This window comes from Cyprinus carpio, unplaced genomic scaffold (assembly GCF_018340385.1).
Source record: "Cyprinus carpio isolate SPL01 unplaced genomic scaffold, ASM1834038v1 S000000029, whole genome shotgun sequence".
Lineage (NCBI taxonomy): Eukaryota > Metazoa > Chordata > Actinopteri > Cypriniformes > Cyprinidae > Cyprinus > Cyprinus carpio.
This window is the reverse complement of record NW_024872782.1, coordinates 193,780-265,868: the sequence shown is the minus strand read 5'-3', so window position 1 is coordinate 265,868 and position 72,089 is coordinate 193,780. Positions and strand designations below refer to the sequence as shown.

Genomic DNA, 72,089 nt, shown 5'->3' with positions numbered 1-72,089 from the left:
TACATCGTAAAAGTATTTGAATTTGTATTCAGTTTTTAAAAGTAGCTGTGCTGGGAATATCTACATTTGATTAACAACGATCTGATGTGTGCATGTGTAGCAATGACAAGGTGACATGATTGCCTTTTCATACCTTTGGACACGATTCAATACTGTGTCTATGAAGTGTCTCAACTTGTCTCCATATTTAGATGCTTCTAAAATTCCTTAGGAGAAGAAATAAAGAAAGTAAAAAAAAAGAAAGGCAACATGTTGTCCACACCAGTTATGAGTATGGAATTACATTGTAATTGCACATAAGCATTTCCAGAAATTCCCCATATAGAAATAACATATATAAATGTTTCTATCATTATATTTGAATAATTAATGATTATATAATTAGTAATATTCAAATAGACATGATAATGTCCCTACATATATAGTATATTATGTTATATTATAAATATTAAAGAAATATTCTTTGTATTTACTTGACTAATAGAGATTATGATTATAAATTAAAATTCAATTACATTACATAATGCTCACTATAATATATATTTCACATTTAATAATTATATTGAAGTTATACAGTATATGTTACTGGTATTATATATTTATCTATATATAGTATATATATATATATATATATTATATATATATTATATATATATTATATATAATATATAAATTTATTACTTAATTCAATTTAAGTTTTTAATTTATTACCCAGCTGCTTTAATATTCATATAGGAGAAATAAAAAAGGTAAAAAAAAATAAAATTAAATAAATAAATAAATAAATTAAGTCAATAGTTTTTGTATGTGAAGTTAACAGGCTATAAAATTAATATCAGATCTTATTTGATGAGAAATGCTTGAGTTCATAGTTGGCCTTTTGATTGCACACTTTGCCCGCCTTGGCAAATTGAAGCACAATTTAAGACATTATTGAGATTTCCGACGAAACTCTGGATTAGACATGTTCATGAGATTGCTGCTCTCTTTTTTAATAAAACAGGAGAAATATCTGAGAAAAAGATCACATTACATCTTGGCTTTTTGACAGAATCGAGTGCGTTGTATTTATTCTTTTGTAAGGTCTTTGCATCAGCTAAATGATTAAATGTAAATGGATATTGCATAGTCATCATTATATATTGCTCATCTACATATTGTATTGCGTTTTAACACCCCTTTATTGGATATACTGCAATACATTGCAATTTCAATGCTGTGTCTTTTAACAAGTCTCAACTTTGTCTCGGATGCTTCTAAAATTCCTTAAAAAAAAAAAAGAGACATTAAGGAGATTTTTCTTATCCTAAAGCGAGAGGACAAAATTTTTTTTTATCCTAAACCTCACAAATGCATCCATACATGTGAGGATGCTGATGTTTGCATGCAGAATAAACGAGAGAGCAGAGTATCTCCTTTAAAGGCAGGCACCTGAAATTCTTGTTTTTGGCACACCACGCCTGCTACATGACCCTAAAATTTTCTGCCCCCTTCCTCCTCTGTAAGATGCTTTTGCAATCCTCGCACCCCGAGGGGCAAACGCTGATCCTTTAAGGAAGGGGTGGGGGGGAGGCCTGCCAATGCCTTTTCCATATAGCCACGCTTACATGAAAGATCAACGCCGCCAATATAAGTCTTTTCTTGTAGCAATAATTAGTGAGGGATCCGCACTCCAACAAGCCGGTTTGCTGAGTTTTAATACCAAAGACAGATTACAGGCGGTGCCAAAGAGTGCCATGGATGTAGCGCTGGGCAGTGCTACACCCCTCGAAAAAAAGAAAACAAAGCTGAATCACATTAGCACCACGGTCAAGGAGTTACATCCTAACACTTCAATCAATCTCTGCTTCTTCCTGCACAATTAGCCTGCCATAATAAGTCGCTGTCAAGACACCGGGGGAGAAAGCGAGATGGGGGCAGGGGGCTTCACCCACGGTCTGACGGGCCATGCTTGTGTTGCCTGTCTGAAATGGAGACGCTGAGATTACATGGCCCTCCAGAATTCCCCAAGGGCCGTTTTTCTGGAATTAAGGCCCAGTGTCTTATTGAGCCTCATTTACCTAGCTGGGAAAATAGAGCGGAAATGAGGGAAATGAGCATCGGACCGAATGTCAACTGGGTCGCGCATCAGTCAGAATCGGGAGAATCGGATCAGAAACATCTTTTAAAATTCCAATTTGATTGGAACTGGGAATTTGAATTGAGGAATTCATACGGAATGCAGAATGGAAATAAAGAAGCAACATTTAAATGGAATTAATTAAAGTGGTGTAAAATATGTTTTATTTTTAAACTTTGTCCCCTTTTGGTATGAATTACTGACATGTTTTAGTGCCACAACATAAAAAATCCCCAAAAACATTAAAATAAAAAGCCCCCTATAGAAATGTGTGTGTGTGGTGTGTGTGTGTGTGTGTGTGTGTGTGTGTGTGTGAGAGAGATTATTATACATAATTATGATATTAAAGTTTTAATTATAGTTCTAAAGTATATAATAATTATAACTTTATATATATATATATATATATATATATATATATATATATATATATATATATATATATATATATATATACATATATATATAATGATAGTTATATATGTTGTTAATTATATTCTATTATAATTATAATATATATTATAATTATATAATAATATTATAATGAAATTATTTGTATGCTTGCATACTTGGCTAATAAAGAGATTCTGATTACTGATTTAAATAATACTTATTCAGTAAATTAAATTAATAACATTTTTATCATGCCCTCTTTAGAAGGTATTTGAAATATTTCATAATTTTATTTCAAAGTTAATATTTATGTAATAATTATTATATAATATCATGATTATATTTAATATAATATCTAATAAAATTATATACACACATTATACACACACACACACACACACACACACACAATTTAAAGTCATGTTTGGATACATGGCTAATAAAGAAATTTTGATTTAAATAATATTTTCAGTGAATTAATAAAACTTTACATAATGCCAATACATATTAAACTTATTATATTTAGTAATTGTATTAAAGTTAATAATTATAACATATATAATATTATAATAATATTTAATATCTTATAAAACAATAACAATTATAATTATATAATATAATAATAATTATATCAATTTTAAAGTCATGTTTGGATACTTTGCTAACAAGGAGATTCTGATTTGAATAAATCTAAATGAATGAATTGTATTCCTCTAATTTACACCAAAGGCTTTAAAGTGGATAAATACCTAAGAAGTTCTGATCTTATTCTTGCCCATGTTGATGTTATGATGAACTAATGATTTTCCTTCATTTTTTGGGAAATCCATTTCAGCAATCCCCGTGGGGCGTGGCCAATTAAATCCGGTCCGAATGTTCTCTCACGGCCCCCGCCGACGGTATCAGCGTTGCGAAAAAGCTTCTCCCCGCCGCAAACTTGAGGAAAAGTCTGCGGAAGAGAATTTTAAAGCAGCGACAAGAATGAGGAGGTGGAGAGAGAGATGGGAGAAAGAGGAAAAAACACACGCGCCCACACACACACACGCGCGCGCGCGCGCTGATGACACAAACCGGTTCCCATTCTTCCGCTCGTTTTCCTTTTTCTCCACTCGGCGCCTGGCAGCACGGAAGGGCTAAGCTGGGAGCTGTAATGTCATTAAATTGCAAATGCTTTTTTTTCTTCCTTGCCGACACACACTGTTTACAACTTATATGGCAAAAAACATATGTTGGAAGGAAATCCGTTAAATTCTGCCCATTGCCTTGGGTGCAAAGTGCAATAGAAACGGACCCACTGAGCACCTTCAGTTGTCCTCCTTTTAGCACTTTCCCTTATCTACAAGGCTGCTTAGCAGCAAACTGGCGAGTTCAATGAAAAATGAAGATACAGCGAGAGATTAGGGCCGAGAACAGTGAGAGGGTTAGACAGCTTGCGGAGAGGGTCATCCTGTCGCAAATGATTTTCAACTCCCCTCCTTTTCCATCTGCATAAATGAAATGATTTTTTAAGGCATCTCCCGCGCCTGTATATTTTTCCCACTCTGTCACACATTTAATTTTCACGCCCCGTGTTTCTGAATATGCTTAAATGCATATCTCCGATGCACCTTTAGCCCACGGAAAGAGGACTTTGGGGGAGGGAGAGATGGGACGTGCCGTGGAGGATGCCGAGAGGATGCGGGGAAGGGGGCGGCTCGGCAAAATGAAAGATAAAATGGTGTGATTTGCACTACAAGTCTATTACTTTGTGGCATTTACATAAAGTTTACCTCTGCAGTTCCGCCGCTTTTCTCACCTCCTCCTCCGACCCACCTTCCCGGTCGATCAGCTCGTATAAATATGTATAAATCTTTGATTTGGAGGGAAAATAGAACCCCAGAAACAAAAAAGAAAGTTTCAAACTTCGCACTCCTCTCTCCTCTCCCATCGTCCAAATCCTACCAACAATACACACAATGAAAAGGGAGAGAGCACCATCAAAACAAAAAAAAAAAATCACAAATGTACTTTCTCACTGAGGATGTCACCTGCTTCTCAGACGTTTCTCCTGAGAGAGAGACACAGTATAAAGTCGGAGATGAATGCAATCATTCATTAACTGCATTGCTCTGTTTGGATTTCATTGGTATGGACTTTTACACTATGCAGTGCCTGGTGCATTATATATTTATATTTTATTTTCTTTTATATTTATTTCCTCTCTTGAAATATTGTTATTCTGAATTAATGTTTATTATTATTATTATTTATTTTTTATTTTTGTTAATGTGTAGTTTGTCAGTAGTCAATAGGTCAATAAATATAGCCTATTGTTTATAAGGAGAAAAAATCTTAAAGAAAATAATAATACTTCCATCCATTCCTCTTAGTAATGCTATGGCATCTTGTAGGCCCAATTTAGCTGCATTTATTTATTTGTTAATATGTTTTATTTTCTATTTTATTATTTATTGCTTGTCTACCAAAAATAAAAAGATCTTTCCTCCTTCTGTATTTACGTCAGCCTGTAAAATAGCAAATCAAATAAATATTTATATTAATAAATAGTATACATAATATTGTATTCATTAAAATGAGAAAAAATATATATATCATACATCATTTTTTTTTCTTGTAGTTTAAACGTATTTATTAATCTAGTTATTTTAAGTTTAATTAATTAATTAATTCTCCCTTGTGAATATTGTTATTCTGCAGTAATGGATGTTGTTGTTATTTATTTATTTATTTATTTTCATTAATGGACACTTTACACAATATATACCCATAGCCACATGTATATTTATATGAGATCTATATAATTAATAATTTTTTATATTTTCAGCTTTATTCTCTCTCAGAATATTGCTATTCCAAATGAATGTTTTTTTTTTTTTTTTTTTTTTTTTTTTTTTTTTTTTATGTTATGTGTATTTAGTGAAAAGGTCAATAAATATTCTGTTAAAAATGTATTTCTCTATGTCAACAATCACCTAATTTTGGTGCAAACATCTGAAAACAAACCCAGTTCCTCCATGCAAGCTCTGAGCAATGCTCCATAGAGCAAAGTGACAGTTCTACAAACTTTCTGAAGGAAAACACCTACTTTTCTGAGCGCCTTCTCTGTTTTGGAGGGAGGTCCGCCCTGTTTTCCAGCGGACAGAGATTGGGCTATTCAGAGCACGCCCGCTTCTTCTTATTGTCTGGGCCGCTGCACGTTTGAATACTCTCTCTCCCTGCTTCCAAACAGATGAGAAAGGCTTAGGAGGCGCACGGCTTTCTCTCCACTCCTTTTTTTATTTGCAATTAAATGCATTTCAAATGGAACAACTCTACAGAAAGCAATTTCGATAAGAGAAGAAAAAGCCATTGCTTCTCCCCACCTCCATTGTTGCGATTTTTGCATTTCAGCCGCATTCTGTTATGTGAAATTGCACAATCGAAAACATATCTCGACAGTGGATGTGCCTCAAAAATTTAATAGTCCCATATTGAAAATTAAATTGCATCTTAGAAATCATTTAAGCCTTTTTCTCGCACGCGCACTTTTGCTTTTGGCTTTTGACAAGCGACAAAGGTTCTAATTGTATTTCGCTAAAACTGAAACGTTATATTTCCTTTTTATTTTCTGACTCGCCCTGACCAAGTGTTTTTTTTCCAGAAGCATGCGATAAAATGAGGATATTCGAATTAGTGCCATCTGGTCACGTCGCGCTCCTCGCGCATTGTGTTGCGTTTTGTCCGCGAAGCATGCACCGCTGCGAACAATCTCCTCCCCAATTGGCGCATCTTTGAAGGATTTCTGAAGCACTGTAAATAGCTCCAAAACCTCTCTTACAAGGTTTTACCCCCGGAGCACTTTGTAACTTATCCGCCCATTGCCTGTGTGCCTCCTCTATTGCTGGCATTATGCTAAAATGTAAATCGCTAAAGCTGCCAGAGATGTGGGTGTCACCATGGAGCAAGGCGAGCGAATAGTGTGTGTGGATTTTCTTGGAGCCATCGTAAAAGGTTCAGTTAAGCTACACAGTCAGGAATCGCCCCCTTCCATGTCCAAGAAATGTGATTTGAGTGCTGCTGATTTCGCATTTACTTTTCAGGGAAACATACAGCCGGACGCTGGATCCTGAAATGTGTGCGTGCGTAATTCTCTGCTGAAAGGCCCAAACATCTTGCTTGCACGCGTGCTTTAAGAGCACATAATGAAGCAATTTTACAAGCAAGAGTCTATGCTACATTTAAGGAGCTTGATCATTTTGTATTTAATTCAGCCTTTAAATTAAAAAAAAATAAATAAATAAAAAAAAATAAATAAATAATAATAATAATAATAATAATAATAATAATAATAATAATAATAATAATAATAAATAAAAATAATACGAAGAAAAATAAACAGTATACATATTTTACTTATATTAAATTGTTTAATAAAATATAAAAATAAATTGTTACTAAAATAAAAAATATATGTATAATATTAAAGTGTATATAATATATATATATATATATATCTATATATATATATATATATATATTATATTATAGGATATATATATCTATATTATAATATATATATTAATAATAAACAACAAATATATATATATATATTTTACTTATATTAAGATTATTATAAATATATTTTATGTATATATAAGAGCAAATCAAATAAATATTATTGTTAATAAATTGTTCATACCTATTGTAATTATACACTTATATTAAAAATTCTTAATAGAAATTAGACCAATAAAATATTAAAAGAAAAATATAATACATATTTTATGTGTGTGTGTGTGTGTGTGTGTGTGTGTGTGTGTGTGTGTGTGTGTGTGTGTGTGTGTAAAATACAGGAATATAATTATAATAATAACATAAAACTATAATATTATACACCACTGTGAATTTCTATTCATTCATCATGCTGTGTCTAAAGTTTATAAATGGAATATAGTGTTCGAATAAATGACATGCAAGTACCCATATATCTGAACCAAGTTGACTATACTTAGAGAAAAATGATCAGATTTGGGCCACTGAGTGTCAGACCTAAAAGAAAAGTGTAAGAGAGTTTTGCTTCCCTCTAGAGGCTGTAAATGTGTGGGAAAAATCCAGAAATCCCTCATAAATGATCAGTTTTATTAGTGTGCCAGAACAGCATACTAACTCTTACTGTTTCTGTAGTACACATTATGATCACTTTTGTATAACTCAATGACCTACTGCTATCTATTTATTATTAAAAGTGCACTGCACACAATAATGTATCCCACAATGCACTGCAGTTGACTTGACCTTCCATTTTCAGTGAGGAATAAACTAACAATATTAATCATGACCTTTCTTGATAGGACTGCCGAATGTTCAGATTTTAAACAACGGGGTCATGAACTGAGAAATTAAATTTCCCTTGATCTTTTGACATACGGTCGTTGTACTATAAAAACATCCTGTAAAATTTAAAAACTTTCCCGTTAGCCTAAAAACAGCTTTTATTGAAACCAAGATCAGAAAACCACTCGTTTTGGAACATGCCACTTTATGACATAATAGTGTATCTAAGCCCCGCCTCCGCAGGAGAAGATCAACGCCTGCTTCTAAAACACTGCCTCTTTAGTCCCGCCCACTGATACACCCTTATACTAGGAGAAGAAGAAATACTAGAGAGACACAAGCACAGGTTACTTCATCAACAGAACCAGACAGATGACATTACAAGATCATAGTAATAGTATCATAATAGTCTTTGAATTGCCTTTCTAGTGATCCTAACACATCTAGATGGGACGCGAGCGCTGTTGTGTCGTGTCTCAAATCCATTTGTCTTTCAGGTCAGCAGCAGCTGACAAAACTGAATGTATGCAAAGTTGTAGCATACATGCATTAACGCATTAATGTCTAATGTTTCACTTTAATACACTACCGGTCAAAAGATTATTAAAAATGTACCTGCGTGTGCCCTTTGACCACCTTCTGCAGTTTTTGGGGACAGAGAGATTTGTTTGACTAACGAACGCAGTCTGCAGGCAAGAATGTAACATTTGAACAACAGTTAGTGTGATCAACTTTTTATTCAATTAAAAAATAAAGAAAAAATAAAAAAAAATAAACAAAAATAAAAAAGAATTACTAATATAACAACTAATAACATAATTACTTACACAATTACGACTTACTACTACTAATAATAATAATGTAAATAAATAAAATAAATGCACATAATTATATGCATAATACAAAAACAATCCCAAATTCAGTATCTCAGAAAATTAGAATATTGTGAAAAGGTTCAATATTGAAGATACCTGGTGCCACACTCTAATCAGTTAATTAACTCAAAACACCTGCAAAGCCTTTAAATGGTCTCTCAGTCTAGTTCTGTAGGCTACACAATCGCATGGGGAATCATGGGGAAAACTGCTGAATTGAAGAGACCATTGACACCTTGCACAAGGAGGGCAAGACACAAAAGGTCATTGCAAAAGAGGCTGTCTGTTCACAGAGCTCTGTGTCCAAGCACATTAATAGAGAGGCGAAGGGAAGGAAAAAGATGTGGTAGAAAAAAAGTGTACAAGCAATAGGGATAACCACACCCTGGAGAGGATTGTGAAACAAAAACCCATTAAAAAATGTGGGGGAGATTCACAAAGAGTGGACCTGCAACTGGAGTCAGTGCTCAAGAACCACTACACACAGACGTATGCAAGACATGGGTTTCAGCTGTCGCATACCTTTGTGTCAAGCCACTCTTGAACAACAGACAGCGTCAGAACCGTCTCGCTTCAAAAAGGACTGGACTGCTGCTGAGTGGTCCAAAGTTATGTGCTCTGATGAAAGTAAATTTTGCAATTCCTTTGGATATCAGGTCCCAGAGTCTGGAGGAAGAGAGGAGAGGCACACAATCCACGTTGCTTGAGGGTCCAGTGTAAAGTTTCCACAGTCAGTGATGGTTTGCGGTGCCATGTCATCTGCTGGTGTTGGTCCACTGTGTTTTCTGAGGTCCAAGGTCAACGCAGCCGTAAAGTAGACCAGGAAGTTTTAGCGCACCTCATTGCTTCTGCTGCTGACCAACTTATGGGAGATGCAGATTTCATTTTCCAACAGGACTTGGCACCTGCACACCAGTGCCAAAGCTTCCAGTACCTTGGTTTAAGGACCATGGTATCCCTGTTCTAATTGGCCAGCAAACTCGCCTGACCTTAACCCCAAAAATCTCCATGTCACGCCGCATTGCTGCAGTAATTCAGGCAAAAGGAGCCCCAACTAATTTTCCGAGATACTGAATTTGGGATTTTCCTTAGTTGTCAGTTATAATCATAAAAATTAAAAGAAATAAACATTTGAAATATATCAGTCTGTGTGTGTAATGAATGAAATATAATATACAAGTTTCACTTTTTGAATTGAATTAATGAAATCCACTTTTGATGGTATTCTAATTATATGACCAGCACCTGTATATATATATATATATATATATATATATTATATATACTATATTATATATATATATATATATATATATATATATCAGTAATCACAAAAGTGGAGTGTGAAGATTTGTTTTAAAAAGTTTGATTGTTTTAAAAGTTTATGCCTAGCCTCAAAAGTGGAGGCCTGTAGTAATTATTATTTTTTAATCAACATGGTTTTATTAATTAGAAAGTCAGAATAAATGTGCAAAAATATTGTAGTATTGGAGCTCTGTTGATAGTATAAATGCCATTGCATGTGCTTTTAATACAGACATCATACATACGATACATATAAATGTAAATTTTAAAGTCAGACTGTCCAAAGCAAGCCCAGATTATTTCAGCAGCAGTGCATTTTAACTGTCATCTCTGTGTTTTAAGAAATCGCAAAGCCCTTTCAGTGTTTATCACCGCGCCAAACCCAGGTAACCCTTCAGTGAAGTCTTCAGTGTTTATCACCGCACGCACAACAATGAGCTCTGCAGATGTGAGCGAGCCATTAGCTGAACTGTCTGAGACGCACAGTGGGAAATGTGTCATAATGCTAGTCAAATGGGCAGACCAATCCATGCTTCATTTGGAAACATTTTGCATTTTCTTCTATAAAGCCTCGTGCTTTTGAAATGAAACTGAAGTGCTCTCAATTACAATCTGAAAAGGCTTCCTTTCTCTGAATCGACACATTAGGTTTCCTAAAACGTGTGCCGTACGGAGCCCGCTCTAATGGCCATTAGCAGAACTGATGCATTTTTCCATCAACATAATAATAATAATACGCCTGTTGCTTGTTACACAGAATTAAGCATCACCTTCATCTGGACGTCCCTTTGAAATGCTATTAATCGAGAATTTCTCATTGTCGCCACTTCAAAGGATAAACGCCGTCCTCAGCGCTAACTATAGCGTTTTCACCGAGGCTTCAGCGAAGTGCTCTTTACCGGGTCAGACCACATTGTACGTGGACAAAATGATGGAAAAAAACGGTAAGCATACTCTACGCTAGTGCAATTAGCCGCTGAGGAATTAATACAACTTTAATGAGTCCCATTTAGGTTCAGCATTAGCAGGCCATACTCTAGTCAAAACACAAATACTGTAACACAAGAAGAGAGAAATAATGGCAAAACCCATGTTATCAGCAACAGTTTAAAGATAAAAACTAAAGATATTTAGCTTTTATTTGGATAGTGGAAGGATGTGGTTCTTGAAATTAGTGAATTATTCATTTTAGCAGTGTTTCTTTGTGCTAGTTTCACTCTTTTGCAGTGAGAAAAATATCATTTTGGTGCAGATTTCAAATGTTGGATATGTTCTACCAAAAAATAAATAAATTAATAAATATTTTGGTGAAGATTTCAAACGTTGATTGTGTTCAACCAATAAATACATAAAAAAAAATAAAAAAAATAAAAAATATTTTAGCGCAGATTTCAAATGTTGGTTGCGCTCAACCAATAAAAAAACAAACAAACAAACTAATACATGGATTCATAATTCATTGTTTTTTTCCCAAATAAAAATACAGTAATGCTTTAAAAAAAAAAGAAAAAAATCTAAATTGTATTCATAATCTTGCATTTAGTTTTTTTTTTTTTTCAAATACAAAATATTTGTAAAACTTTTATTATTATTATTTTTTTTTAATATTTTAATAAACATGTATTTTTTTATTTGTAATGTTCTAAGGAAAACATAAAAAGAAAAACAGGAAAAATAACATTCTGTCAATATTTACTCATGTTGTTAAAAAAAAATAATAATAATAATAATTGGCCATACAATGAAAATAAAAGAGGTCCAATGGTCTTCAAAATATCTTCTATACAATTCAAAATATCTTTTCTTATACTACAAAATGTGACAACTTCCCCCAATCCAACATATGTAAAATATGTATACATGTAAAATACTAATTCCTGAGAACACAGTTCAAATCGGCCTTCTTTACTGTGACTCTTGTCAGTGTGATTTTATTGCATTTATTCAACAACTACAGCAAAAATATGACAATGGAATTTTATTAAGATAAACAGAATTCACAAAACTTTATTCTTACGACAAGAGAAAACGAGCATGACCTGAAAAGCTGCTATTTAATATGATCTGGTGACAACTAGCCCCAGTTTACATGCAATGATTCTGTTAAAAATAGCTACTAACTTATGATAACATTCCATAAAGGCATTCTCTTGGAAATCTGCAAACCTCACTAGTTTTCCTTAAATCACCCACTTATGACTTTATTTCTCATTGAACACTATTAGGAAGATCAGAAGTGGTACAGTGGTTGACACTGAAATAATGAGGAAAATTCATTGTTTTTCCTCTTAGTCCCTCCTGTTAGAGTAAAACAGCTCTGCAGCGCCACCATGTGTTCATAAATTGTGATGATGTTCTTCATACTAAACCCTCATTAGCCACAATGAGCTAAATAAACTTTGTTCATCAGCAAAGGATGTACATCTCAGTTAATATAAATATATATTTAAAATGGCAGATAATTATGATCAACTGCTGCACCACAATAACATACAAATGGAAACGAATAGAAATGCTGCCTTGGCAACTAGCTGAAATAGAATAAGGATTGAATTATCATGAAATAATACACATAGTTACATTAATTAATCTGAAAATCAGCCATCTCGTAAACATTTACATTTCAAAATATTATTTGCTGCATTTTTGTTGCCATGACAGATCAGGACATTAAAACAACACTGAATGTACTGCATTATTTCAATTTCATAAATTGTATTATTTTCAAAATTATTTTATTTATACTTTTCTTACTCTTCAATTTTCATTTTTAAATTAAACTTATTTCCTTTTTATATTTGTATTTTAAAATATTTTTTAATTTTAATCTCTTTTTCTTATCATACATTACCAGCCATAAGTTTGGACCAGTGTTTTCACTAAACTATTATAGTATTTTGTTATATTTTGAATTAGATTTTATTTTTAGATTTTCTGTTTTCACTTTAATTTTAGTTTAAGTTTTAGTTAATTTTCTTGCATGTTTGTCATTTTTAATAGTTTTGTTTTTAAATATGTCTGTATAGTTTTTTTATTCATTTTTATTTATTAGATTTAGTTTTAGTTATTTTGGTATCATTATAGGCAACTGTTATAGTTTTGTTGTAATATTTGAATTATTTTTATTTTTAGATTTTTTTTTTTTTGTAAAACATAAAAGTTAGAATATTTATGCGTTTTATGTAATTATTTTCTATCTAGTTTTAGTTATTTTAGTAAATCAAGTTAATCTCAATGAAAATGAGTAGCATTGCCTTGGCAACTAGCTGTAATAAAAATATATAAATATTATTTGTTTATTTATTTCTGTTAACGTTTATTTTATTTCAAGTAATGAAAATTATTTTTATGGTTTTAGTTAACCACAATAACCGGGTTTGGACACACCTCATTTTTTTTTTTTTTTTTTTATCTACAATATTTTCCAGATGTTAGAATAATAATAAAGGTGCTAAAAGCTCTGAAATGGCACAAATGGGAATGATGTATTGATTGAAAACTTACAAAATGAAGCATTTGCCTATATTTGAGCTTCTTCTTTGTCTAGATTGCAGCTCTTTAATTCACACGTTGTGATGCATACTTGTTTATAAAATTATGCATTAGTATTTCTCTCTCTCTCTCTCTCTCGCTCTCTCTCTCTCTCTCTCTATATATATATATTATATATATCTATATATATATCGTATATATATATATATATATATATATATATATATATATATATTCTTTATAGTCTCTTATATTTTGTTTGTTTACTCATTAAAGGTAATTTTTGTGTGAGTGCAGCTGTAAGTTTGAAGCACTGCACATGATCTTTGTTCATTTTATTGCACATGATGAGACGTGTGTGGTTTGCAGAGGAACGTTCAGGAGACAAAGCACACTATAGCAAAAATAATGCACAGAAAACATATGATGGCCTAAAGGACTTCTGTTTCCGTCATCAATGTACGAACACATGTTTTAAGCCTGCGGTTAAATGTGTGACTGATCCAAGAGCTAACAGTCTGGACTTCTATAGATTGTTTAGCATGTGATTATTACTGAAACAATTAAGAAAGAAAAGAGAAAGAGAGGTGCAAACAGCTGATGTAATAAAAGTTTGAAACTGAAGACTGATTATCCTCATTTAGAGGCTGAATGTTGCTGAGCTGCAAGTCTTACTCAGTCTCAGACTGAGGGGGTCAGAAAAGCTTTGGTCAGTGACCCGGTTAGTCACAAGAACGACCCGCCGAGCGACAGCAAAGAACCTGAGGAATTCAAAAACTTCAGAAACACTCAAAACCAACTACAAATAGAAATACATAAGTATATGTTTGACAATAATGAATTGAATGAATAAATGATGAATGAATCGATAAATAAATAAATAAATTAATAAATAATAAAAATTAATTAATCAAAGTTTGTTAGGTTAAAAAAATAAAATAAAAGATAAAGTGTGAAAATGAAGATTATTATATAACATTTTGTAGTTTTTCAATTTAATGCAATGACATTCGTACATAAGTGTTGTGTGTATTTACTCATTAATAAATATTAAATTAATAAAATATCACTATTAGGACACAAAAAATTTAACTTAAAAAAAAACACCACATTAAAAATTTACTAAAATTTAAATGAAATCTATAAAAGTATTTTTAAAAATATATATAAAAAATAAAAAATAAAAATAAAAGCCAATTAAAATATCATTAAATACTACAATAGTATAACCTGTACAATACTAAAATAACACATCTGTAATACAAAATAAACATGATTCAATGGTCCAAATCTACTTTGGAGGGTTGAAATAAAAATAAAAAATCAAGTCAATCAATAAAAAAATAAAATCAGAAAATACAGAAATACAAGCTAACTCAAAAATGACTAAATAGTGTCATAAATAATACTAAAATAACTCTGTCATAGATTAAATGAGATTCAAGCATCCAAATACTTTTCTGGGGCTGAAATACTAAAATAAATAGAACTTAATAAAAATAAAGATAAATAGTAATATGAAACCATAAAAAAAAAAAAAAAAATACTCATCTAATAACATTACTAAAACTTAAACAAAAGTTTTAATTGAAAATAAAAAGCTAATTCAAAACATCAATAAACACTATAATAGTACATAAATAATACAAAATAAGACTACAATACATTAAATGTGATTTAAGTGCATGTCAAACACTTTTAGGTCACTTTATCTGCATCCGTTTCTTTTTTCCTGACTGAACCTGAATCATATGATTATGCATAAGAATATTTCTCAGAAACTGATTTCAAAACCATCCTTTGATATTAGCTTTAAAAAAAAATCAGTTCATCAGAAGGAAACCCACATGTATATCTCTCATACCCGGGAAATTGTTTTAATCTGCTCTAGATGGTTGAATCCATTGAGGAACGTTTCCTCGGGGCTTTTGAGCGGCATTAGAGCAACAAATAGTTTCTCTGTGTCAGGTGACTACCACGGGACGGCCGTAATAATCCTCCCATGTTCGAGCTGGCCAGAGCATATAAAGCACTGATCGGCTTGAGATCTGTGAAAATGCATGTGATGTGTGGAAGGAAAGCATTATAGACCGATACGCTCAGAAACCGCATGTAATCCTTAAAAAACACCAATTATTTGTGATTAGTAACGTGCTGCGGGCAGCTGAGGGAGACTCTGAGAAACTTGAAGCAGACTGTATAAGATCCTGCAGATATGAGGAGATCGATTGTGTTGGCTGTGATTTACAGTCTGGGATGGATTTACCTGACCGAGGCTCAGTTTCCCCGAGTCTGCTGCACCGTGGAGGCCATCGTGTCCAAAGAGTGCTGTCCCGCGCTGGGATCGGATCCGGAGAACGTGTGCGGGGTTCTGTCCGGCCGCGGAAACTGCAGCGAGGTCCATGTGGACTCCAAACCCTGGGGAGGACCGTACAGGTTAAGAAACGTGGACGACCGGGAGAGATGGCCGACTAAGTTTTTCAATCGGACCTGTCGATGCTTCGGTATGTAAAAGAATAATATTCTGACTTATGACAAATTTTAGAAATTGTTATGACTGTTTGGATACTTATTCAGGTTATTCAGTATGACATATCTGGATATCAACCTGAAATATATCACAAATACCTATATATATATTAGAAATTAATAAAAATCAGATATATGGGAACTATGTAGTGACAATATAGTATATATATTATATATATATATATATATATAATATATATATATATCTATATATATATATATATATATATATATATAATACATAAAAAAATATAATGTAAAGTTTATAATACAAATGTATTATAAAAAATACATAAAAGTATCTATATATGTGTGTGTGTGTGTGTGTGTGTGTGTGTGTGTGTGTATATGAATAATTATATATTGTGCCTTTGTATTATATACATTACAATATATATTTAAAATACATAATATATATAATATATATATATAAAAATTTAAATATATATATACATTATAAAATATGTATACATTTTAATAAATATTTGTCACCTTTACTTACAACATATATAAATATAAATTGAATAATTAATAAAATTATATTTTTAGTTTTATTATTTTCTAATTCATGTAATTGTATGCATACACACACACACAACACACACACACACACACACACACCACACACACACACACACTCATATATAATATATATATATATATATATATATATATATATATATTATACATATTATGTATTTTAAATATATAATGTAACGTATATAATACAAAGGCACAATATATAATTATTCATAAGAATTGTCTATATTATATGTTTTAGAATTAACAAATTGTTAATTTCATAACTACATTTTTTAGTTTAAATTTTATTTAAACTTTAATTTAAATATTTTTTTTTAAATTGAAATTAATCCTTTTAACAACATAATTTCAATCAAGTGTGTCCCAATTTTTGACTTGTAGAGTAAAAATCCCATATCCTTTTATTAAAGAAGGGCAGAGATCTGAATATCACAGGGATACTTTAGCAACCGCACGCCTCTAAAACTATAAAACATATTCTCTTCTGAACAGGTAACTTTGCTGGTTATAACTGTGGCGAGTGTAAGTTCGGCTGGACGGGGCCGAGCTGTGACCAGCGCAAAGCTCCCGTTGTGAGGAAGGACATTCACTCTCTGAGCCCCGCTGAGCTGCAGGAGTTCCTGGACGTTCTGGATCGGGCCAAAACCACCGTCCACCCTGAATACGTCATCGCCACACAGCACTGGCTGGGCCTGCTGGGACCCAACGGCACCGAGCCGCAGTTCAACAACATCTCCATCTACGACTTCTTCGTCTGGCAGCACTATTACTCTGTCCGAGACACATTACTAGGTGAAGAGCTGTGAACACAGGGCTCACACTGGTTCATAAGCTTGATTAAATGATGACAATTCCTCTGAAAATGAGGTGAAAAAGAAAAACATTACAAAATCTTCTTAGGGATTTCAAAACGGTGGTTTAAATTTGTGAAAAACTATCATGCATTTAAAAAAAATTTACATCGAGGCAATAGTTTAGTCATTATTATTCAGTCCTATGATTTCGGTAGAGATGCACAATTAATCAAATCACAACATGGATTAGTGTCTGTGAATATTAAAGCGCAAATATATATTATGTTTTAATTTTAACAGTAAGTCTCTGTTGGCGCAGCATTTTGTTTACAAAAAAAAAAATAGAAGGAATTGTTCAATTTTAATTTCCTTTCATTTTAAAAGATTAATGTTTTATGTCCTCTTTGATTACAATCATTTTTGATAATATATCTGTATTAAAATACTAAATCCAGAAAAATTTACAACAGAAAACACAGAAATTCTAGGAAGACCAAAAAATAAAAAACAAAATAAAAGATTCACTGGGCCCTATTATTGTAAAAATGTGTAATTACTTATTAAATGGTTAGAGTTTCAAGAATTAATTTGATTAAACATGCATTTTGACTATTAAAATTTATTTAAACCATTAAATCCAGAAAAATGTAAACTGAAAAATTGAATTTGGGAAAGATAATTCAGAATTTGTAAAAAAAATAAAACAGATTTCATGGGGCCCTAAAATTTTTATTTTTGTTAAACTTTTGATAAAGTCTTTTTAAATATATATTGTATAAGTTTCTAATTTCTAATTCCAATTTTATTAATTAAATTGATTAGACATGCTTTTTGATTAATAAAATGCAATGAAACAATTAAAACGGTATCCAGAAAAATTTCATAAATTGCTGTTAATTTATGTATGTTATGTAAATATATATATATATATATATATATATATATAATATATATATATATATATTTAAAGGTTTATGAATTCAATTCATTCGACATGCTTTCTGATTATCAAAATTTAATGAAACTTTTAAAAGGAAATCCATAGAAAATTTAAATACATACACACACAAAAAAAATGGAGTCTAATAGAATTAGGAGATCAAGCAGACATTATTTTGTGCATTTTGTGGTTGCTTCACCGGACGTAGCTTTTAATGTCCTTGTTTCTGGCAGGTCCAGGACGTCCTTTTAAAGCCATTGACTTTTCCCACAAGGGCCCTGCGTTCATCACCTGGCACAGATACCATCTGCTCAGTCTGGAGAGAGAGCTACAGGTCAGATCAAGCCTTCTCTGTTTCACACTGTATTTCTCATCATCATCTAATCGTCTAGAGGCCCTCACGACAAGAGGACAATGAAGTTTGGGGTTTTTGCACATAGTGTCTTAATCAATAACTTCTGAACACAATGTCCAGACCAAAGGAAAGGGCCGTAAGCTGAATGTAAATGTTGCATTATATCCAACTATATTATATTAAAATTAATCAAGGTCATAAAATGGTCATTAATTTGGTCCATGATGACCTTTGATTTATCCTGCAGGGGATGCTGAAATATAAAAACATTAAAAAACAACTGGAATAATCATTTCAATTTTTAAGAATTAATTTAATTTGTGAATAGTAATCATTGTGATATTTGGATACAAGTGTAGGGTTCAAATTATCAAATTATCATTGTTGAAAATGATCAATAAGTCATGGCAACATATATTTTCATATAATTTTACCAATCCAATAATAAAAAAAAAAAATTAAAAAAAAAAATAAATTAAAAAATTAAAAAAAAAAACAATTTTAGCAGTATAACTAATTTCAACTTTATTTAATTTTTCAACTTTAAGATTTTAAAAAATTAGTTGAAATGATTTGATCAATTTGATTAATGTAAAGATGTAAATAAAACAAAGATTTACTAAAAATACTAATTCTTTGCAATTATTTGTGAAATTTACAAGCAATTTACTAGCAAAATCTTTACTTTAAATGTACTTAAATATTACAATTTACTTAATATTACTTAAACATTTACGCAGCAGCTGCACTTAAGTTTTTACGTTGAAGTATATGAGTTTTTTACAGTGTTATAGTGCCTTAATGTATAAGTTTATAGTGCATTTTTATTCTGAGAAATATCATGAGCTAGAATCGATATTCCTCTTCTTCTGAACACTTGAGTGAATCTATAGGTTTTCCAGAACAGAAGAAACGGATATTTTCTTACCATCATAGAAACTCACAGGTAATGAGAACTTCGCCGTCCCGTACTGGAACTTTGCGACGGGACGGATGGAGTGTGATGTGTGCACAGACTCTCTGCTCGGAGGACGGGACCCCAGTGACCCGACCAGTATCAGCCCACGCTCCAGGTTTGCCCGCTGGGGAGTGGTGTGTGACAGGTACGTTTTGCTGGTTAGGTATAGCAGATAGACATTCAAAAGTAGCTGTGTAAAATTCTTAATGAATTGAATTAAATTTAATATGAAAAAAAAATAAAAAAACAATGACCAGTTTTTTGGAGGCTTTTTTTATGTGGGTCAAAGACGAAAACTGGTTTAAGCATTAAAACAATAAGTGTAATACTGCTTTGAATTGTTGTTGCAATAAAAAAAAAAAATTAAACAAAATCTGTTTAATTTAATTGCAAATTTTGTTTTTGTATTTCCGAGCAAAAAATAAATATCATACATTTTTCCCTGATTTACAGAAGAGACCCACTAAAATGTCATTCAGTGTAACAATCTCATCAGGCATATTTACAACAAAAATCAGTTTATGACATATTCAAAGACTAATTGCTTTCACCCCAAATACTAATTAGTTGTAATTTTACATTGTTAAAATTTGCCTCTATCCTCTATCCTAGGTTTTGCCCATTTGTCAGTAAGAATTTTTTTACTCATTTAAAACACAATCAAATTTAATATGCTCCCATATATATATATATATATATATTATATATATATATATATATATATATATATATATATCTATATATATATATATATATATATATATATATCAGAATAAGCATGTTGTTTGATTTTTTACATAAATATTGTGTTACACTGAATGAAAATGTAATATTATTTCAACCAAATGTTGACATTTTATTCTCCAAAAACTTATTTGAAACCTTAAAACCTTAAAAAAGACACTTTACTTACATTTAATGTGCTTTCTGTGGACATCAAATCACTTTTGTAAATTTATTTTGATGCGGACATCTTAATGTCTTTGACCCATGTGTGAAACGGACGTATATATATTCACCCATCTGCTGTCTTTGACGTCACAGTTCAGAGTCACTAGGAGAAGAAAAGCAAAACAGTGAAAGATTATATTATCATTTTCAGATGAAGTAAAAATAGCATAAAATTTTTAAAGTATTACAAAATAATTGAAGGAGATGGAAAAATGCATAAGGGGGCACCAGAACATCACCCTTGCATTTTAGTTTTCTAAATTTCAGTAATTTTATGCACTTTTGTCAATTTCATTAGTTTTTGATTTCAAATATTTCTATTTAACTTTTTTTCCTGTTTAAATTTTCATAATTTTAGTACTTTAAATTTATTTTAGCAACATTTATTGCAACAAGTTTTTTTTATTTAAATTTTGATCTAATATTTACATTTGAATTTTTTTTTCAGTATATATTGGAATTATTGAAAATGATATTTTTAATAGTTTTAGTAGTACATCAAGAATATAAATTTGTACATTAGCATTAATTTTCTTTAATAATTTAGTTGCAAATGGCAGTGTAATTTTAGTATCATTGAGATACTATTATAGTTTTTGTTAATTTCATAATTAGATTTTATTTTTAGATTTTCTGCTTTCATGCTAATTTTAGTTAAAGTTTTTGTTTTATTGTGTGTTTTTGTCATTTTTATTAGTTTTGTTGTTTTTAAACATTTATGTAGTTTTAATTTTTATTTCAGATTTAGTTTTAATTATTTTATTACATCAAGGTAAACTAAATGAAAATGAGAAATGTTGCTTTGGAAATGCTGAAATAAAATAAGTTTGACTTTTTTCACATTTGCTTTCATTTTAGGTAACAGTTATTTCATTTCAAATAATGATTTTATTTATTTATTTATTGAACTATAATAACCCTGTCCAAAGCAACATTTAATGCAGTATTTTTTATTATTATTATTATTTTATTTTTTTCATTTAACATTTATATTTTATTTCAGATTTATTTCAATTGCTGAAAATTACTTTTAATAGTTTACATTAACAAAAGCAACACTGTAGTACAAGATTGTGAATTTGAATTAGCATGGGCCTTAAATTTAATAAAAACTGACATTAATGACAAAATATGCTTTAAACCAATTATAAATAATGGCTTTCAGACAATAAATGAATATAGAAAGAAACAAATTGCTTACTATATAAATATAAAAATTGCAGAACATACATAAATTAACAAATATAATATCACCCAACTACAATTCACTTTAAGATTTAATTATCCAATAATCTTCATAAACTGACATTGGACTTGTCTTTCCACAACTTGCGTTTTTGGGAAACTAGAGAACAATCTTTTCAATGCACCAGTATTTTGACAATGGGATCAGATAAAACATGAGTGACCCCCTGAGTAGTGCACTTACTACTAAACTAAGGAGCTCCTGCTGCTCACACTGATCCAGATTCATGCCAGCATGTAACATCACACAATGACGTGCATCTTTTCCTTTCAGTCTGGATGAGTATAACCGTCTGGTGACCTTGTGTAACGGGACCAGCGAGGGATCTCTGCGCAGAGGAGTCATGGAGAGCACTAATGTGACTTTGCCAACCATGAACGACGTTAGAAGCTGCCTGAACCTCAGAGACTTTGACAGTCCACCGTACTTCACCAACTCCAGCTTCAGCTTCAGGTGATACAGTCAAAAACTCAGTCTTAAAGGAACAGTTCATCTAGAAATAAACATTTAGTCATCTTTTACACACTCTCCGATCTTGTCATTTTTTTTCTTTCTTCCATGCAAAACCAAATGAGGTTATTTATAATGTCAAACTAAGTAGATATATTCTATGTCTATCCATTATATAAATCCAATGATCCAAGATCTTATTCACAACATGTCATTTTTAACCACAATAATTAATTTTGACTGACAGAACAAAACCGACGGTCGAAATCCCATAACACTATGAAGCCTGTTTCTTAACTGATATGTACATTTCTAAGGCCTCTAAATGATTGAGATGATCAAAATGTTGCTGTGAAACCTGTTGCACACTATCTACTGCATGCCTTCTGTCGTCTGATTGATAGTTTACAGTTTTTTATACAGTCGAAGTGTAATTGTAGAAAAGTCCAGCTTCAGCTCGTGCTTCATGTGTCTTTTTGCTGTCAACTCTTGAGTGATTTTGATCAAGTAAAGATCAGAATAACTGCAGCAATATCTCCAGATGAACACTTACTGGACTGAAGCAGCTCAGCTTTACTTGATTCTCCATCAGAGTCTCAAATCTGATCATCAGGATCTTTTGAGGAGCGTTTGTTTCCAGAAGCTTTACTTTCACTGTTCCTCAGCGGAGGAATGATCTTCACAAGCCTCCAGAACATCTCACATCTTCTGAAGAGCCTTTATTTCTTCATCACTCAATCAACTTTGCATTGCATTGCATTATATGTTTGGATCATTTCAATGCCCTCTAAGACATATTATTGGAGATATGGAGCGACGACTGATATTTATATCATTTTATGCAAGTATCTGGTATAAGGTTATAAAAATCTGATTGATTTACATTACAAGCATCAGAATTTCATCACTTTTTGTCCATATAAACATCAGCATCTGCCCCAAATTGCATATTTTTGCTCATTTTGGGCCTCTGGATAAAACTAAGTGTGTTTACCTCCATATTCACACTATATCTGAGCTGTAAAATCCTATAAAAACAAAACAGTTATGCAAACTTTTTTTAATATTTAAACTATTCCATTTTAAAAATGAGATATTTCTGACTTTACAGGGTTAAGTTGATGTCTGTGAATTAGTTTTGGAGTTCAATTCAATTGAATTCAAATTTATTTGTATAGCGCTTGTCACAGTACACATGGTTTCAAAGCAGCTTTACAGAAAATGCATGTGTCTACAAAGTTTTGTTCTACCTTTCCTTGAGAACGCTCTAGAAGGATACGACAAGCCAGACGGTGAGCTGGACAGCTCTGTGTCCAATCTGCACAACCTGGTGCACCTGTTCCTCAACGGGACCAGCGCTCTGTCCCACTCCGCCGCCAACGACCCAATCTTTCCTTTAACATAAAATACAAAACAAAATAAAAGAAACAAAAATAACTACATTCTCAATCAACACTAACTCTCACTCACTCCCACGAACAAAAAGGTGCTTCATGCCTTCACCGATGCCATATTTGAGGAATGGATGAGACGTTCCCGTGAAAACGCCAGCTTGCCGGATGAGATGGCCCCTATCGGACACAACCGGCATTATAACATGGTTCCCTTTTTCCCACCTGTGACCAATGATGAGATCTACATCACATCTGAACAGCTGGGCTATTCCTACGCCGTTGAACTTGAAGGTAACAAACATGCTGTCAATGCATATATTATAGGAATAATTTACCCCACAAAAAATGCAAATTCTATCAGTGCTTACTTACCCATAACAATGCATATGCTGAAATCATTTGAAGAACACTCCACGGCTGTCAAGCTCCAAAAAAAGACTAAAAACATCATGAAGGCACCATAACATTGGTCACTTTGAACTGTTGTTGCATGTAAAAGTGGTGATGCACCGAAATGATTTTTTACAAAAACTGCTTTTAATAACCAACACTGAGTTGCATATAAACATTTGAAGTGTGCATAAGGCAGTTTTTAATATATGTCAGCGTTTTACCAACATTACGTTTATACCTTAATTTCTTGTTGAAATATAAACACGGTGGCTAAAACAAGTTTTCATGACAGATTAATTCAAACCTGTATTAATGAAGACAACTTGCAGATTGAGTTTAAATAAAATGAATATATAATACATTTATCAAAGTGTACTGAATGGCTTTTCTGCGGTAAATGTAACATTACGTTACTTTGTTTGAAACACGGCTGAAACAATACTTGAGCGATGCATTTCAGTAAGTTGTTCTGTTTCTTTCAACACCTGATTTTCATTTCTGTTTATTTCGTTTTGTAGCTAGTAAGGAGAAATAGAAGCGCTACAGCAGACTGTAACACGACACATTTAAAGAGCGTTAAAGCCACGTGTATTGTTTGAATTTCGCTATAAAACAATCGATATCGTCAAGCAGTCCTAGCATCCACACAGCTGAAATGTTTAGCTGGTTTGTGTCTTCTTTGGCCTGAGTTTTAGTTTCATTCAGGGTTGCCAGGTTTTCACAACAAAACCCGTCCAATTTCTAGTGATGTTACGTTCAACACGGAAACTCCGAAGCTTGTATCAAAAAACAAACAGACATCACATTTCACATTGAAGCACTGTATCGGAGCTTGATTCGTTTTGAGAAAAGCACGTGTACATTTTTTTAAATTTATATTTATAAATTTTGGAAAACGCTTGAATAGGCTAGTGTGAACAGAGAGCCGGAAATGCGGTTTTCAGATGCATTCGGAACAGATCCTTATTAATAAATAAATTAAATAAGGTACAATTCTGTGTAAAAAAGTCAAAATTGTAACTCAGAATTTCGAGATATAAAAATAGAGAAAAAATCTGAACTGTGAGATAAAAGTAGTATTTCACGGCGGGGGCAAAAAATGAATGAAAAAAAAAAAACAAAAAAAAAATGTAAACATGGAAATTGTGAGAAATATAATCAATTCTGCGAAAAAAATTAAGGAACATTAAACAAAATGAAATTAAAATGCATTTTTCAGAATTGTGTGTCTTTATCTCACAATTCTGAGTTTATATTGCAATAGCAAGAGAATAAGTCTTTTTTTATTTTTAATTTTTTTATTCCGTTGTGGTAACAGGCTTCCATATGTAGTAAAAAAAATCTGTGTTCTACATAAAAATAACACCATATAGGTCTGGAACAACATGAAGGTGAATAAGCAATGACAGAATTTTCATTTTGGCACAACTATTCGTTTAACAATATGATCATGACTCTGAATCTACATGCCTCCAGGTGTATGATACACGTTCGGTAGGTGATATTTCAGTGTGTGTGTGTGTGTGTGTGTGTGTGTGTTTTCCCAGAAACAGACAACAGACCGGCCGTGTTTCTGCTGGGCGGCACACTGGGAGGAATATTCCTCGGTCTGCTCCTGCTGCTGCTCCTGTCGGTGCTGTACGTGCAGCGGAGGAGAAAGCGCGAGTTCGAGCCTCTCCTGAACACAGAGTTCACAACTACAAAATACACAGAGGAAGCATAGTTCACATCCACACACACGCTCCAGACACATCACACACACATCAGCGGCTCCGTACCAAATCCTCATGTTCTGAAATGCTGGCCAGGGAAGCAGTTCACAGGGTTTTGGAACAGATCCAGTGCATGCAGAGCAAAACAAATGAAGATGATTGACAAATTCAGTAGATCACAAACTCTTTTGATGGTTAGAGAGGAGCAATGATTCAACAGGTCTGCTGAAGTGTATCAGCCAGCCGCCATGAAATATATAGAATGCATTTAAACATGCAAATGAAAAGCACATATTAATACACTACAGTTTAAAAGTTCGGGCTTAGTAAGATTTTTTTTAAAGACATTAATATATATATATATATATAGTATATTATATATATATATATATATATTACATATATATATATATATATATATATATATATATATATATATTTCAGCAATGATGCATTACATTTATGAAAAGTGACAGTAAAGACATTTATAATTTTACAAAAGATTTCCATCTTAAATAAATGCTTTTCAACCTTGTTTTCAACATCAGTGAGAAATGTTTCTTGTGCAGCATCATCATATTAGAATAATTTCTGAAGATCATGTGACACTGAAGACTGGAGTAATGATGCTGAAAATACAGCTTTGCATGGCACGGATAAATTACATTTTAAGATGTATTCACAGAGCAAACAGGTATTTTAAATCATAATAATATATCAGAATTTTTACAGTATTTTTGAGCAAATAAATGCAGCCTTTGGTAAGCATTCGAGAAAATCTTACTGACCCCAAACTTTTGAACAGTAGCGTATATCTTTGATTAATAACTTTGATTGAAAACATTGGCCTCATTTTTGTTTGTTGTGTGTACATGTTCTTAATAAAAGGTTAATCATTTACTGTATACATAATTTTCATATTTCTACATTACAAATCATTTTTTTCCTTTACTATGGTAAAGGTCAAATGTCTGTGCCATTAGTTTTAAAGGAACAGTTGACCCCAAAATAAAATTTGACATATGACTAGTGCTCAAGTCTTCTGAAGTCATATGATGCTTTATGTAAAGAAGAGATTAAAATCTGCTGTTTAATATCTTTCTGCCCATTGGAGCTCATAAATCTCACTATCATTGAAAACAATGAGATATTTGAGAGTTGCGGCAGAGAAGATTAACAATGAAGAAAAACTTGAACTTCAGTCTGTTCTCAGACTTTACAGTTTGACTGTACGGGAGAAAGAAAACAATACAGTGATGAAATGACAGTAAATATTGTTTTTTAGGGAGAATTAACCTTATAAATGTAAATAAACTCCTGAACTCTGTCAAACATGTTAAACAATCACACCACAGATTCTAGAAAATCACATTCTCAATTTAAAGAAAAATTAAAATAACTAAATAAAAAACGGTACATTTAATAAAATAAAAAAAGGCCAACAAATATTTAGTATATAATAGTGTTTGTGTCTTATTTGTCTAATACACTCTGAAATGAGACATAATGCTGTATCACAGAAACAACAGTTAAAGATGAATGAAGGACTTTATCATTTATTCCATGGTGCTTTTGGATGAATCACAATACAAAAAGTGAAGGTTTTAAAATAGTTTAGTTGCATTCACCTTTTTTTTAAATGTTGCACGAGTTTGAAAAATTTTTGATGAATGAGTTTGATGTTTGATGAATTCATGTTTACACACCAAAATCTGTCTTTAATAGACTAACGTGAACGTGAAAAGGAAATTATTCAAGATATGTTAACAAATGTAAAAAAAAATCAATGAGATTTACAACGAAACTGATGAATGACATTCAAATGAAGCTTGTGTAACATATCCAGAACATTTCTTCAGTATTTTTTTTGGAAAACTGTAAATAGTCACTTGAGGATTTCTCCATAAAAATCATAACAGTTGAGTCCAGACTGAACTCAAAATGACTAAAGCTCGGTCAATCTAGCTCTTATACTGTGGTGTTTTTCAATGATTGCTTATTTTTAAATTGTGTCGTGATTATAAATACTGCTATTATTCAGCGTTGTCATCCCTATATATATGGAAATCTTAATAAAAACAAAGATCATTGCACATCTTAATATCAAAGAGGTATTACATTACATTCTAAAAAAAAAAAAATCTGGGCTAAAAGCAGTTAATTATCTCATGAAGCATTATAAAATGTAAAAAGTGCTAAAAAAATCCCCACTTTCTTAATCAGCATTGTGTGTGTGTGTGTGTGTGTGTATATATATATATATATATAAATACATATCAATCAAGATTTTCACAACTACTGATTGATAACTACAAGATAATAAGAAAAAAAAGTACATTTCTTATTCGGTAAAAAGTTGCATTTTTAAACCATTAAATCTAACCAAATTTAGTGAGGTATTTGCAAAAATTCTGATTAAAGAAAATGATTTTTGCACCATAAGTGTACATATTAATAAGACTAATACTGAAAAGTGCAAAGAAAAAAAAAGCATAGCAGGATTTGCAAAGGAAAATAAGTAGCACTAAAATCTTCTGAATAAAAAAATAAGACATAATAAATCAGTCAGCTTTAATCCTCCACTGACAGATTCATTATGGACTTTCACGAAGCTGATGTTTTATAAGGGATTTATCACAAAACACTACCATCCAGATCATTTAGATAGAAAACATGATTAAAAACACAGTATCTATATTTCTTTCCATGGAATGGTATTATTGTTTACAATCATCCATCTTCTACATATACACAAAAATATTCCCACAAACTGCTTAAGCACTTGTGCAAATTAAAGAATACTTGTGCAAATGATTTCTTATATATTACACAGGGGCACCAAATCTGAATCTCCTACTGAAACTCTTTGAAGAGATGAAAACTCGCTTAAGATTTCACCAACAGAATACTGTGAATCACATTTCAATAGCGGTAACATGCTCGGTAATATCTCTTCTGCTTCAACGAGGCTGCATTTATTTGATCAAAAATACAGCAAAAATGTGAATAATTATTATAATTTAAAACAGCTGTTTTCTGTGTGAATCTCTGTTAAACTGTAATTTATTTCTGTGATGCCACGGCAGCTGTATTTTCAGCATCATTACTCCAGGTCTTCAGTGTCACATGATCTTCAGAATCATTCTAATATGCTGATTGCATGCTGCTTGAGAAACATTTCTGATTATTATCAATGTTGAAAACAGTTGTGCTGCGGTCAATATTTTTGTGGAACTACATTTTATTTTTCAGGATTCTTTGATGAATTAGAAAGTTCAAAAGCAACACCATCTATATGAAATATAAATCTTTATAACAGATCTTACTGGACCCAAACAGTAGTCTATAGATATAAAAACTATACCCAAAAAATAATCTACAAAAATAAAATTCACTATCAATATAACTGAACCCCAAACATTTGAACAGAAGTGTGTTCAACCAGATTTAATCAATTATATGAAGACTTGCCTAGTGTTGCATAAATGATCGCAGTAACAGATACTGTTAACATTATATGCAAAAAATGACATATGTGCATGAGAACTAAATGTGATGCAGATTAACTTAGTTCCCCTAATTTCTCAGATACTATTCAGATAATCTTTTTAAATTAGTCTGAATATTCTCTTCCATTTTCAAGAAAGCTACACCTGCATGAAAATGTTCAAATATGTGTGAGAAGATTACATAAGAAGAACTTAATGATCTGCAAAATATAAAAGATACATGTGTTGCAGTTAAAGGGATAGCTCAAACAGTTCTGGCATTGTTTACTCACCCTGTATGATGACATTTTTCTCAGAAGACACAAATATAACATTTTAAAGAATCGGTATGCATTATTTCTTTTACGTTAACAGTCAATCTCCAAATATCTTTCCAATAAAAGCAATGAACTATTATTGCATGAGAGTAAGTAAATAACTTTGGGTGAACTATTCATTTAAAGAAGATTTACTCACCCTCAGGCCATCCGAGATATACATGAGTTTGTTTCTTTATCAGATTTGGAGAAATGTAGCATTGCATCAGTGTCTCAGCAATGGATGCTCTGCGGTGAATGGGTGCCGTCAGAACGAGAGTCAAACAGGCTGATAAAAACATCACAATAATCCACAAGTAATCCACACCACTCCAGTCACTAGTTAACATCTGGAGAAGACACAAAAGATGAAAAACATCCAGCAAGAAGAACGTTTTTAACTTCAAACAATCTCTTCCGGCTAAAATATAAGTGCATATCCATAATATCACTTCTTGCAGTGAAAAAGTGTTCTGGTGTGAATCAGGAGAGAGAATATGCACAGATCAAGCACTGTTTAAACGAGCTAAAAAATAATATTGTGGCTGGATTTTGATGTGAGAGACAACAGGAGATGCACTTTTTCACTGCAGGAAGAGTTATTATGGATTATGAAGTCATATTTTAGCTGGAAGAGATTGTTTAAAGTTAAAAACGTCTTAATTTGTGATTGTTCAGTTTTGTCTTCTCCAGATGTTAAGTGACCCTGATTACTGTGGAATACTGTGATGTTTTTATCAGCTGTTCGGACTCTCATTCTGACGGCACCCATTCACTGTCAGGAGCTCCATTTGATGAGTTAAGATGCAATGCTACATTTCTCCAAATCTGATGAAGAAACAAACTCACCTACATCTTTGTTTCAGCAAATGTTCATTTCTGGCTGAACTACTCCTTTAATCTACTATAAACTTGACATCTTTCTTCTATCAGTTGTGTAATGCTTAAGACTCTTTTGAAGATCTTCCATCATGCAAACCCTGATCTTTGAATCAGGAAGAACAGCCTCAAACGTCTTCAGACGGCTGAGATCACTGGTCCAGTCTGATATAAAACACAAGCAGTCTGTGTGGAGCTCAGCGGTCACTATCTCCAGGGCTCTTTCAAGGCCAGCGCGGTGAAGACCAGCAGCAGCAGTAGGTTGGGCTGGACGATGGAAGCAGGAGAGGATTCTTCTGTTTTCTCTGCTTCCTGAATGGGAGCGTCAGTGATGAAGGAGTTTGATTCAGTGACGCTCGTCTCCGTGGGAAAAGCCGCTTGCCGCTGCCAAGAACCGCTGCTCTCGTCATCTGATCTGGCAGGTCAGAAGCTTATGCAGACAGCACAGATGCATCTCCAGACCAGAAAATACGACAATAATAAAAAAGTACCAAATATTAAGTCCAAGAGTTATAGAAGTCCAAACGCATCGTGACTTACTTGAGTCCTGAAAGAAGATGTCGTTGCCGTCATATGCATTCTTGAGTTTGTTGGTCATCACCCCACAAACAATATGCCTTCTGAGGTTTGTTGGTCCATCACCCTGCAGAGCCATGATCTGCTGTCGAAATCTGAGTTGTCCCGGTCTGGCAAATGTCAACACTGACCTCCGGGTTATTCGCTTGATTGGTCCGGTCCGTCCTTTCAAAAACTCAGGAACATATCCTGAAAAAAAAAAAAAAAAAAAATCAGTAGTTTTTGCAAATTCAATGCATAATTATTTAAATTTGTCCCAATCTGGCTTTCTAACTTCACATTTTTAGACCCTTCTCATATGTATATATCATATTATAGATATATATGATATATAGAATAGTCTATATACAGTACAGACCAAAGTTTGGAAACATTCCTATTTTAATGTTTTTGAAGAAGAACTCTTTCTGCCTCATCAAGCCGCATTTATTTGATCAAAAATACAGAAAAAAAAATCAGTAATCATTGTAAAATAGTTATTACAACTTAAAATACTATAGTTTTATATTTGAATATACTTAAAAAAAAATAATTTATTCCTGTTATGCAAAGCTGAATTTTTGCAGTCCCATCATTACTCCAGCCTTCAGAAATGTCACAGGTAACAAAAGTCCAGTCTATCACATGTCTAAAAGTATAGAAATCATTACTAATTCTTCTGATTTATTATGAGTGTTGGCAACAGTTCTGCTGTCTAATATATTGGATGAATAAAAGGTTAAAAAGAACTGCATGTTATTCAAAAAAAAAAAAAAAATTCTAATAATATATATTCTAATAATATATGTGTTCTTTACGATCACTTTTTATCAATTTAACACATCCTTGCTGAATGAAAAGTATTGATTTTTTATTTTTTTAAAAAAAAGAAAGAAAAAAAAAATTACTAGACCCCAAATTACTGACTCAGTACTGTATATTGTTATTACAATATTTTATATTTTAATAAAAACATAGCTTCTTTTTTATTTTATTTTTTTTTTACGTTTATTCATCACTTACTTTTTATCCAAAACCGCAAAGGTATCACATGTTAGCTGAAAAACAATATTAAGCAACAGAACTGTTTCCAACTTTGATAATGAATCATCATATTAGAATGATTTCTATAGGATCATGTGATAATGATCCTAAAAATTTCAGCTTTGCATCACAGAAATAAATGAAAATTTTAAAGTATAATAAATTTAAAAAACAAATTATTTTAAATTGTTATAATATTTTTCTGTCACAATATTATATGTTTTTTTTCCTGTAGTTTTTGATCAAATAAATGGCAGGCGCTGATGAGCAGAAGGAAACTTCTTACAAAAAACATTAAAAATAGTATGTTTCCAAACTTTTTTTGGTCTGTACTGTATATATTATATAATATACACACACACACACCACACATAAACATGGTATCTTTTTTATTATACAGAATACATTACCTTTAAATAACAAAGAAATTATCAAAACCAATAGCCAAAAAAGCTACATAAATATAATATAAAACAAAATAAAAATAATACATAACACAATTAGTTTACAGAATACAATTTATTAAAAATAAAAAAACTATTACATATAAAATATAATATTCACAAATTTGGTCTCAAAAAGAGTCTCCCCATAAAAAAGTCTCCCAACCAAAAATGGAAAAAAAAAATAAAGCAAAAAAAAAATTCAAAACTCCAAATATAAAAATATGGTCATATAATAATATTCAACAATAAGAATTTTTAATAAGATTTATTTGTAAAGTTTGGAATGAGTCATTAAGTTTCAATAGATGGTCTTCTTTTGGGGTTCTGAAAGTTACAGTATGTTTCACAGTACAATAAGCTCTTTTACTAAAACACACAAATAAGGAGGTCATTGAGAACAGCATCTCAAGATCTTCTCAGTAAGAGCATATCAAAAACATAACCTAAACAATAAAAAATTTAATCAACAACATACGAAATCGAATACAAAACATCCACACCTCCCACATAACTTCCACCTGCCCTTGTCACGGCCGTTCCAGCAGTCTCCCCCTCTGCCACATGCTCCTCCTGACAGAAGGCCTCAGGAAGTGACGACCAGAACTTCCTGAACTTCTTCAGCTTCTCCTTGACGTCAGTCACCTGGATAATGATATAATGATGACTGCTGAAACAACTAAAGCACTGAACACAAAGCAAATGTATAGAAAGATGTACACTAATGGTCAAAAGTTTGGACATGTCCATTCATTCTTTATTATGACTATATTTATAAGATTTCAGAATAGCAACATGAAAACTATGATAACTATGAATTAATGCAAATGGAAAATCTATAATTTATATATATATATATATATATATAAACTTCGTATGTTATAAATAAAGAGATAAAGCTTCTCATTTTTTACTTCTACAAAACTAATTTCAAGCATTTAAGCAGAAGCCTTCAGATCAGCGGTCAAAGACAATATTTGAAGGCCAATCAATATATTTCTGCAGCTTCTGTTGTAATGATAAAGCTTCTCATTTTTTACTTACAAAAAAACTACACTGAAATTTTTTTTGTTCAATTCTGGTCGCAATTTTAAATTTTTAATTTTACCAACGGCCAAGTTATAAAAATATATTTTCAATGTTGTGCTCAAGTTTAAAAAATAACTCCAATATGTGCATCATTACCCGAACATTTTTAACTACATGAATTGAAACATTTTGTTTTTTCGCAGTGTACCAAGTGGCCAATATATATATATATAATTATATATATATATCTATATTATCTATATCTAGATATATATATATACTTTATATATAAAATTACATTTAAATAAGTACATTAATATACAGTTAAATAATTATTAAAACATTAAATATAAAAACATTAAAAAATTAAATTCTGGAAGTTTTCCAATTGGTGTTATTTTGATATAAATTGAGAAATGATAAGAGTTTTTTTATTAATAGTTTCAATTATTTTCCATTTTAATTTTAGTTAATTTTGTTGTGTTTCTCTCATTTTTAATATATGTATGGTTTTTATTAATTTTTATTTTGGTTTTATTTTTTTATTTTTTATTTTGTAATCAATTAAACTAAATGAAAATGAGAAATGCTGCTTTGGCAACTAGCTGAAATAAAATTGTTATTGAGAGGCGCTGTTCCTACAGCATTTGTTGTGGATTTTGACGACCTAGTTTTTTTTTTTTTTTACCTAACGATAAATTTCCGTGCAGACGTCATACGTTTAAGACTATGGTACCTCAATTTCACTAACCGCATGTTCTTAAGGGTTTAACATTAAGACTAACCAATACACCTTCTTTTCTACGGGAAGAAACAGAATGTGTCTTAGTAGGGTTTACATTGATAATAACCATAGAGGCATTTTTTTCGGCGTGCTTATAAAATCAAAATTTCCATGAGATTCCATAAGATTTTATTAATTCCCATGACTTTTCTAGGTCTATTTGCTTATAAAATCAAAATTTCCATGAGATTCCATAAGATTTTATTAATTCCCATGACTTTTCTAGGTCTAGAAATCACACTCAAAATAATGAGATCCAACTATTTGACTGGTCCTGTACATAGTAAAGGAAAACATTACTCACTACTCAATATTAATTTTTATTTAAGTAATCTGCACGCAGATCTCATCCTTCAGCACTAGAGGGAGCAGGTGCTTCAGTCTCAACACAGCTGTGCTTCACCTCCTTTAGTAAATCAGTCAGGTGAGGATGCTAGTACACATGTGTCAGAACAGCTGTCGCAGTGGAGGTCTGGATTTCAACTGGTTTGTGCTCATGTCATATTAATAATGATATAGTGCGTGGATAACGTAAATATGTTTTTATTTTGGGCTAAACCATTCCTTTAATATTTAACAAGTATTGACTTAATGTGTCCTCCATTAAAGAAACATTATACGACTGATCCTGCCAGATGTAAGGAAAAAATTTGAAATGAACTAAATTTTTATATTCTCCAGTTGCTTTGAAATGAAATTTTTACCTGATATTTGCATCATTACTGACAAAACATGGCTTGAGTACTAACTGTACTAACTTTACTAGCTCTTTTAAAACAAACATATCACTACATGCCAGAGATAGAAAAAGCTGTCTTCAACAACAACTGATCCTCCATAATCCAATTTAAAGAAATATTTCACCTAAAACTGATTAATAAACTAATTCAAGGCAAGACACATTTTCCTGTGATAAACCGCAGACTCATCACGTTCATCACGACTGTCCTCCACCGCCAGACGACAGTATATTGATGAAACTGTTTCAAGTTTATCTGCTTTATCCTCCAGGCCTCCAGCACAGAGAAGTTGTGTAAAATAAAGCTAATTAAAGTGAAGCTCCATGCTGCTTCTGGAGTAATTGCTGTGGAAACCTCCTCTCAGGACAGAAAGCATCACCTGCTTCCTTGAGATGCAAAAACACCTTATCATAATAGAGACCATGCTCCTCACTAGCTTACTGAGAGATATGAAGTACAGCAAGACGTTTTCAAAGCTGACAAAACTTCAATATGAGCTACATGGAAATACACATTGTGAAGTGATTTCACAGTCAATGATACAATCCCCCGCCACAATTTACAGCTACAAAAATTGTCAAACAATATTACGTTGTGAAATGCAGGAATAAATCACTTTCAAATAGCAAAAAAGCTATTTTAAATAATAATAATATTTCACAGTTTTTACTGTATTTTTGATTATGTGGTTAGAAAAAACAACAAAAACATTACATTAGAACAAGCTGTTTAAACATATTGAAAACTTTTAAATAATATAATTTCCGACAGGCAAGAAACATAATGTACCTGTGCATCAAACATTTAAACATGTAGTCTGATCATTTCCACTGTAGACTGGGTTTTTATATATTATGAAGGGTTTGGCTGGTTAGCATGTGCTATTTAGTTCCTGCTGGAAAGAATTGCCATAACTACACCCTTCCAGGGCAAAAAGACTCTTTCTCTATTGACAGGCATTCAGACAAAAAAATAAATAAAAAAATAATAATAATAAATAAATACATAATAATAATAAATATATAAATAATTATTTAATTAATTAAATAAATAACAGAAATATAAATGAATGATAAATAAATAATAATAATAAATAAAATAAATAATGAAAACAAATAATTAACAGTATAGAATAACAAAGTAAATATAAATAATAACATAAACATGACATAAATATAAATAAAGTAACTGAAAATAATAAAAACAAATAGTAAATAAAATTGAACAAATAAACATATAAACATAAATTTAAAAAACAAACATATATAAACAAATAAAAATAAAAATAAATAATACCAAAATAAAAATAAATACAAATAAATAAATATAAATAAATAGCTACAAATAAATAAATAAATAAATAAATAAATAAATACAACTGAATTAAACATATTTAAACAGTTAAATAAAAAAGATAAAAAAAATAATAAATAATATTGAATAAAAATAAACAAATAAAACAAAAAAATAAAAACAAATAATAAACTGAATAAATAATCATATATAAGCACAATAAAATAAAAATAAACATAAATAAATAAAAATCAATCATTATATTGTAGCTGATGTTTTGCAAGTGTCCTGTGATATAAGTGTAAAATGAAATGATATTTTTCCCTGTCTGTAGTTGTTGGTCAGTAAAAGATAGTCACTAGTAAAGAGTTTGTGACTGTCATGCTAATCAATCAATCCCTCCATAAATTACAGACCTCTTCAGTCACATTGTGCCACATGCATGCAGTGTAAAACAGCAGCAGCATTCACTAGAGCTTCATCTGTAGAGAAAATCAGTGAAATCAGGCTCAGATTATAAAGCTGGGGAGATTTCACAATCACTGTCTTTAACCTGCACCCACATAAAAATCAATGTCTGCTGTGCATGCGGCTCTTCAAAAGCAGATCTATACACCAATAACTGCTCGAGGTCTCTGTGGATGTAGAAGTGAATATCATCAGTCGTCTGACTAAAAACAACAAGACATCGGTTCATTTCTGCTCCAGCCGTACAGATGAATGTTTGGCCAATGCTGTTTGTCAGGCTGCAATCAGCAAAGCACAAAATATATGCCTTTAAATAAACCACAATCGAAACAAATCTAACCCTCGGCATGTTGACTTTTGGTGGGTGAGTCCGGAAAGGTTCTGATTATGCTCAGCATCTATCTATAACGCATATCTGGCTTATTTGAGCTTGAGTAAATTAAAAAACATGGCCAGAAAAAAAAGATGAACGCCTTGAACTGTGTTCCAGGAAAAACAAAAAACACTATTTTTAGCCACTGTGTTTTCAGAAAATAATGTTGCATTTGATCCTTAACTTCATAAAACTGTATTTTGCAATATTTTTGGAAGACTTTTTAAAAGCATAAAGCATTACATTATATAAAACTAGACAGGGGTTTATCTAACAAAAGTAGTTTAGAAGTTTAAAACATCAAATGTGTGTCCCTCTTTGATTCTGGCCTGTTAAACAGTGTCAGGATTTTAAAGTAATTATGAAGTTTAGTTCATAATTATACAGTGTGATGTTCGTTTGATGTTCAATTCACTGTAGTAAATTACTTAATTAAAACAAATAAAAAAATATAAAAAAAAAAAAAATAAAAAAATATAATAAAAATTTTACTTCATTTTGAAAGCTATTTAACTGATTAGGGAAAACAAACACACACACACACACACACACACACACACACACACACACTCAACACCACGACACACACACCACACAGAGAGTTTTTTAATTGTATGCAAACATGCCCCCCTTAAAAACCACAAAATATGAATATTTAAATTATATATCATGTATAATTGAATTTATCTAATTATTTAAATTAATTACATTAACGTAAATTAATATTAATAAATTTAATTGAATTATTTTAAATTATTACAATTTGTTATTTCATTTAGTAATATAATATAATAAATAATATAAATATAAAACTATAAAAAAAAAAATAATTATACCAACTAAAAACAACGTTTTACCAAAATTATTTTCCAAACAAATTCAAACAAATAATAAATCAAAAAAACAAAAAAATAAATGAATACAATTTTGAGAATTAAAAATATTTAAATTATTAAGAATTGTTATTAAATTTACAATATAATAGATAGATAGATAGATAGATAGATAGATAGATAGATAGATAGATAGAACAGTAGATAGAAAAAAAATTTGCAAACCTTTATATGAATATAATGCAACACAGCTCATGTAATATTTAGTTTGACCTTCAGAATCAGATGATCAATAATTGTCTGAAAAGTTAAACTCCTCCTTTCACTGACTATTTGTTCAAATAAAAAAATAAAATAAAAAGATTTTTTCAGACCATATTTTTTACACAACATATTAAGAACCACAAAATGTTAAGAAAAACAAAAATTTCATAAATTAACACTTTTAAAGTGTGCAGGTTAAAAACTGCTGAAGTAGATGCCATACTGACTAAACCCGTGTAAATTACAACAGCAACAATATCACAAAACACTCAAGAAATAAACTCCAGACAAACTGCCTCTGCAACTCTAGTTAGTCTCTTCACGAGAGCGCGGTTGCCGTTTGTGGAAGCCGGTGTTCAGTTTCTTGAGTTTGGCGACATGAGGCGCCAAGTTAGCATCAGAGATCTGGATTTGAGCCTCACAGATCCAATCAAGCATCGTGTGCAATTCATTCGCACCTCTGTAAGAGCAGCACGAGCGCTCATGAGCTCAGCGTAATGGACACGAGTGCATCAGGTTACAGAAACCCAGAGACATTTCTCACGCCACTCATAAAGCATCATGATTCAATCTGTTTCCCATCGAGCAACGAGCTGAACTCCACGAGAGAGGGTCGACTGAGTTTATTAATACGACTGACGAGTCCTAATCCGAACAAAGAATTCTTAAATAAAAACAATTTTGCAAATCTAAACATGTATTCTGCTATTGCTTTTAGTCATGGAATAGAAAAGGAAAATTGTATATATATATATAATATATAATATATATATATATTATATAAGATATATATATTCTATATATATATATATAATATATATATTATAGCGCTGTGTGAGGTGTTTGGGTTGTGCGAGTGTGTGTGTGTGCCTTGTGTGGTTTGCGTGTGAGTGTTTGTGCGTGTGTGTGTTTGTGTGTGTGTGTGTGTGTGTGTGTGTGTGAGTGTATTAATATATTTATTTTAATATTTGAATGTCTATATACAGTAGACACACAAATATACACCTGACTGTATATTTAATATTTCCGATACATTCATTATGATTCTGTTATAAATATAAAATAAATAAAAACTATATTGGCATAAAAAAAAAAATTACAAAAACACATTAAAAAAAAAGATTAAACTTTAAGTAAATTTAAAATGGAAAATTAAAATATAAAAATTAATTCAAAATATATATATATTTTTTTAGTAATTTAAAATAAATGTAAACATTTTTTAAATAACATATAAAAACTTTTTAACAATTTTATTTCAGCTAGTTATCAAGGCAACATTTCTATTTTCAACAAATCCATGTTTACAATAAATAAATATAAAAAAAAAAAATAAAAAAACAAACAAATAACTAAATATAAAATAGATTTAATTGCTACCAAAATCATTATATGTATGCATATAAACATTATGTTTATATATAACATTATACACACACACACACACACACACACACATATCTAGATATATATTATATATATATATATGTTTAAAAAACTAAGAAAAATCACAAACACACACACAAAAATTACTGAAACTTTAAAATTAAAATGACATGGAAATTTTTCAAAAAAATAAAAAAAAATATTCAAAATGAACAGAGATAAAATTACATTCACTAATACACTGACAGTTAAGGTCACTCTGATTTGCTTGTTTCCACAACAGTGTGGTTTCTCAGCAGATATTGGTATGTGAGATTCATTGATCAGTTGTATCGATAGATCAGCATATCCTGTTATCCTTTTGATTAGAGCTCTGCTTCTCATGTTTGTGTGGAGCATCTGGAGTTGCAGATCCAATCAGATCAGTAATGGCTTCGGCCCTCGAGGACCTGAGGCCATTAGCAAACGCCGTGGAGGAGTCAGACATCATGTGGGGTAATGCTGCACCTCCCCAGAGACTCGCCCACAGACTTTCTCTGAATCCCCTCAATACAGCAGCAATGGAGCGCAGACTCTGGAGATGAATGAACGCATGACATACACAGGGGAATACAGCCAGACACTGCAGTGTGTAAATGACCATACAAATGAGCTTCTGAATTTCAGATAAAGAAAAGTTTGAGTGCAAATAATATGGTATATAATGCATTAACAAAAAAACTATTATGGTATATTAATGCATAACATATGCATGTCATTTTAATGTCACTAGTGGCACTAAATGGAATTGCAATCTGTGTGAAATCACATGCTTCACAAGACTTAACCCAGTGTTATTTTAGTATGTTATTATAGTATTTAATGATTTTATTTCAGCTTATTTTATAATTATTTTGATGTATAATTTTGGATTTATTTTATTAATTTTTTATTTTAGTTAAAGCTTTAATAATTTTGTTGTGTGTCATTAGTTTTTATGTCAATAATAAAGTTTTTATTCATTTTTATTTCAGATTTAGTTCTAATTATTTTAGCACATTAAGTTAAACTAAATGAAAATGAGAGACGTTGCCTTGGCAACTAGCTGATACAAAATAATTGTAAAGTTTTTTCATTTTTTATTTATATTGTTTCAGGTAATGATTGTTTTATTTCAAATAACAAATATTATTATTTAAAATTAGTTTTTATTTTTAAATTTTCCATTTTCACTTTAATTTTAGTTAGTTTTAGTAGTTTCTTGTGTGCTTTTGTCGTTTTTATTTATTTTATTTTTTTATGTCAATATAGTTTTCATTATTTTTTTACCAAAATAAAAGTTTTAATTTAATTTAATTTAATTTAATTTAATTTTGTTATTTTATTTTATTTTATTTTATTTTATTTTATTTTATTATTTTAGCTTTACTTTACTATAATAACCCTAACATGACCACAACAAATTTCTGCGTAAATCGTGAAACCATTCTTAAATAAAAGTCTAAGAAAATTGTTGTATTTAATTTTTTTTTATTTTTTTTTTACAAAAAAGTACTTCATCAAGGAGGCCTGAATATCAAAAATACATTATAATTGCAGGTGAAGCACCGCAAAAATAACGACACACTTCAACATTAATATCACAGATATTTAGAGACTTTTTGCTATTTATTGATTAGATACTTTTTAAATCCCTAGATTTGTGTGAGATAATACATGGTGTATCCGTATGAATAGTGCTAATACACAGACAAGCAGAAAGCACCTGATGAGCGGCTCTAAGATCCTCTGCTCCTCTGAAACATATCTGAGACGCACTGCAAACGAGTGAAGCAGCGCTGACAGACTGAGCAGGGAAATAAACATCAGGCAACTCTTACACTGTGTTGCATGACTTTCCACACAATCCTCTGGCAAGCATTTAAAAGAGGGAGAAAGACAGAGAGAAGAAGAGGAGAGACATCAGTGCACTGGATATGAGGTCCAAAAGTCTGAGAGCACATTGTTGTTGTTTTTTTGTTTTTTTTTTTTTTTTTTTTTTTACCTGAAAAGTGTTGATATCATTTTGTGCGTGTGTATATATACACACGTATATAATTTTTTAAGATATTAGTGCTTTTATTCATCAAGGGTGCATTAAATTGATCAAAAGTGACAGTAAAGACATTTACAATGTTACAATATATATATATATATATATATATATATATATATATATATATATATATATATATATATATATATATATATATATATATATATATATATATATTTTACTTTATAGAGTTCTTTTGATCATTTTATTCACCTGTGAGTCCTGAAAAATAAAATATACCAGAATTCAGTGTGAACGAGTGTCTGTCATCAGCTTCAATCAGTGGCTTCAAAAAGTTAACAAATAATGTCTTTGTCTCAAAACCTAGTGTGCTGCCTACCTAGGCAGTATTTTAAGACATCACAGATGTGATTCAAAGGCAAAAGGTGTGCAGTTCTTAAAGATTCCTAATTTTTGTCTAATTTTAATACAGCATCACATTGAAAAGTTTGGTTTTTTTTTAAAGGCTGCATTTATTTGATCAAAAATACAGTCAAAATAGTGAAATATTATTATGATTCGAAATAACTGTTTTCAATGTGAATATATTTTTAGACGTAATTTATTTCTGTGATGTGCAGCTGTATTTTCAGCATCATTACTCCAGTCTTCAGTGTCACATGATCTTCAGAAATCATTCTAATATGATGATTTGCTGCTCGAGAAACATTTCTGATTATTATCAATCTTGAAAACAGTTGTGCTGCTTCGTATTTTTCTGGAAACTGTGACACATTTAATTTTTCAGGATTTACAGATGAATAGAAAGTTCAAAAGAACAGCATTTATTTGAAATAGAAAACTTTTGTAACATCATAAATGTCTTTACTGTCACTTTAACTCAATTTAATGCATCCTTGCCGAATAATAACAATCTTTGGAACAATCGTGTCCATTAGGGTGCCTATGTAGGCAGCAGACGGTAAGGCAGCTCAGAAGGTTTTGACACGGAGCCCGTGTTTCCCGCAGGTACTTGGGTCCGATCACGCTAGAGTTGCTCTTACCAGGCGGTCCAGTCGCGTGGCAGCCGCGGCGGTCGGAAGCTCCTCGGGGTTGTAGGGACTGAAGCGGCCGCTGAACGTGTCGGAGACGCTGCGGGACGACCTGCTCATTCCTGAAGGCTTCGGCTGTCCACAACCTTGGAAAACCTGCAATTACACGGAGAGAATGAGTTCTGCATCCGGCTGAGCGGAGAAAGACAAACACGGACGCTCTCCAGTACTATTCCCACTCCAACATGAAATGACGAAGGAAAACAATTCGGTCACGTCCAACTTCGCTGGATCTATTGTGCCTAAAATCAGATTTATTCTTGACCGCATGTTTTCGTGGCTTTCAATCGGAGCCGTAAACACCCCTGACTTTGAGGAGGAAACGTCGCCCCTTACATTCACAACAGTGGCTGACCCATATGAGTTTTCCAATGACCTTCAGTTCATTACATGTAAAATTCTTAAATGTGGTTCCACTAATCTTGCATATTTGTTTTCATCTTGGCTTTAAATATGAATATTCTGAATACATTTGGGCAGTTGATGCAAACATGCCAATGCATTTTTTTTTTTTTTTTTTTTGCATCAAAATCAAGATTTCAGGTGCATTTTTTTATGAATACATAAGAGGAAGTCATAGATTTTTAGGTGGATTTTTATTTGAATATATCAAAGAAAAATTTATTTTTAGGTGTTTTTGTTTTTATTTTATTTGAATACATAAGAGAAAAAAAGATATATTTCTAGATGAATTTGGATTTTAATATAGAAAAAGAAATGTATATTTTAGGTTAAATTTTACATGAATAAGCAAAAAAACGAAGAATTATTATGTGAATATATAAGAGAAATAATTTATGAATAAATACAAAGAAAATGTATATTTTTGGGGGGAATTTTTATATGAATACATAAATGAAAAAAATATATTTTTAGGTGAATTTTTATATGAACATATACAAGAAAAATATATATTTTAAGTGAAATTTTACATGAATACATAAAAAAATATATGTTTTGGGGTGAATTTTATATGAATACAAAAGAGAACAAATGTATATTTTAGGTGATATTCTATATGAATATATATAAAAGAAAAAAATAGGTGAATTGTTATATGAATATATAAGAGGAAAAATATATTTCTAGGTGAATTGTATATTAATATATATATAAATGTATATTTTTAGGTGAAAATGTATATGGATATATAAGAGACAGTAGGTGAATTTCCATATTAATATACAAGATAATTATTTTTTTAAGGTGAATTCTTTTTATAAATATATCAGTTTTTTTTGTTTGTTTGTTTGTTAGTTTTTTTGCACCATGATCAGTAAATAAATGTTAACTTAAAATATCTAAAATAACAAAGTAAATAAACAAAGTAATAAACAAACATTAATAATAATAAAAAAAGCAATTAAAAACAAAACAATAAAATCACTAAAACTTAAAGTAAAATTTTAAATAAAATTTTAAAGTAAAAATTTTAAATCTAACTCAAAATATTAACCCATATAACAACAGTATACCAATTATACTACATTTTAATCAACTTATTCACATTCACAAGCTCACTTTAAATGGACTTGCCGTGTAAAACCAATGGTTTACTTGTACTTGTCTCTGCATATTAGGGAAGCATTTTAACCTTCGAAAAATGACACACATCACCTTTCTGCCGAATAACGGCATCTCCTCTGAGTCAACGGAGAAATGCAGAGAGATGCAGGAGACACATTTACTGGCCCGAGTGCCAAGCTTTTTTCTTCTCCAAAAACTGCAATAAGAGAAGACAGGGTCAGAAATGCAGAGAGATGCAGGAGACACATTCACTGGCCCGAGCACCAAGCTACAAATTTCTGACCATCCGCAACTATGCTGTTATAAATAAGACTGGACGCGGGATGAGAGGCTTCGGGTTTGGACCTGAAGCCAGCGAAAGCCACAGATCGCTAAATTCTAGGCTTGCTTATTCAAGACGTGATATCACAACATGATGATTATGGACAGGAACTAGTGAACATACTTGATAGGAGAGCTGCATGCTGTTTTCCTGCATGTTCATGATGGCTTCGGATATCTTCACATCTATGGGCTCCATCACGGACTCGATGTTGAAAGGCCCCTCCAGACGCTCCGTCACGAGCAGCATGGCATCTGTCACAACACACAAACCATATAATCCACCTGCAGACAACGCAAGGACTCTCTTTTTCTAATCTGGTTAACAGCTCAAGACATTAATACGATCGATTATGAGTCTCACGGGAAACATTTCAACCCAAAATAAAACAAAAAAAAAAACAAAAAAAAAACAGTTCCAAACAGAAAAAACATACAAATAAAAAAAAAAATGCAAAAATGGTCATGAAATAAAAAAATAAAAATAAAGAAAAAATTTACAATAAAAAAAGGTATTTAAAATAGGCTTCATTCTTCAAAAAAAAATAAAATAAAAAAAAAAAAATTAAAAAAAATCCCTAATTTTATTTTTATTTTATAAAAAACAAAATATAACTTATAAAAATAAATTAATTAAAAAATATAACCTAAAAAAATAAATATAATTAAAAAATTATTCATAAAAATATCCTATATTTATGTATTTATTTATTTAATTATTTTAGGCAAAATCTAATATAAAAAGGTCCTTAACATGTTTCTTTGATTTTTTTTTAGAAATCGAATTTCTAATATGATATATATATAATATTATGAATAATACATAATACATACATAATGGCTTAAAAAAAGGGCTTTATTTTATTTATAAGATTTTTAGATATTTTATTTATAATTCTTTTCCCTTATCTCTCTTTTATAAAAGCCTAAAAAATCTATTGTATTTTGCGATTCCGTACTATTTGACATTTAGTTTTTTTTTGTTTATTATATATCATATATATATATACTATAATATCATATATAAGATAATCTATATTATAATTATATAGATTATAATATAATATATTATTATTATTATTATTAAAAAAAGTTTTCTTTCATTTAAAATTTACAATTATTTTAATTTAGGAAAATATAATAATAAACAAATAAAATAGCAAGAATTATCTAAAAAAAAAGGCATGGTTTTTTCGGTACTATAAAAAAAACCCAAATAATACTAACATAAGACTAATAATAATAATAATAATATAAATAACTACTATGCATCTGTTTGTCAATGACGAAGTAGGAGAAAAAGTGACAATGGAAAATGACAAATGACTAAGAAGAGTATTGGTTAGTTTTGTCAATGAAAGGAGTAGAAGACTGCAAACCCTCGTCGTGAACGAACCACTTCAAACACTTCCACTTACAATCAAAGAACATTTAATGTTTCCATGAGGGTCAAAAAGTTATAAAAAATAACAAAAAAAACATTTGTAGAAAAAAAGCTGCTTTTATTATTTAATCATTCAAAAAAAAAAAAAAAAACACACCAAAAGGTTTTGTCTATGAAAAGAGTGACTGGCAAACCTGCAGCATCACATCAGCATAAATTTAATGCAAAAATAATGCAAAAGTGGTCCTTAAAGAAGGCTGTATTGTCTTTATAGGCAAAATATAATAAAAAAAAATAATAAAGCAAAAATGGTCCTTTTTTAGAGAGAGATAGAGCATGTCCTTAAAATAGTTTATTTTTTTATTTTTTGGCAAAATACACTATCTCTAAAAAAAATTCTTTACTGCAAAAACGGTCCTATATGTTCAGGCTAAAACAATAAATTTTAAGCTAAATTTAAAAATGCTTAAAAAAATTATAAAAAAAATAACAAATAGAAAAAAACAAATTAAAAAAATCTTAAAAAAATGCTAAATTTATGTACAAATTGTTCTTAACATGGCTTTACGTTCTTGTTAGGCAAAATATAATGTGTAGAAAAATGTAAAAATGGCAAAATATAATTTGCAAAAAAAAAACAAAAAAAACTGCAACAATAATGAAAAAAATTGTCCTTCAAATTGACTTTGTTTTCATTGTAGGCAAAATATGATTTAAAAAAAAATGCAAAAAAAAAAAAAAATAGAAAAGACTTATTTTTTTTTCTTTTTAGGCAAAATGTCATTTCTAAAAAACAAAACAAAAAACAAAACTGTAATTAAAAATGCTTTATTCTAAGGCAAAATATAATATGGGCAAAAAAAAACTCAAAATTTTTTATTTTATAGTTCAAATGCAATAAAAGCATACAATTCCCAAAAAGAATATGCTTAAAAAAACAATTTAAATAAAAAAAATTAATAAAGAATGAAAATTAAAAGATGCACAAAGGGTCCGTAAAAATATGCTAATTTAGGACAAAAATGTAATTTCTTAAAAAAAAAAAAAAAAACAAAAAAAAAGAAACAGAACTTACAAAAATACAAAAAAAATGTTCCTAAAATTAGCCTATATTTTCTATTTATGCAAATGCCTTATACAGTATCCTTTATTTTTTAGGTAAAATATAAATTTCTAAACATAATCAACAAATATAATTTTATCAATCAAACAAAAAATAAAAAAAAACAACAAATCCCAAATTTTAGTTTAGACTACAAAAAAAATAACTGCAAGGTAGACTGCCAGCATCACGACTAGCATACATAGTATTTCTGCACCCAGTAAATGACAGCAACATTACGCAGTCTTCTCTGATATGATGTGTATCTGGTACTAACAGCAAGAGCGAGGATGAGGAGCCAGTGGACTCTCTTACCAACATGATAGTCAGAGGTCATCGCAAGCTGCGCGACACCATAACCGTTTCCGGCCCGGACACCTCATGTCCTCCCGCAGCTCTGTCATTACTTGGTTTGTATTTGTTAACCCCCGTCTGCTCCTGTGACAGATGTAAACAAAAAACGATGCAAACAGTCGTTATTAAACTCTCCGCAAGCCAAAAAGTGCACTGGTTTAAATAAAGAAAACATGAAAGATATTCACATTAGAACTAAAGAGCTTTGACTGGCAGAGCAGCTGAAATATGTTATAAAACAAAAAATGATACTGCTTCACAAAGAATACATCTATTCTACCAAAAAGACAGTAAAAATTGTGAAATATTATTACAATTTAAAATAGTTTTTCTCTATGCGAAAATATAGTAAAATGATATTTATTTCTGTGATGTGGTCGGAGTGTAGTATTATTTACGTGTGATGCGCAGCTAGTATTTTCAGCATCATTACTCATGTTGGCTCAGTGTGTAACATGATCTTCAGAAACTCATTCTAATATGATGATTTGCTGCTCAGCGAAACATTTTCTGATTATTATTCAATGCTGAAAACAGTCTTGCATGCTTCATATTTTGTGGAAACATGATACGCATTTTCTTATTTCAAGGATTCACAGATGAAAAGAAAGTTCAAAAGAACAGTATTTATTTGTGTACATTTACTGTCACTTTTAATTCGTTTAATGAATCCTTTCTGCATGCTTGCCTTAATTTCTTTTACCTGAACCCCAAATCTTACTGTAAAAATTTTAGCTATATAAAGTAATTATATACAATCTATGATTATATTATATATTATATATAGTAGGATATATAGATATATATATATATATAGAGATCATAATCAGCCTTTTGACAGCAATTTGAAACATATATCTTAACATAAAAATTATTCCATGAATATAATAGGCTTGCATTTCTAAATTTTGGGGTCAAAGTATTACTTGACGTTATCAGTGTTTTTCAATTATTCTTTTTTAATGAGAAGACAGAAATGAAATGGTATATTATTAATTAATTTATATAGACACTATTTAGTTTTTAGTTTTTTTTTTTTTTAGTTTTTATATATATATATATCGTATATATATAATCATATCAAAATATATATATTTTTTTTTGGGTAATATATCATATATATATATATATATATATATATATCTATCTATATATATATATAATATATTCTGATATATATAATATATATATATGATTATAATGTGACCAAAAAAACAAAGGTCCTTGTACAATCGAGGCTTTATTTCTTTTTCGGCAAACCTAAAAAAAAAAATGCACTAAATGTACAAATTTCGCTACTTACAATGCCGCTATTTTTCTCTGTTTTATAATAAACGATAAATCTATTTAATTTTAAATTGTTTTATAAGAGCCCTCTTATTTTATTCTTATGTTGTTTTTTCAATCTTTTTCCATATCCTATTTTTTTTGTATAATTTTCTTCGTGTTATGTTATTCTTTAATAATTGGCACAGTCCAATGGAGCGACCTGACTTAAGCATTGTCACTGCTGGTAATATGCTCGTACATGTATAGCATGTGAGACAAATAAACATCTGGAATCTCCTGAATTGAATCTATTCTAAATGCACATAGTTTATAGGAGAAAGCTGCATTTTATATAAAACTGCATTTCTCCCACTGTTTTCATGCTGTATGTGCCCCATAGAAGGGACCTGTTTTTTAGAGCATATAGACCAGTGGAGAAGAAGATAACTATCTAAACTACATCTAAATAATACAACAGATTGGTGATCGATTGGCCACAAATACCTATTTGGAGGGAAAGTAAAGCCAATGCATCAAGTAAAAGGTTATAATTAAGTTTACATTAAGAATGACAAATACTCGGGTCCTTTCATTACGCTTCCTTAAAAACTCCTTGCTCGGAGCTCTGGCACGTGTCAGTCCCTATAATGAATGAGCACTAATGTCTTATTCAATGGCGGGCCTTCTTCCTTTCTTTCAAGGCACAGGAAAATGTTCGGGGCTTGAATTTCATGAGATTGTGAAGTTGTGGCTAGATCCTGTTACCTAATGAAACACAACATCCTGGATTATGTGTAAAGGCAAAGAGAGAGATAAGTGTAGCATATTTAATTGTGGGGGGGAGCAGAGCAATCAAAGCAATAAGGAGTCTGTTTACAACTTTGGTAACAAAGGACTGCAGAACAGGCCAAGGCCTCAATCTGTGTGTTTGACGAACAATAACAAGGCGTGCATTAGGAATGTGAAGTACAACAAAAAAGCCTGAACAGGGAAAAAAATGTTAGTTTTCATTGGGAATGCATATGTTAGATGAGATTGTAAAGCTAAGTATACGGATGATCTAATATTTAAATGTAAAGCATTCAGTCCTCCTAGCAACACCATAGCAACCCCCCAAATAACAACTCCACTAAAAACACAATTAGGAGAACCATAACACTAAGGCCATCCAAGATGTAGATGAGCTTGTGTCTTCATCAGATTTGGAGAAATGTAGCATGCATCACCCCCCGTGTCTTCAGCAATGGATGCTCTGCAGTGAATGGGTGGCCGTCAGAATAGGACGCTAATAAAAAACATCCCACAATAATGCCACAGCACTCCAGTACCATCGTTAACAACTGGATGAAGACCAAAATCTGAAACAAATCCGCATTAAAAGATGTTTTTAAATTGGAAACTTACTTAGCTTTACTTTTAATTATTTCGGTAAACTTTGATCACATAATCCATAATAATCTGTACTCCAGTGAAAAAAAGTGCATCTCCTGTGTCTCTCACATCCAAATCCACACACAATATTTGTTAGAGCGTGTTTAAACGGCTGCTTGATCTGTGCAAGATTTCTCCCTTTTTCACTGCAGGAAGGTTATTATGGATTATGGACCTCATATTTAGCTGGAGTAGCAATGGTTTGAAGTTAAAAACGTCTTAAATGCTGGATTTGTTTCAGCTTTTGTCTTCTCCAGGATGTTAACTGGATGATTACTTGTGGAGTTATGTGCTTGTTTTAATCAGCTGTTTGGAATCAAGTTTCTGAGCGGCCACCCATTCCCCCCCACTGCTGAGCATCCCTTGATGAGACACTGAGTGCAATGATACATAGTCTTACAACTCTGATGAAGCAAACAACTCATCTACATCTTGTGATTCTCGGAGGGTGATGTTATAATCTCCAGCAAATATTCATTTTTGTTGGTGAACACTTTCTTTAATTAGCATGCAAAATTAAGTCTATTCAGTATATTTAATTACATGCACTACTTAAATACTCACTGCATAAAATGTTGCAGCTTATGTGCAGCATGTCGTAAAAAACAAATGGTGTTTGTTGCTAACATTCTCCTGGTTTTCTGAGCATCCACTAGTTTGCAGTGAAGCTCTCTCAGATGAACTGTTTGCTGAAAATAATTTGCATTGAGTTTAAATTCAGCGTATTTGCATGTCACTTCGGTTCTGTGAATGGAAGCTCGGCCGGGACTGGAGCGGCAACATCTATTTCGCTGTCGGGCTCGGTGACCAATCACTGCAAGAGAAAAACGGCTGCCACAACACACTGCAAACACTGCTGCGTTTGTGGGGCTGGAGATTTCTCCCTCAGGAATATTTATAGAAATAAAAAGAGACACAAATGAGTAAGAGTACACAGCTTGAATGTTGGAGGTGTGTGGACAGCGGCTCCGATCATTGGTTCGTAAGAATTCGAAACCCAATAACTGAGTTCAGTCGAATAATAAATTGCATTAGTTCAGAAGTACTTCGAATAATTAAAATTTGCATTAGTTAAGGGAAGGTACTTAGTGTTTCGGAAGCGTCTTATTCATGGGATTTGGACTGTGTGTATTTTAGCCAGAAAGCAATGGTTTGAAGATTAAAACATTCTTAAAGTGCTCGCTTTTGTCTTCTCCAGATGTTAAATGATGGACTTGATGTGGATTTATTGTGATGTTTTTATCACACTGTTTGACTCTCATTCTGACGGCCACTCCATTCAATGCAGTGCATCCATTGATGGAAGGAACTGATGGCAAACATGACAAGGGGAACGAACTACATTTCTCCAAATCTGATGAAGAACAAAAATCAATCACTAATTCTTGGATGATTATGAAGGGGAGTAAATATTTTGCAAATATTCCTTTAATATACATGTCCAGTTTAAAAGGCACAAACATCTGAAGGAAAACTTCAATCGGTCCCTTCCTTGTTTGCAATGAGAACTGACGGTCAATTTTGAGAAATAATCCCCATCGATATGACTGTGGGTGCAGGGTTACACGCATGCGCAACTGGACCTTCCAGTCCTTCAGCCAAGTTCATTTCAACACAGGACCACTCTATGGAAGTACAGCATTGTTAAAAAATGATCCAACAATTGTCCATTCTTAAGCCAAACCAAAGCGTCTGCCCACAAGATTTGCCTGGAATAAATGCGTGTTCGAGAAAAAATTCCTAAAAGTCTTCCTAACATGAGCTCGAACACAACAGCTGGCCACTTTATGCTCTTATATTGGGTTAAGTACGCGCTATAAAATCTTTAAAATCTTTACGCAATTCAACCCAATTCAAACTCCAATGAAGAATGCACTCGCAGGTACATTTAACGGCAACAAAGTCTTGCACAAGTACAGGATAGTCAGCCCAAAATGTTAAAATTCCGTTTTGTTTCAAACCCACTGTTATTTTTTTTTTTCAGTGGCAAAACACTAAAGGAACCTCAAATGCACTCAAAAAGAATCAAGAGCAGAGTTTTTTATTAAGTGCAATCTATTTAATTTGATTTGAAAATAATCATATTTCAAACAATTGCCTTTGTTTTTAAATTCCTCAGAATCTGTATTAATCTGTTAATGTGTGAAATCTAATTTAAGGACGATACACTATGTAGAGGTGAAACAGGATATAAAAAAAATTGTAACTCAACAAATAGCAACTCACCGTTATTACTATTAGTTTGTAATAGTTTTGCTTACAAGATTTCTGATAAGGTTACGTTTTAAATAAGACAAATGGGGCATTACTAAATAAATATTGCAGTAATTTTACTTCATTTCCAGAAGGGATGAACCATGAAGAGTCTCTGAATGAAGTGGTTCGGTTCTTTGATGGAGGAAAAAAATGATCCGATCAGCAGTATACTTAAATATGTGACCAATATATGGGCAGTGAGCGGCGATACAGATTTGTCGCGAAAATAGAGATTTATACATCATTCGAAAGCTGAATAAATAATCTTTCCACTGATGTAGGGTTTGTTATGATCGACAATATTGGTCTGAGATACAACCTACTTGAAAGATCTGGATATCTGAGGGTTGCAAAAAACAATCTACATATTGAGAAATCATTTTTAAAGTTGTCCAAATGAATTCTTGAGCAATGCATATTAATAATCAAAAATTAAGTTGTGATATTATTTTCACGTAGGAACATTACATAAATATCTTCATAGAAACATGATCTTTACTTAATATCCTAATGATTTTTGGGCATAAGAAAGAAATACATCAATCATTTGTGAGCCCATACAGTACATTTTGCGCTACTGCTACAAATTAACCCCCAGAGACTTAAGAATGCTTTTGTGCTCCAGGGTCACATATAGTAATTATAGTTGAAGCATAGTAATGCAATGCAAAAAAAAAAAAAAAAAAAAAATAAAAGTCCAATAAAATAAACACGTCAGTATATAGTTTTTTTTCTCTCTCTCTCTTTCCATAAGTCTTAAAGGAAGACAAACATATAAGAAACAAAGTAGCTCAAAATCTCCTAAATGAACCCGATGTATAAAAAAACCACAGGTTTTGCCTTGGTTTTAAAATGGAATAGTCTGATGAAACAAACAAGACTCATTGAGTTAAAAAGTGTATAAGATTTTACATAATAAACTGGATTAATTGACAAAGGAAACATTGGCGTATTTAAACAACATTTGGTTAATTAGAAACTATAGCTAATATCATTCATCAGTCAGTCATGCATCAATGACAAATATGCACCACATTAAACTTATTGTTTATGGTGAAAACTGTGTAAAATTCTTACATGCAACTAAAATCTAAGAGTGTGCAAGCTGTATTAAAATACAATAAATCGCGGTGAACATCGTAAATCTTGAGCAGAGGCTCATTGAGGCCTAGCAGAAAAAACACCATATAAGGTACCATAACATTAATCCACGGATTCGTTTCGACTCTATTCCAAATCGTCTGAAGTCAAGATGACGATTTTTGTGAGTAACAAATACACCATTATAAGCACCTGAAAATCTGCCTCCTCTTTCGTGCAGTATCTTAAAAATCATTCAACATAAGGGTTTGAAATGAATCATCAATACTGTCAGAATCCTTATTTTGGATTGAAAATTATTCTAAATCAACAGAACAACACAGATGCAATGAGCTGAATGAAGTAAGAACCTTACATTTTAAGAGTGGCATTAAAAATAAAGTTGTCTGGCTCATAATCCTAAACACTTTCCTTGAGTATCAGAGCCGTTTGTTCACATATTTGTAACTCCACAGACGTAGTAAACTGTTTTTTTTTTTTTTAGGGCCCAATCCATTATATACATTTGTGAAATACAAATATATATAATTAATTTTACAACAAACAATTGCAATTTATTTATTTTTTTGTCAAAATAAGATACTGCACAAAATTATAAATAACAACTACATGGCTGAAATACAAAACTATTATTCTTATTTTGGAAACAAATAAGTTTAAAATGTATATAATAAATTGATTATTAACTGATGATAAATTGTGCATTTAAAAGCATTTGGTTTATAATACTATTAAAATCTCAGTTCGTGTTTCATTAATGCATCACTGAAAAAATATGAATCAACATTAACTTAATTAGTTTATGTTAAAACTGTGTAATAATGGATGATATTTCATTATTCATGAATCTTGAAGTGCTGCACGCTCATAAAAAAATACATTATATAAATACATTAAATATTGAAAATCTACCTTTAAAAAGCCATTTTATTTGCCAAAAATAAGAAAATTAAAGAATTCTTTTTGTTTTTTTGGTGTGTGTGTGTGTGTGTGTGGATTCTTTGTTTTATTATTTTAATACAAATTAATCAATCAAAAGAATGGTATCTAATTTAATAATTAAAATTTTAACAATTTAATACATTAAAAAACTAAATGAAAAATAAAATTTAGTTACAGCAAAAACATGCATTATAAATTTTTTTTGCAAAATAGAATATCTACCATAGCCCGGAGAACGATAGACAGTATCAAAATATGATGCTGTACAACAGAACTGTGTTCATTAAAACATGGATGAAAATAAATCTTGGTTGTATGATATTCCTTAAAAATAATGATAGTATTATTACTTGGCAGAATACATTTTAAAAAATCCAAGAGTTAATATTTCTTCATAATTTCTTCAAAGTTTAAACCCCAAAGCATCTGTATTTAGCACTCCATACCGCGAATCCGATCTTTGAGTTTCACGTGTGTGAGTTTTGACTGATTTGTTTTGCATTTAACTTCTGAGTAAAAAAAAAATTGAGGTAAAAATGTCCAGATCATCGTTATCGACAAATTATTGCAATCTCTCAATATGATATTTTTGTTTTATCACCCAGCACCCGAATATAAGAAATTCAACAAATTTCTGATTCAGATTTTTGGAGCTTTGACATATGTATGACTTAATATCTGTAATTCATTTTGTTTGAGGAGCGAAGTGGCTCTGACCTGATGTATTTGCTCCATTCTGGGTCCAGAATCGGCCCCTGATTGGCCAAGCAGCCCTTTCATCACATTCAGACAGTAGTTGTTGCAGGGCTTCAGTGTGAACAAACCCCGACAATACGAGCAGTAGAGCATTTTAATTAGAAGCCGATGACGCAGCTAGAGCTCATGGTGACCTGAGGACGGGAAGATGACACGCATAATTCATTAGGATGGAAATCATGTTGAAATACATTAGTGAAAAAATCTCATGCATCGTTTGTTCATGCAAGTTCTCAAATTGCACAAGAAAATCATACTTGTGAGAAACATGCTGAGGGGTGGAATAAATTATAAATATATTCTATAACTAAAACAAAAAACTTAAAACAGAATTCATTTGAAATTAACTTATTAAGATGATTGATTCTGGGTTGGATTTAGACAAACTTTAACAACAATTATGAGACATAAACACACACCAAATTGGATCCAAACATCCAGGAATCAAGAAATCCAACTTAAGTAAAAAATTAACAGGATGGAAAAACCTGGAAATTAACAAGAGAACATTTCAGTTTTTGCCGGATAAATGTAAAATAAGCTTTTATGTAAATTGAATAATAAATATTTCAGAATCATGCACTATTTTTAGGTCACAATCAAATGTAAGTTAAGCTCCATCATACATGAACATTATTTTTCTAAATAGGTCAAGGCTCCAAATATATTTTGATGGGAAGAACTTCTTAAATAAAAAGTAAACAACTAAGTATATTTTGAATTCAATTTATTTTTTAGATTTTCTGTTTTATTTTATTTTAAAGTTTTAGTAAATTTGTTGTTTTTTTGTCATTATTATAATTATTATTATTATTTTAATATCTATATATAGATTTCTTAAGTTTTGTAGTTATTTAACTTTATTATAACTTAAAATGAAATGAGAAATGTTGATTTTGCAAATAGCTGATTTGAAATTAAGAAGTAAAAAAAAATAATGAAATGTTTTTATGGCTTTAGTTTTTAGTCAATGATAATAACCCTGTACCTTGCCGTAAAAATGACCGTGCATTTTGGTTATGAGCAGCTCAGAAATTCTGCCTAACATCTCATTCTGAGAACAGCTAAACCATCTTAAATTAAATAACACCAAAAAAATAGCAGTCTGGCTTAATGTATTTCTAAAGGATGGTTTTAGAGTGATACTAAATATAGAGCTGTGATTTCTAGTATAATGAAAATCAGTCAATTATACCTTTTGAGTATTTGGAGAAAAAAAAAGTTTTGGGGGGAAAAAATAGATTTCTTAGGTCTTCAAAAATGTAAATTTTCTGTAAACTTTTAAAAACATGTTTGCATTGGTTTGTATTATTTAAATTAATTAGAGATGCTTTTTGATGTACAAAACCTTTGACTTTCCATTTAAAATGGAAAAAGGAAAAAAAAAAAGACAAAAAAAAAAGTTCCAAAAAAAAACAACTGTTTCATAAGGTCTTAAAAATGTCATTTTGTTAAACCTTTAATTAATTGTTGTCCAATTGTATAGGCTTTAGTTCTTATTATATTATGTATTTTTTTTTCAACTTATATAGGACTTGCTTTTTAATTACAAAAAATTTATTTAACCATTAAATGGAATAAAAGGAGTCTGGGTGGGGAAAAAATCAGAAAAAAAACTTAAGTCATAGGGCCTTAAAGGGACTTAGTTTTGATTATACTTACAACACTAACTAAAGATCATTATTAAAATGTCCCATGTTAACTGATTTTCAATAAATAAGGACATGCGTTTATTACTAAACTTTCTGTTAGCCATTAAACACCGAATGCAGGGAAAAATTAAAAAAATTAAAAATAAAAATTAATAAAACTAAAATTAAATGAACAAAAAACAAAAAAAACAACACAATACAGTAAAATTTTGCTAAACAGAGAAAAAAAACAAAGGCCAAAAAGTCAAAAAGCTTTGATAGAGCCCTAGCAATTTAATTTCTTAAATTTTAGTAAATAAATGCTATACGTTAGTAACTTAAATTATAACGTTTCATTAGTTCAATTAATTAGACATTTAACTTGATGCAGGATGCAGGAACCATGAAACCTGAAAAAACAAAGGGATTCCTGTTAAATTTGATAGTAAAAAATTCCCCCATGATGGGGGGAAAAGAAAACATTCCATAGGGTCCTAAAATTAAAAAGTAAAAAGTGGAATTATAAGAAGTTTCATGATTTCAAATAAGTGGACGTTTTACATTTAATTTAACCAATAAACAGAATGCAATAGATATATATAGATATATATATATATCTATATCTATATAGATATAATAGATAATATATATATATATATATATATTAAAAAAAATGGCAATGAGTAATATTATTTAAACTGAAAAAGATGGACAAAATAAGAATAAATATACCCTCAGCGTCCTAAAATTTTATCAAATGGTTCAATTCTATATAAGTTTTATGATTTAAATATTAGACATGCTTTCCATTTAATTAACCAATAAATGGAAATCAAGGCAAAATTAAAAACTGACAAAAAAAAATCTAAAATTAAAAAAAAAAAAAAATGGGGATTGGAAAAACAACACAAAACCAAAAGATTCAAAAGGGGCTAAAAACATATGCTCTGATATATTGTGTATATTCAAAACTAATGCATTGAACCACTGCATGTTATATCTTCACTTACAGTGAATTGACAGTTCTTTACTGTCAGATGATTGATAAAGGTTCATTTTCCCTCATGAATAAAAGCACAACTCAGCAGACAGGGCAGTAAGCACCACTTTATGAACCACACGGTTAACAGCTCACCTGGAAACCCTGTTAGCCACTTCCCGTCCAACCATGAGGCCCTGGACGAAGGTGCGGGCGGCGATGAACGCTCGTGTAACCTGAGACTTGAGCTTCTTGGGAACGTCTCCAAAGGGCTTAAGCTGCTCCACGTACTTGCCGATGCATTCCAGATAGTCCTCGGTGATGAGATACTGGGAATTCAGGAGCTGGAACATGCGCTCCAGCAGACGTACCCAGAAATCGTTCAGCATCTCCTCCAGATTGACGTTGCCGCCTGCGTAGTATCGCTTCAGCTCGGCGAACAGGCCCTGGAAGACCTCGGCGTTCTGCAAGTAGGGCTTCCCATATGTGCGCAGAAACATCTCGTTCAGAGAGCGTCAGTGTTCTCCAGCAACTCAAAGAAGAAAATCTGTTCAAAAATGAAATTATAGGGGGCTTCTGTGTCAATTAAAACTGAGAACAGGACCATTTAGTTAGTTTCTCTACATGTGTATGCTTACTCGTTACCTTCCATATACACTGTTTTCACAAGAATGCACTTTGTTCAGACCATTTTACTCAAAATGTTATGTTTAATTCAAGTTGTTAACTGCCATTTTATTTGTAATCTTTGTGAAATTAATACTGCAGACTCTCACACACAAGATATATATTTATATTAGACTATTATAGAATAGCATAAATAAAAATATAAGCACTATAAAAATTTGTCAGGATATTTAAGACAGAATCATTAGATGAATTAAAGACTGTGATTTAAGGATCACCGTGCAAAAAATAATCACAATTGTACTGTGCATTTTAAATCTTTAACCAATCCTTATCCTTAACACGACTAATTTATAACCCATATGTCACAAAAAAAAAGTTTGTATGCATTGCAAAATTAAAATCAATTGATCATGTTAAATATTTTTATCAGTACAGGTCCCTTACATTTTTGCAGATATAACATATGGTGTTTAAACGCCGATTGAGGATGGGATATTTAATTGATATTTACTACCAGTTAAATTATATATTTTATTTTCACAAGTTATGTGAAACATTGAAGTAGATACTTTACTTGCATATAATATGTTTTCTATGTTTATAAAATCACTTGTGAAAGTTTTATTTGACTGTACCAACAAAAACTGGACGCCTTTGTCTTTGATATATGTGTGTGTGTGTGGGTGCTGTGTGGTGTGTGTGTTGTGGTGTGTGTGTGTGTGGTGTGGAGTTGAAACGAACATTTCCGTGGACCAAACAGATGCTCAAAAAATTAAATAATAAATAAATAAATACATAATCAATTTCGAATTATTCATAAATAATAAATTGATCATTTAGTTTCTTATTTTTTCATAATACCAAAACTAGTACTGGTTTTTGTGTTGGGAATCTGTACCAGACAGTACATTGATAAACACAATAAAGTAATGTTTATTCCCGTTTCCCTAGAAGGATGGTCTTTAATGATTATTATTGTGTTTTGTTCAAAAAAGTCATCAGTGAAATAACGATGTTCCGCTAAAATGACAAAGAATGGAAAGAATGCAGATGCAGGCATGTGGATTCGTCACATACACAATGAAAGGAGCATAGAACCAGGCAGTGGAAATGTGAGTACAGGTCCGTCACCATGGACCGGGCATAAGTAAAGAATACAACACAGAGGAAAACTATACATCACTAGAGCTATGAAGAAATGAAATAAAAGGTTAACAATTACAAAATCTAAGATAAAAACTAGAAAAAGTATAGCTGTAGACTTAAACATAGAATAGAAATAAAATGGCATGAAAGTATACTGTAGGCTAAATATTAAGATACACCGAAATGTCCAAGAGGAGAATGTGCAAACAGGTAGCGACCCGTCATTTGTCACACTGTGCGGTAGAGAATGCATGAATATCTAACTGAGAAGTATATATTAAGTGGAGACCTTACGATGTTATAAGGACGGGTTTGGAGTTTTGCAGCGTTTGAAGAGGAAAAGTACTTATTAAGAAAGTTGCACACGAAAAACAGCCCACCGATTTTTGTTGTTTTTTTTTTTTTGTTAACGAGCTGGAGAAATCACAATAAAATAAAAATGAACATAAAACTGAAAATTCACTTCCAAATCTCTAGTGCTTACAGATAATCCGATTAAATGCATAGTGCATTATAAGATTCACTAAATTCACATAAATGGCATGTTGGGTTTGCACCTTTAAGCGGCTCATGAAGAGAATTGAATGACTTCCTGCAGGAGAAAGTCCCCAATGTAGCAAATGAGAATGAAATGAAATGTTCAGAATAGTTTCTGTTCCAGTGCTAACTGTCCTAGACTTCAGTCTTGAGGACTTTTGGTTTTCTTTGTGTTGTGGCCTCCACGTTTGATTTTGTCTCTTGCGGTTTGACCTACCCTTTAATGCAGACGAACAACACACTATTCTTTCTTTGGACGAGACTGGGTTGGCCTATCACGCGTTTCCTCCAGCAACACCCAGAATACTCTCCCCTCATATTTAGCAGTCATTCATTCAGGACCGCGGGGGGTACATACTGAATACAGTACGCCATTGAAGGGTTTCCGGAGAGTCGCCCTGTTTTGATGAGCATCATCCCTTTTCAAGCTATATTCTTCACCTTTCTTCTGGAAAGTACTTCTCCATGAGGTCCAGTTCAATTCCATTATGGCATTATGGAATTCAGCACACAATGTTGCTACATTCGCCCGACAAACTCTCCGCGCGCTTGTTTGTGCCCCGCGAATCATCACAAGCCATGATGAAAACCTCTGAATTCTTAAGCATGGCAACGGGATGTATTCCACAGAAAAACAAAGCTGGGATTATAAAAACACATTGATCGTGATCCAGTCTGGATGTATGAAGAAATTTTTGTCTTAATTTCTTGTTATAGGCAGAGCGGCATAAAGGCACTCAGGGTTGTCTATATTAACACATGGCAGTTGGTTCTTGTAACTGTATCATGTACATGCCAGAAAGCGCTTCAGAGAAAATGATAAGCGTTGCCAAAGATCCCTGTTTTCCAAGAAAATGTAATGATCCTTGTAAAAAAAAATTTATTAATAAAAAAAACAAAATAAAATAGAAAATAATAATACCTAAAAAGATCCCTGAAATAAAAACCACAAATCAATACAATAAGTCATAAAGATAAAAAAGTAAAATAAAGAATAATTAAGGAAATTAAGAAAACGTATGAAAAACAAACAAACCTAAAACTCAAAATGGTAAAAAAAATGCACGTGTAGTTTATCATGGTAAGAGCTGAAATGCACCAAAGATTTGCTTGGATAAAATAATTTACTTTGACAAATAGTATGTCTAAAAATAATAAATGTAATAGAAATTGCAAAAATAAGTAAATAAATAATACATACAATGGTAAAATTAATAATAATAATAATAAATAATAAATAATATATAAGAATAATAGATCATAATAATATATAAAACTATAAAGAAAAACGTAATGAAACAATAAACAAAAACCATACAAATCAAAAATGAAAAACGGTTCCCTTTCAAGTCGGATAATTCTCTGACGGCGACGTCGGTCGTACCAATCTTATTTCGAGTGTAAACTACACGAGTCCAACGCACAGTGAGGATGTGATTATTGCATCCAGTGGCCTCTGATCACAGCATGACCAAAGAAAGGCAGCAGGTGCAACCACATACCCGCTTGTTCCGCTTCATGGTTTCTGAGTGTGAAGCGAATGCGCGATGAGTCATGTTCCCATTCGGGAGGATAAACATTAGCGGAGCTGCAGGCCAGTATCTGTTTCCTCCCATGGGGGCAGAGCTCCGTTTGCCTCTGCCATGATATGGGGCTCGGCTCAGAGCGGCACTGCCAGGCGGAGGGCGCAGGGTTTACTTACAGCAGATAGAATGGGTGGTTTGAGGGCTACCTTGGTGGCCAAAACCCCTCATGTTACCCCAACTCTGGGGGATCATCACCCCACTAACTCTAGCAGCTTCCCCTACCAGTTTGAGACGCCAAAGGAAGGAACGTGCTGGGACCTCTACAAAGAGCGTAGCAGCGTCATTCTTTTAGTGCCTCCCTCCCGACGATCTGGATGTCGATCACAGCATTGGACGGAGAAGCTTCTCTGGAGAGGAACAGATTCGGCAGGGCGCTTGCAGGCCCTTCCAGTGGCGAGGCCTGAATTGGATCCGAAGATGTCGTTCTTGCTGCCACGTGCTAACCGGGATGTGGGACGATTGGTTTCTTGGGGTGGCTCGGTGCGGGGTTCTCATCGCCCCGGCCTGGTGCCTTTCTTAAAGGAGGTGCATGAGGAGCTCCGCCAAGTTATGGACGGCAACCTTTTCCTACCGGACAACCGCCGTCCGCTGGTTCACTCCTCAAATTTGGAGTGTCATTACTTTACATAAAGTCTCTCTATATCTTCAATAATCTGTTTAGTAAAATGAGATTGAAATGATCCAAACAGATTAGAATGCAATGCCAATCCCGTGCTGACTGATGAGATGAAAGAAATAAACGCTACTTCAGAAGAAGATGGTGAGATGTTCTGGAGGTTTGTGAAGATTCATTCCTCCGCTGAGGAACAGTTGAACGTAAAGCTTCTGGAAATAAACCATTCCTTCAAAAGATTCCTGATGATCAGATTTGAGACTTACAAAAAAAAAGATTTGGATGGGGGGGGGGGGGGGAAAGAATCAAAGTCAAGCTGGAGCTGCTTCAGTCCAGTACGTGGTCATCTTGGAAATATGGACTAGCAGTTATTCCAAAAGTTTACATTGATAAACAAAACATAAAAAATAAAAGTCTTAACTATCATACTCAGATTGACAGAAAGGCATGACGAGATGGTGTTGCAACAGGTTTCACAGCAGTTAATGTCGGTCATCATTATAGGCCTTAAACATTGTGGACTTTCTAGGGTTAATAATTCTAGGATTTACACAAACAAACCCAGGCAGCTTTTGAGGTTACTAACTTGAACACGTTCATCCCTCAATCTGAATCAATGAACGTTAAAGAAAAAATCGGGACCATCAACCTTTTATGCCCGGTCATAAACGTGTCCACGCAGCTCTTCCGGCCGCGTGGCCGTCCATTGAGCTTCTCAAAGGTCCGTGAGCATTCTCTGGCGAGGTTTCTCCCCCATCGCGGCATTAGCAGCAGGGTTTTCCCTGAAGGAATGCAAACCCGCAGATCCTCTCCTACAGACCCACAGAAAAACAGACAATCAAACTCAATTAACATTGAGAATAATCAGCAAATGTTTCTTGTGCAGCAAATCTGCTTATAAGAATGATTTTCTTGAAGATCATGTGACACCTGAAGTACTGCACGTAATGATGCTGAAAATTCAGCTTGGATCACAGGAATAAATTACATATAACTATATATTCACATAGAAAACAGTTTATAGTTAAATTATAAGTAATCACTCACAATTTTTAACTGGCAATTTCTTGAACAAATTATGCCGTCCTGGTTGAAGCAGAAGAGATTCATGAGACAAACAGTCAGTCACTGCATGGGGGCGTCTAAGTCCTTCACAATCGCAATGACGACTCGATCAAAGTGAGTGCCACAATCAAAGCTGATTGGTCAGTCACACTCCACAGAATGCTCTCATGATGAGGGAGTGCTGGGCATCTCTCTTCGCGTCTAAAAAAGAAGCATTTACATTCACCTTCAGGCCTTCGCTTTTTGCTCGTGTCTGTTGTGGCTGTTAATGTGGCAAGCGGAGCTAACAGATCGTTCGCAGTCATTCCATGTCCATATTTTTGTTTTGTGTTTGGAGAGGCATATTTTCATTTTGTCCGCTCAATTTATGTGTTCTCTTAAATGCAATGGTTTTTGGGATCAGGAGACAGGATCTGAAACCCATCACATACAAGTTGACATATATCATATCATGATGAAAAGCTCAGAAGTTCCAGGGGAAATGACTGTTAGGGATCATTTAACAATTCAGCTAAACTGTCAAAGAATAGTTCCCCCACAAATTATAATTTATTGTTCATCATTTTCTTATTGTTACTGTGCTGCAATCCCTCTATTTCCATTTGCTTTTGGTAAAAGAGGGATGTTAGGCAGAATCGCCGACATGGCTCGTTCCACAAAAAAAAAAAGAGGAATAAAACTTGAATGTGATAATAAAATAAAAAAATCACAATTATTGTATTGGTACTTTTTTTATATAGATTTGTTTTATTAATTTACAATGCAAAATAGAATACAACTACAAAAATAAAGTCAAAAATGAATAAAGATAAATACAAAATATAAAATAAAAAATAAACGTTTACATTACATATAAAAAACAAATATTATACCAATGTTTGGTTTGAATAAAATCGTAAAAAGAAAAATATAAAAAAGAAAAATAAAGTAAACAAAATAAAAAAAAAATACAATATAATTATTTATTTACTTGATTTTAACCTTGTTATTATTTAATATTGATTTAAAGATATTTGTCAAAAAATTAAAAAAAGCGGAAATATTAAAAAACCAAACAAACATAAGACTTTTGCAGTTGCACACAGAAACCTTCTAAGCACACCACAACCGCTGACTAAAAACTAAATCACATGATCACTTGTCTGTTCACGATCTCAGTTTTTGGACATGTTCGTTTCCGGTTCTGGGCCAACTTCGTACAAGGAAAAAGGGGCCGTTTTACCAAACATGTCTATTTTAGGCTCAAAATAAGACCAAAACACGCAAAAAAACGGCATTAAACCATCATTAACCAAAAACCTTAGGCGGTATATTTTTTAATTATGCATAAGAGATTATATGCAGTGTTTGATCTGTGTGGTTGAAGGTCCTGTTGGGCTCTGTAATGAAAGGAGTGTTAAAAGCATAGGAAAGTGTAGTAATAAGGTTCAACATAGGGGTCAGTGTCGACTTTAAAATAATGCCAGTGAGGGACGCTGAGGTGAATGACACGCAATGACAGTGATATGTTAGCCTGCAACGCTTTCACCCGAAAGCCTACTCAACCTTCACCAGCACTTTCCTATCGCTTGATCATGAAGGTCAAGCAGGATCCAAAATGTCCAGCAGTGTTAAATTGCAGTCTTTTGGTTGAACTCTGGTTGCGGGTGAGGAAATAACAGGGTCCGTCTGAGAACAGCACCAACATACACACATTCACATATCAAACCTACACCAAACATCAAAAATGCCCTTCATGCATCGTTTGGAAAACCCACCCACAAAGGGAACATATGCAAGCGGCTGCAGCCCTGTTTGAACACACTGGGCTTTCAGAGTTATCTGCAGGAGTTCTGGCAAGCGATGACGGTCTCGTAACAGTGATTTTCATATATGGGGGCGAGATTTGTTTTGGAACCTCAGGAGCAAGACACATTTATCCACCGTTGAGAAGCTCAGCCAATGCTGGACTGCTGGGACGTGTGATGCCGTTCTGTGAAACCACAAGGGTTTTAGACAGAGATGTTTTGACAAGATAGTCTCAAAATGCAACAAGGAAAGAGAGCACTCGAAGCGGTTACGGGGTTCAATATTTTGAGGACCCTCTTTAAGTCTGGTGTCTTTCTTTTTCAGCAAATAAATACAAGACATAACAAAAATAAAATCAAAATATATACAAACAAAATACAAATAAACAAAAGACTGTTTGAATGAACGGTTGCCTTTACCATGCATTGAACTTGTTCATGGGCAACACAGGGTTTTACAACTACCTAAACCACTTCTTTTAGTTTTAAATGGTTATTTAAATTCTGGCCTTCTTATCATAAATTAAATAAAAATTTCATAAATTTAAATTGCATGAAAAAAAAGACTTGTAATTTTGGGAGGAACAATATTCCTTTAACTTTCCTCTACCTTCTTATCAGCCATAAAATAAAATAAAATAAACATAAAATACAAATAAAATCAGTTTAATTAAAATAAAATAAAAATACAAAAAATACAAAAATCAAATAAAAAAACAGAATAAATATAAAAATATAACAATAAAAAATAAAAAGATGGTGAAATATTTGGATGAACTATTACTTAAATTCCTCACCTTATCATCACCAATAAAACTAAAAAATTCAATTTAATTAAAAAAAAAGTAATAATCAAATATAAAACCCAAAACTAAAAGTAAAATAAAAAACTAATAATAAATTGCAAAAAAAACTAAATACAATAAAATGATAAATAAAAAATAAAATCAAAAATAACTTTTGTGTGAACTAAATCTTTAACTAAAGGTGAACCTGTTTATAAAGCGACCACACGGTTTTAGGCTAAATGTTAGAAGGCTATATTTAGATTGATTGTCCTTCTTGCCATTAAATTAACTTAATTAATGAAATTAAATATTAAATTAAATTAAAGGTACATTAAAATTACAAATAATAATAATTTAGGTTTAGATGTTGACAGGATTTTCCTCAAACAGCGTTGAGAGTAACCAAAAAGGTTATGGGGTTTAATGTTGGGAGGTCCAGGGCTTGATCCTAACCTCGAAAACCACTCGTATTTTAGTTTTTTCAACTAGATTTCGTATTCACGGAAGTGTGAACTGCAAAAATGCCACTGTCGCATTTCATCAAATACAATGGAAACTATTTAAATGCAAATTTTCCCTAATAGTCTAATCCTGCAAATATTATGAGACTGGGGGGGGGGGAAAAGGCTAAGCATCCACTTGTTGGTTTTGGTTTTCCTCAACCATTGGACTGTGACTCATTATTTTAGGGTCCAAGAATCGTGCAAACCTCATCTCATACCACAAAAGAAAGCTAAAAACCAAGGGACACGGGTTTGGTTTTGACAAGTGGGTAGGAACTTACTGCAACCCAGGACATTAGTAGTTTTTAAAACAAACCCGCAATTTAAACGCCTGAGTCACCCAGACATTGACCAGGTTCAAATGGTTTACACTGTGCCCCCCCCACCACTTTGGCAATCAAAGGAAGTACTATATGCAAAAATACCAGTTCCCTAACGTCTATTCGAGCCAAAACAGATCACTGGAAGAATGACAGTTATTCAAGCACATGAGTGCCAGCAAATCGTACACTTTCTGCAATATTTGTAGGTGAAAATCCATTTATAAAATTCGAAATAACTCAACTGCCCTCAAATCTAAAAGACTACTAACAACAAGCTATGGAACAATTCCACCACAATTGCCCCAGGAACTCAAAGTGTAAAACAGTTCATTGTCATGCCATCAGGGGGATTCACCGCGCAATCGGGCAAGTTTGTCCACCAAGTAACAAGTAAGAACTTGAAGATTAAAACAGTACTAATGTAGTTGACTCCTATATGGTGAATAGCTTCGGCCTGCATGTAATTACATTATGCATTAATTAACTGTTATTATATAGTGAAACATGTAACGTGTAACAAGTACACCTTAAAATAACGTGTATCCAAATATTGTTATTCTATTTATAAAAACCAGCATACACAAAACCACGTGCATAGAGAAAAACCCAACATCGCAAACGGACAGGACTGTGTGACAACTTGCCCCCGGTCCTCCCCATATCTAGCGGTGTTTAAGCAGATGACAGGAGGTTTTTAAATTCAAATCCATTTAAAAAACCTGCTGTTTGCTCGGTGGGGAAACATTTGCCAGTACTGTAACCCAGGTCGGTAAAGGCGTCTTTCCACCTGGCTGCGTTCACCGCGTGGGAGATCCGCCGCGACTTGGGACGGCGCAGAACCAAGAGCGCGCACCAGAACCCAAACAAGCCAACATCACGAGCTCCGGTGCATGCTGTTGATTTGATCCGCTGTAGAATATCCTCGTCGTGGAGTTTAGTCTACAAGAAAGCACGCGCCGATACCTCTCTATTTGGGAGTTTAACAAACCTTAAGTTTTCGCAGCAGAACCATCGCGCGTTTTGACATTGCTGCTGGAGTTCCGCGAGCGATGCGCGCTGCAGCTGTCAGAACCAGGATCCTTCGCAGAGGAACTTCACTTCAGAGGTTTTTTTTTTTTTTTCTTTTTCACTGTTCTGCAGGTTTGACCGGAGAAAAAGCGACCGTTTACCGCGGACAGCGCGTGCGCGAAATGCGTCATCGAAGCGTTCTGAACGCGCTCTGTTTTGTACGAACGGGGACGGTATTCAGAATGCACGTGCAGCGCAGCGCATGGCTGAATATTATCAGTGTCACAGATTTTTCACGGCCCTATGACATATTTGGGAACTTTCTAAAAATGGTGATTTCCAATTATGAGGAGAGTTAGGAGTTTGGGAGGTCCCCGTGATCCCAAGGGGGTGTTTACACATAACATTAGGCAAAATTTTTTTGGGCTATATACAGGTTTTAAAAGGATTTTCAGTCAAAAGTTAGATTACAAGTTATTAGAGTGTGCGTCTTTCAAATAGCCGCTATAGCGAACTTTTGGTAACCATAACAAAGCAAAGCACGTTTCGAGCGTTTCGATTTCGATCGGTTTCTTAGTGAAACTTTAATAAAGTATGATTTATGTATCACTTTACTATTTTACACTTTACTTTATTTTGATTGAATAATGAATTTTTTTTAAAAAACTTTAGTTTACATTTTTAGATCATTTATTTTTAGCTAACTTTGCTACACTGCAAAAAATAAATAATAATAATAATAATAATAAAATTTTCTTATTTTTGTCTTGTCTTCGATTACAAATATCTAAACTTAAAGTCAAAATATGTTAACTGAGAAGCAAAATGATATAAGATAAGTCTTGTTTTCTGAAGAAAATGCATCAAAATTTAAGTGAGTTTTTGCTTAAAGTACAGGAGAAAAAAATATTGCCAATGGGGCAAGAAAACTAATCTTGTTTTCCCTTTGAATTAAGTTTTTCTGTATTATTCTTTTTTTTTTTCCTTCAGATAAAAAAAGACTTATCTATCTGTCATTTTGAGCTTCTCAAGTAAATGTGGATTTAAGGATTTTTATATACTTACAGCTACTGGAAAACAAGACAAACTAAAAAATAAGGGGGAAAAAAATTCTGTGCAGTGTGAATTACAAAGCAAAATAATTGCATTAAATTAATTTTTTAAAATAGCCAGCCAGCCCCTTGAAAAGTAATTTATTAGTTAGTTTGAAGACTGTAAGTCATGAAAAGAATAATGACAGAAAAAAGTTGAATTTCCACTGCAGCCAAATTCTTAGTTATTCTCAGAGCTAAAATATTATTGGGCTAGAATTTCACATTATATGATGTTTGCAGCCCACTTTCTTTTTTCAGTTTTTCATCTGGAAAATAAAACCGTGCACCTCCAATTTTGCTTGTGGCCAACCGTTAAAACACAAAACACAAGGCAAGAAGGGCATCACTATAGATAGTTTCATTCAGGTCTGGCTGAAATTGCGCTAATGCCAGAAAAGAATAGGTATAAATAAAATATAGATAGAGAATATGCCACCCAACATCCATGTGTTTGCGAAGTTTAGAACCTCAGAATTCTTATGCACAGAACTTATAATAAATTTTATCACAAAGGACCTATACCACTAAAAAAGCACCATAATCCCCTGACAGAAGAAGAAAAAAAAAAAAGTTAAACATATATTAATGTAAGGTTTCATATAGGAGGGGGATGCATTTACATTTATGTACAAGTTTTTTTTTCACACACAGTTCTCATTCTGCCAATATCACTACACTCATAGGCTCGGGCGGACTCATATGTATATCCACAGTTATACATGGCACTGGCCACCTTCGGAAGCCAAGCTGTCAATCAGAGGACATTGTTCTACAGAAAGCAAACTTATATTCCTCAGTAAACAGATGACGCTTAAGAAACAGATCTGCCAAAAGTGAACATTTGATGATGATGCACTCACTATCGAGCATCCAAGATTAGGATGAGTTTGTTTCTTCATCAGATTGAGGAGAAATGTAGCACTACATCAGTGTCTCATCAATGGATGCTCTGCAGTGAATGGGTGCCGTCAGAATGAGAGTCCAAACAGCTGATAAAAACATCACAATAATACACAGCACTCCAGTGATCAGTTAACCATCTGGAGAAGACAAAAGCTGCATATTTGTAAGAGACAAAACTTTTTTAAACTTTAAACTGTTGCCTTCTGGCCAAAATATGAGTCCATAATTCATACACTACCACTTCCTCCGTGAAAATCACCTGTTGTCTCTCACATCAAAACAGAGTCCAGGAAGCCACATCTTTGTGTTAGAGCTGTTTAAACAACAGCTGCTTGATATGTGCAGGATTTCTCTCATGATTCACACCAGAACACTCGTCACTGGAGTGAAGTGTTATTAGGATTAGGACTCATATTTTAGATAAAAAACATCTTAATGCTGGGATTTGTTTCAGCTTTTGTCTTCTCCAGATGTGACACTGATGGACTGGAGTGGTGTGGATTACCTTGTGGATTATTGTGAGGGGTTTAGCAGCTGTTTGGACTCTCGTTCTGACGGCACCCATTCACTGCAGAGGCTTCCATTGATGGAGACACTGAATGTAGTGCTACATTTCTCCAAATCTGTTATGATGCAAGAAACCAACTAAAGAGCCCAATTTCAACAAGAGACAAGATCTTTCCTTCCTCTAGAACAGATACCATGCAGCGTTTTGCAAGGACATAGAGTCGTTATTAAAGAAATGTCAAAGGGCCCTAAAAAAGCTGTGTTATATAAATCTATTGTCCTCCTTTCCCTGTCACTTCTTTTTTTACAGTTGTCGGGCTACAATGCGGCTCCCGCGACCTTTCTGTTCCCTGCCAGGACCAGTTGAGGTTAGAATGCTAGTTACATGCCAACCATGCCTTTTCGACCGGGTTAAGGAATGAATTACACAGTCACTGGGGAAAAAAAAAGTGAAATCTTTCCAAAAAAAAAAAAAAAACGTAACGTACTTTTGTCTGTCACATAACCCTATGAAGAAAATCATACTGAAAGATGCTTTCATACGAGGCTGGGAACTATTTCCACTGAATGCCGTTGGAAGAAGCCAGTTGCTGTGATCAGCCGCTTGCATTCATGATAAAGTCATCGCTGTAGCGGTATTTTTGTGCTGTTCTCTTTCAACAAAAACTTCTTTTGTTTTATTTTCTCTCACTGAAAACATGGTGATGCTGCTTGGCGAAATCCCAGTCAAATCCTCCTCTCGCATCTGGACTGCTGCAAACATAATGACCTCCATACTGCCACATGCCCGGAGGACATTATGAAACTAGTACTGGTTAAATTATGACGATATGGACAAGAGGACACAGAGCAGCTGGACAGCACATTAGGTCAGACGAAAACAAGACTGATTGATGCTTTCATAGGCCGCTGCAATAAATGATTCAATGAATGGACGAACGCGAGAAGGAAGAGAGACTCACACTAACCTGACCATGTTGTTACCTCAGCGCAGAAGACCCTCAGAAACGGCGATTTGGTACAATGAGTAGACACTCAAGATCAGGTTCACATCCGTTCCTGTCACATTATATACGGTCTGATTTCACATTGGTGCTGGTTGCATGCTGTGGCCTATGGAAGCTTATTTTCACCACAAAAAAAAAAAAAAAAAAAAAAACAATTTTATTGAGCAACTTGCAAGAAGAGTCTGAATTTTGAGATGAAAAACAAAATGCAATTGTAAACAGCAGCATTCTGAGAAAAAAAAAAGTAAGAATTCCGATAAAAAGTTTTTGATTTTAAAAAGCAACTCCAATTTATTTGAAAAAAAGGTTACGTCTCAGAATTCAGGGAAAATAAATTCTAATTTTGAGATGCAAAACTCAAATTTCTGAGAAGAAACTTTAATCAAAATTTTGAAATGTAAAACCAATGAGTTTATAACTTACGATTGTAAGGGAAAAAAAGTCAGAAGGGGGGGGGATTGTTGAGATAAAAAGGTGAGAGGAAAAAATAAGCTTCTTACCTCAGTGTGAATCCAATGTTTGGGTATATTTTCAGTACTACAGGGTTTACTCTGTTGTATATAAGAAGTCTGTCAGTATTGCTGGAACACAATGATCTGCAGTTTAAATCATCATTACAGACAGGACCTCACGAAGGACTGAATTGTCAAGCGTCTGGTTGAAAATCATCTTGAAAATGCTGTAAACATACAGCGAGGAAAAGCGAGAGCGAAAACTTAACTGATCATATACATGCAAAATTTTTTCAGTGAAGG

General features: G+C 32.3%; 1 protein-coding gene and 1 pseudogene across 1 annotated transcript; one reads left to right on the top strand and one right to left on the bottom strand.

Moving 5' to 3' along the window:
* Window positions 1-15,662: 15,662 nt before the first annotated feature.
* LOC122134031 (L-dopachrome tautomerase-like) lies at window positions 15,663-26,120 on the top strand. The gene is given in 7 exon segments (XM_042753802.1): window positions 15,663-16,001; window positions 17,062-17,361; window positions 18,537-18,637; window positions 19,595-19,761; window positions 22,087-22,266; window positions 23,524-23,948; window positions 25,598-26,120. Coding segments are annotated over 7 exon segments (1,638 nt in total). The 5' UTR covers window positions 15,663-15,712; the 3' UTR covers window positions 25,774-26,120.
* Window positions 26,121-32,834: 6,714 nt separating this feature from the next.
* Window positions 32,835-58,444, bottom strand: LOC122142626 (annotated as a pseudogene).
* Between the last annotated feature and the right edge of the window lie 13,645 nt (window positions 58,445-72,089).